The sequence below is a fragment of the Macaca fascicularis genome, chromosome 7 (assembly GCF_037993035.2).
Source record: "Macaca fascicularis isolate 582-1 chromosome 7, T2T-MFA8v1.1".
NCBI lineage: Eukaryota > Metazoa > Chordata > Mammalia > Primates > Cercopithecidae > Macaca > Macaca fascicularis.
Window position 1 is genome coordinate 113886586 of NC_088381.1, and position 72089 is coordinate 113958674.

A 72089-nucleotide genomic window follows, 5' to 3' on the forward strand; every position below is an offset into this window, starting at 1 on the left:
ATACACATTAAACTTTGTTCAACTTTACAGCCAATTTATCTTAGTGTACAGATTAATAATTTGATTTTAGGCAACTTAATGAAATGACTATGTGAACTGGAAATTGAACCTGAGCATGTGGCAAAACACTGCAAAAGGAACAAAGAGAAAAGTGAACTATTTAGTCCCTAGATAGATTTTTTAAAAATGTCAATAGTAAAACAGATTTTCATCAAATTATCTCAGCCTCAAATTGAATTGATTGTTTTGCACAAAATTATACCAAACAAAGCCTTTTCTATGGCTATAAAAACAAAGAAAATTTTCAACATTTCATTGTACAGGCACATATAATAAAATGTGAAATTTATTTATGAATATTTTATCTTGCTTAGTATTAATACAAGTTGACCATCCCTAATTGGAAAATCAGAAATTTTAAATGCCCCTGAAAATCAGAAATTTGAAATACTCCAAAATCCAAAGCTTCTTGAGCACCAACGTGACACTACAAGTGGAAAATTTCAGACATAAGGACTTAATACAAACTGCTTCGTGTACAAAATTATTAAAAATATTGAATAAAATTACCTTCAAGCTATTGGTATAAGTTGTACATGAAACATAAATGAATTTCATGTTAGACTTGGGTCTCATCCTCAAGATATCTCATTGTATGTATTTGAATATTCTAAAATTCAAAAAATTCAAAATACTAAACACTTCTGGTTCCAAGCTTTTTGGATAAGGGATACTCAACCTATATAAAAGGGTAGTCTTTTTTTCTTAAACTGTTTAAATTGAGATCTTTGATTCTTTGATCTTTAGAGGCCTCTTATGTTATGCATTATAATTTCGAAACTGAAGAGTATGGTAAATATTTGCTACTTTAAATAAAAGAATTTAACTTATAATTTAAACTCTTCTATTGGTTACATTTGTATATTTTTAAAAATGTAAACACTCAAAGGGGAAAAATCATGAGCTGAGAGGTAACTAAAGTTTTATTTTTAAAAATTACAAAGTAGAGCTACTCCATGACTTTACCTTGTAAATCATTTCTGCAATGTTCTTGAGACATTAATTCAGAGACATGATGATGAAACTCATGGCAGAAATTTAACTGAAAACTGAAGCTGCATCATATTTCATAGGATTGTTTGTTGCTTTAAAATAAATAATTTAAAAATCTTCTTTTCACAAATTGGAATATTAATTGGTCATTGTTGGTCATGTTTTAATTTTTACTTTTATCAAGGACTTATGTGCTAGTATTGGTGCTAATGTTTTGTATACATAGATATATTTAATCTTTATAACAATGAAGTCTTATTTCCCATTTTATAAATAAGAAAACTAAACATTTTTATTTATCTGTCATCTAGTATTACTAAAAACATGCTATGATATAGGCACTGTTTTTGGCGCTAAGGATAAAATAATAAACAAAAAATGTCCTGCTATCTTGGAACTTAAATTAAAATGGGGAGAGAGAGGAAATAAACAAATCAATACAGTGTTAGGACTATAAAGCCAATATAAAGCAGGGTAATGTGGTTAGAAGGTGGTAAGATGAGGGATAGGATAATCTGGAGATTCTAATTTAGGCATAATTGAGGGAGACCTGTCTGATTATTTGATATTTCAGTCTGAATAAAAACAGGGAGAGATCCAGGATGATATTTGGAGAAATAACGTTCTAGATAGAAGGAATAAAATAAATGCAATAGTTGTGAAAAAGTAATTTTCTTCGGATAGAAAGATCAATTTTGTTGGAAAGGCCTGACTTGGGGTGAGAGTTATAGGAAACAAATACAAGAGGGAACCAAGGATGAGGAAAGCACAGGAAAGGGATATTCTGTGACATCTCTTTAGGCATTAGTGAAGACACTGATTCTGAATGGGATGGAAGCCTCTAGAAGATTTTGAGCAGAGCAGAGACACGTTCCGATTTACATTTGAAAAATGTCATTCACATTGAGTAGTAGGGCAATAGTAGAAGTGAGAGCTGCTAAGAAGCTCAATAGTGTAGGCAAGAGATTAGATGGATAATAATGAGAATGAGCATGTTTAGGGATGAAATTAGATCAAGACTTCTGTTTAGAGTACAGAAAGTATGAAGTTTTTGTTAGATATTTAAGTGCAGATGTCAAGTTAGCAGTTGAAAATAGAGACTAGGCCCAGGGGGAAGATCATACTGAAAGCCATGGGCCTGGATAAAATTAATGGGCAGTGTGTGCAGGTACATAAAAGAAGTATGGAGAAAATGCAAATTCAAGAAGATGTGGAAATGTTGCAGACAGTGAGTAAGTAGGAGTGGGGGGCGGGGAAGAGAGAGAGAGAGAGAAAGTATTCTGATAGCCAAATAAAGAAAGTATTGTAGGAGTAAAAAGTAATTAAAATGTGGATTTTGATTTTTATTAGAGAAAGTGAGGCTAATGATGGACTATGAAGTGTAAAGAGGGTGAGAATACAAAAAATACTATGAGAGAGATGATGGAGGAAAGAGAAATGTCAATAAACCCTAGGTCTCAGTCAGTTTGGAAAAAAATTGTTGGAGTTGTAGTAAAATAATCTAACAATATCCTAGTTTTAGAGAGTGGAGTATTAGAAACTCAGACTGTGGAGTGAGTGTAGTTATTGACAATAATGATTCGTAGTTACTAGACTCTAATATGATGGCTCTCAAAGTGTAGTCACTGAACCAGCAGTATTGGCATCATCAGGGAACTTAAGAAACGCACATTCTCAGGCTCTACTCCAGACTTACTGATTCCTAAACTTTGGGGGTGAATCCAGCAACCTATATTTTTAACAAGGTGGTTACGATTCTAGCTATACTTTGAAAATTCTTCTAATGTATGATCATGGGAGCATGTGGTATGAGTGAGATGTCAGACAAGCAATTTTGTTTGATAAGTGATATGGCTTGACTTGGTGTCCCTACTGAAACTTCTTCTGGGACTGTAATCCCCACATGTTGAGGGAGGGACCTTGTAGAAGGTGATCGGATCATGGGGGTGGTTTCCCCATTGCTGTTCTCCTGATAGTGAGTTCTCAAGAGATTTGAAGGTTTAAAAGCACATGGCTTCCCTCAATCTCTCTCCTGCTCCTCCACTGTTAAGATGTGTGTGCTTTCCCTTCACCTTCCACCATAATTGTAAGTTTCCTGAGGCCTCCCTGTCAAGCTTCCTAAGCCTGCAGAACTGTGAGTCAATTAAACCGCTTTATAAATTACCCAGTTTTAGGTATGTTTTTATAGCAGTGGGAGAATGGACTAATACAGTAAGGTAAAAGCTAAAGGAAATAAGAGGATGCTGAAATCTTCAAGAACTATTTTAGAAGTATTAATATAAAGAGTAATAGGGGCTATACCTTCAGGAAGGAGCGGGAGTGTCTTGGAGCTTATAGATGTCTAAAATAAAGAGGAATCTTAAAAGGATCCAGAGACTTTCAGGGAGAAGTCTGTAACAATAGTGTGCAAACAATGACAAACAAAAGTTACCTGTAAGGAAAATGGATGTGCTTTGGTGAAGAATAGGCCAAGGCAGTCATCCGGGTCGGCATGACTCAGTGAGTTTGGAGTGCAGGCACACAACTCCACTTGTTATATAACCTGTTTGTGTAAGTTTATACTTGAATCTGAGCCACCATTGCCTGTAGAAGGTATAGCTGCCCTGCTAATGCTGTGCACAAGGCTCGCACCCAGAAAGAATGAAGCTGCCGACACTGTAAGGGAGAGCCAGTTGCCTTGAAGGCAGGCAGCAGGACTCAGGAACTAGCAAGAGCGCCAGGGAGTGCAGCTGTAAATGTGGGAGTGGCAGGAGCCGCAGAGCCGGCTGCTAAGAGGGTCTGCAGCTGGAGCAGGCAGCCAAGACAAAGACTGACAGAGAGAGAGCAAAATAAAAGCCATATTTCACCTGCCCACGCCCCATCGAGCGTTCTTTCAGCTATCTGCCACCTGTCCACCCACTCCCCTCGGACCTCAGCGTCGGCTGGAACCTGACACTTGGCGTGGCATTACCCTACACGACTTTTTACTTGGGGTGTGGGAGAGAAAATAATAAGGTCCAAAGAAAAGCGGGGTTTCCTATGAGAATCAGGTTTCAGAGCAAACAGGTGAGAGAATAGTCAAGAGCTGTTGATGACTCAGGTAATTTTGCTGATGACAGACTGGGAATTTCCTAGGGCAAAGAGGGAGAGTGTGTGGGGATGAGAGGAGTGGGAAAATGCGTCAGACAAGGGATTGTATGGAACTGTAGCATAGGGATCACAGTTCAGAGGGTCTTAGAGTCCTGGTGCTCTGGTAGTTGCTCTGGTAGTTCCCGATGGCATCCAGTCTTGTTAGAGTTGCAGGAAGGGATAATCAGAACTAATTAGGACCTCCTTCTAAGTCAGTAGTTCTCACTCTTGGCTGTTTAGAATCAGCAGGCGGAACTTCCCAAACTCCCCAATACCCAGGCAATGTCCATACCAATTAAATCATAATTTCTTGGGGTGGGCCCCAAACATCACCTTTTTTAAAAGTTCCCCAGGTGGTTCCAATGTGCAACCAAAGCTGAGAATCAGTTTTCTACTTTGTGGAGCTAAAAAAAGCAGCAAGAAATTTTGACTCTGGGGCCTGGGATCTGCATCGTAAGATACACCACCTCTAACACTGTCTGCGTGTAAGGTAGAAGTCAGATTGCTCTGCTCCTGGGTCAAATCGTCTAACGGGCTAAGGCCTATTAGAAAAGCAAAGCAAATCACTGAAAACAGTTCAGTGGATGTGTTTGTGTGTGTCAGGCAGTAGAAAGTGAAAAAAGAAAGTTTCCTTCCCAAGAGCTGAACAATCACAGCTTGATGCTCTGTTCTGCAGGACAGCAGGTCACTGCTGAACCGGCAATTGATTCTGTATACATTGCTCTGAGTGCACCTTAAGAACTTTTACTCTTTTGGAAGAACTTCGGGTGAAAAGTTCACAGCACAACTTTTCACGGTTAATTAGCAGTTAGTATCACTTCAAGAAATCAAATAGGAAGCAGCAGATGGACTCACAGCTCACCTTGGGGCCGTAATTTGTGTGTCCCAGCCATTAGGCTTGGCTGTTGACAGCATTATCTCGAAGTTACGTGATCTTATATTTTTGCTTATTTTCCATTTGGTTGCTAAGGAATTTAACTCCCGTATCTAATTTCTGTAAAAAAGAAAAATTAAATAAAATGTTTATATCGGAGCTGTTTAATTTGTAACTTGTTGCCGGCATAATCTCCTGGCATTGGTGCAATGCCATAAAACATACCTGATTGCTTTAAGTGCCCAGACAACACTGCTATGCTCTAGTGAGTGAAGAATTCCTGCTTGCAAATGGCAAATAACGCATTATGTTTTACTGGCATCCCAATAAAATAAGTTACAGAGGAGTAAAAGATTTGCATTTGGATTTTAAAAAATTCTTTTATTTTAGAATTTATTACTCAAATGGTCCTGTTTTTGAACAAACCTGGTTGTAGTATTTTAGAAAGCCTGCATTATTTTCTTTTTGTTGTGAGAGCAGTTAGTGTTGCTACATTTTAAAAATAAGTCATTACTCCACAAACATTTATAGAACTCTGAAAAGGTTTTAAATCTTATTTAGTAGTGCCATAACTTTTGAAATTGAGATGTAGAAGTGGGATCTGCTATAAACTCTTTCGCATTTTGTCAATTTTGTGTGTAAGTGACAATCTCAACCTTCGAGAGAGAAGTGATTCTTGTCATCTTTCTCCATATGGATACATGTGTTCTTTTTGAAAAGAAGGCATTACTTAAATTTAACTTATTATTTTCCCAGTTGGAGTAACAGTGAATGCTGGGTGACCTTTGTGAAATTACTTACTGTCTTGTTAAAAACTTTCCTCCATCTCAAGTAGAGAAAATACCTACCAAGCTAAGAACTATGGTAAAGACAATGCTTGTCAGACAAGTTTGTGATTGTTATCCATGAGAGAGTTTCAGGGCTAGTTTCTAAAATTCACCTTGGATCGAACTTTTCTGAGTCCATCTACTCTTCATCAGCTTTTGCACTCTCATTAAGCCATGATGACCAATCCGAATTGATTCTCGGCAAAATACTGCAGTGAGTAATTTAAATTTCTGTCTTGTTCTTTCTGTGCCTTTCTCCTCCATACATTTGGAACATGCCTATCAATATAACCTTTATCTGCTCTAACATACAAGGGAAAGATGCAGTTTCACCTTCCTACATAAGAATTCCATGTGCCCAAATCAGCCCCATCTCAAGTCTTAAAAAACAAACAAACAAACAAACAAAAGCAATGAAAAAACAAACTCAAAAACCTTGCCTGGGCTCTACCCCAATCATTAACTTGAGAATATAGTTTGGAGAATATTTAGGTGATATATTTATTTAAGCTCCTTGGGTGATCCTAATGTATAGCCTGGGCTAAGTAACACTTTCTTAAGCCAAACTATTGATCCTAATGGTCTAATTCTAGAGAGTTAGCAGATGGGTAAAGAAGATATTTATAGACCAGAAATCCTTACAGGTTATAATTTATGAGCCTAGAACCAATGAGATGACATTGTCTAATCAGTCTGAAGGGTGATGGCAACAAAGTTTACAGCGACATTTTCTATTGGTATGAAATCTTCAGTGGCCTTGACCCTTATTTTCTTTAATCTCAGGCACTGGGTTATTAGTGCTTATTTACTACACCTTTAAAGTATTCTCTTCCTTATATTTGATATCATAGTCTCTACAAACCAGAGAGTAACTTCCTAAATTGGCAGGGGAAGGGGGGTTAAGGGGCTGAGGGGTGGTCAGGGAGGGTTAGTAAATGGGGAGAATTCCAAACTTACTTGACATTATGTCACAGTGAATTTCTGGTTCTAAGAAATGTACAATCACATAACGACAGTAGAATTATCTGTTCTTGCATGCTTCGGTTAACTTAGTGAATCTACTTGCTTGGAATTGGCTGCCTCACTGTTCAGAATAATTAGGAGAGATGTTCTCAGAACTGCAAAAATGCTGGGACATTGTCTATAGCCATGAAGACTTTGTGTTCAAAACCAGTTTCTTAAGCTCATTGCTTTTTGAGTTTTGGACCAGGTATTAGAAAATAAATAAGTCAGGAATACAAGGAGTAATTTATTAGAAAATAAATTACCCAATAATACAAGGGGCCATTCATTTTATTTAAAAAATAAATAAAATTGATAAATAAAAATAAATAAAATTGATGGCTCCTTGTATTCTTAAGAATTTGCATTTAATGGCCAGGTGTGGAGGCTCACACCTGTAATGCAGTGCTTTGGGAGGTCAAAATGGGAAGATTGCTTGAGGCCAGGAGTTTGAGACCAGCATGGGGGATAGAATGAGACCCCTGTCTCTACAAAAAAAAAAGTACATTTCATATATGACATATATGACAAAGAAGCCTTTGGAGGAAAGCTGTATATAATAAAGATCCCTATGTTTACTTTTAATTTCAGGTTTTGAGCTATTTTGCACTATGGGGTCCCCAAGTTCATTTGGGGTCAGGTTCTTTTTAACCATAAATATTGTTTTTTGTTTGTATGTTTAACATATGTGATTCATGTAGTCAAAGCACAATCTTATTTTTATCTTCCATGTCGATGAAAACTTATTCAGAGGGGCAGGAAATCCTGGCAGGCCCAAGAAATTTCTTGTTCTTCTCTTGGTAACAACAATCTTACAGCTCAGATCCTTTTAAGTCATAAATACAGTGTAAATTCATTAAGCAAAAGTCTCAGTCCATAAAATATTCAATATTTTAATCTGCAATGAAGATTATGACTCCTTTCCTCTCCACAGGAAGTCAGTTGTTGACAGCTTCTCTTTTCCTTTGCTAAGACATTTGGCAGATGAGAACTTTTGTAAGAGGAAGATGATATGCTCAGCTTCTTTTCTGTTTTCCTCCCTGTAGTCTGAATATTCATGTCCCCTCAAAATTCGTGTGTTGAAACCTGAACCCCCGAGATGATGCTATCAGGGGTAGGGTCTGTGGGAGGTGATAAGGCCAGGAGGGCAAAGCTCTCATGAATGGAATTGGTGCCTTATAAAAGATGCCTCATAATGACCTTTAACTCCTTCCACTCTGTGGAGACACAGTGAGAAGGTGCTGTTCTATGAACCAGAAGTAGGTCCTTACAAAACACTCAATCTGCCTATGCTTTAATCTTGGACTTTCCAGCCTCCAGTAACATGTAACAAATACTTTTCCTTTGTTTATAAGCTGTCCAGTTTATAGTATTTTGTTATAGTAGACTGAATAGACTAAGAACATCCCTCTTCCTGCTTCACTTCCATCACTTACTATCTTCATCAAATGAAAATGGGTGGTGACAAAAGAGGAAATGACATAAGACCGAGAAATATCTTCCTTGGGAGATGTCTGGTACCCTCATAAGCTGATTTCATGCTTTCTAGGCCTGGTAGGTGTTCCAGGCTGAATTTTTTCCTCCTGGTTGCTTGAGTGTGTTTGGGTGTAGCTTTAGGATTTGTATAACTGAGGACTTATCCACCTCTATCTCTCAATATATCATGGTATGTGCAGTACAATCCATTACCCAATTTACTGCTCTTCTTTTAGCTTCTGTTTTTTCTCCAGTAATCAACACCATGAAGAAGCTATTGGTGTTTGGTGTCTTTTCCAGGAGGTACGGTTGGACTTAAAATAGCTCCAGCCTTACTTTGTCTCTGTTCAGTATAGCTCACTATCTTGGGCCCAAAGTCTCTGGATATAAAGGCCAGTGTTAACACAGCCACATTTGTTCTGCTGTCACAAGCCACTTTAAGACCCTGAGGCATTCTTTGTAACTTCAAGCTTTACAGAATTGACATTTTAAGATCTGAGAGTACTACAATGGAAATGCTCATTGTAAGGGTTTAGGTGGAAGAGAAAGCACCTCCCACTCCCATCCCTTCCTTCTTGGGAGAAGGTGGGGATTTCCAGCATGTCAACAAGTCTCTACAAGTTTACTCTCTCCATACTTCGACCTAGTTTATTATCTCTGATTTGCTTGAGGAGTTCAAGAATTATTGCTGTGACATTTTCTTAGTGAATTTTGCATGTGAGCATCTGTCTCACATTCATTTCCATATTTGATATGCATCATATTTTTGGCCTCAATTGAAATCAAAGCAGAAGGACTTGTATTTAATGACCTGTTAGATGTTCGTTTGCCAGGAGTGTCTACTCCGTATCCTCTTCAAGAGCCAGGGATAAGAATAGGCAGGTGAAAGAGAATTTGGATACAGTAGTTGGTAGCATCCCATTTGATTATGACCAACCCTCAGAAAGATTAAAAATTTCTTATTAATTAGAAAACTGTGGCTTAGTTTGCCAAATGAGTCTCATAAATTTTGGATTATCTACTATAGCTAGGAAAAACGGCTTGAAATAACTACTGTAAGAAACAAAAATCTAGTGAGAAATATTGAGCCCTCCTATAGGAATCCTTCCTATGAATTGAGTCAGAAGAATTACATTTATTTTATAAGGTCTCTGGTAACTTTATGTACCAAATGGCAATAGAGTATACTGGGCCTGTCCTAATTCATGAGGCTGGAAAAATGCTTCCTAACTTTTCATCTTTAATTGGCCTTCTGTTCTCAGACATCATACCTCATATTAAATGGACCATGTGAGTTGAAGTATTGCTTTGCTATCTGGACATTTATATTAGTGTATCAGATCTTACTAGCCTTGTAGGATTTATAGTTAGAACATTTAAGGCATTAAGAAAGTGATTATGTTTTATAAAATTAATTCTTTTTAGCCTCTGTAATGTGGTAAAATAAAAATTTGTAGGAGCCTGCTCCTACAAAGTGCACAAGTTTTTATACTATATATTGCAGCTCTGTATCTTTTATGGTTTAAAGATGAATACTATTAAAATTTGAACTGTAGTTTTTTGTACTTATGCCCATGTTTACCATATTTGCATGTTGAGAAGTTACTCTACAAAATTTTTCTTGTTAACATTTTTCTAATTTACTTAGATTTAGTGATTTTTCTTTTTCAGAAAAATGCAATCAATACTTTGTATGGAATAGAATTGGAATCTGAGGGCTTTAGGGAATCATAGAAAGAAATATAATACATATACTGCATTCATAAAAAGTGACCCTTAGAAGATGGTTGAACCACTGGATGGAAGGTTCCTGGGTCCTTAAATGACTATGCGAGCCACATAAGCATCATATACCTCCTGCAGCATGCTATTGACTAAACAGAGAGATAGGGCAATTTATAGGGCTCATTTCAGCATTTTGTGTCTCTCAAGGATCATATGACAGCACTGATTATTGTCCAATGCCTGAAAAGAGTTGTATGTATTTTTCTAATTTTACAGTATTTATAGGAGGGCTATTCTGGTACTAATTATTTCACCATAGCCAAAAACAAAAACTTCTCCGTTCATTCAGTCTTGAAACATTAAATTCTTCTTAACTTTTTCCTCATCTTCAGGTTCCCTAACCCACAACAGCCTTTAATTATTCTTTCTCAATGCTGCTTATGTTTATTCAATCATTTCTGTGAAAATTACCACCATCCTGAGATCTTCATTCCCCCAAACTTCTATGACTGTATCTTTTTAACCAATTTTCCACATTTGATATACAACTTTAGTTAATCATTTACATATTTTTTTACTGATTACTCAATCTGTGTATTTAGTAAGATAGTTTAGTTCTTCCTCAACTTATCCCTAAATGACCTTATGAATTTATTTCCTACTATGCCCCTTAATATACGCCCTAAAATACCCATATGTGTTTTTCCTCAACTTTGCTTATATTATCTCTGTTACATGGAATGCTTTGAATCTCCAAATTTTTTTTTCAGCAAATACTTATTAAGTGTCTAATGTGGACCAGACACCATTTTTGTTGATAGAAATATAGGATGAACAATTTAGGGCCCATCATATTATGAAATTTATAGTTAAGTTCTAGAGATAAAAATTGAAGAAAAATCAGAAAATATTAATCATGCTTGTGTTAGCAGCTATAGCAAGGAAGCACAGTGTGTCTTACGTGTTTTTACTATGCAGCTCTTTTCTGGACTTTGGGCTATATTTTTCTGGGGAATTATATTGGAGTCCTCAAGCGGTGGTATAAATGAGCTGGACAAAATGGATAAAATGAAGGTGGGAGGGGGAGCTTTCTAAGCAGAAGGCAGAGTTTTCTGTGAGAGATAAATCCCCAAGGAAGAGAGGAACATTGTTCTGGAGGAACTGAAAACAGTCAGTGAGCCTAGTGTACAATGACCAGTGAGTGTGAGTCATGGGACTGGTGAATTCCTATAAGGTCAGATAACTCAGGTCCTGTAGGTAATAATCATACCTTACATTTTATCCTAAGAGTAAAGAGAAGCCTGCCGCTCACTTCTACACTGTCATCTTCTTGCTAGCAGGTACAATGACTTAAGTCCTCTCTCCAGCCTTCCAAAAGTTACTACTGGAAGCGGCAGGTTGCAGTAAAGACAGAGGTGCCACTCAGGGGCAGGTACATTGATTTATTGGGCAGAGAAGCAGCTGTTGTTTTGGGACACTGTGGTCCAGTACTGTGGTTCACATTCACCAAGGCATTAATCTATTCTTCATCCATACTGCTTCTCACTACTTGGAAGCTCAGCTTTGTTTACTCCATTATTCTTTAGACTACATTACATTGTATTCGTCCTCATAAAAATGTAGTTTGTGTTGGAGGTAGTTTGTGTTGCAAGCACCATGAGAATAGAATCAGCATTTACTTCTAGGACATTTTATTTATTTTAGGAGCTAGTTAAGAATTGTTGGAGTACAGGAACTCTCTTGGTACAACAAAACTTGAAAGGGGCCATAAATTCTGCTCTTGTTGCTCTTGTCCTTGTTATTGACAGAATGCCAGCATCTGTGGAGATAAGCATGTAACAATGCATGAGTGTGAGACTGTGTTATCTGTCTTCATTCTCACCTACTCAGAGTAGGCACACAAACTTACTTCCTGTCTCACAAAGTTGTTGTTTTAAGCAAGAAAGTAACATATTAGAATTATGTTTTATTACAATTTTCCTTACTAAACTTTGGGTGAAAATTTTGCAGAGGTGCAAGGCAAGAATGGAAGCTAGAAGGTTAGTGAAGATGCTTGATTATTGGCTTAAGAGGTCTGTAACTTTGGATAGGAAGGTTTCTGTGAGAAGAGCTATAAAAGTGGTCATTTAAATTGTTTTATTTTTTCCATTAGTCAGTTTTGTAAAAGATAACTTTTTTTCTATATCCATTGATACATAACTGCCTGCTTTGTGTTTCAATGGCGTAATTACTTATTTCACCTCTTAGGTAGAATTTCCTTATGGAAAGACTATATTTTATTTACTTCCTTATCTGCTAAATTATTTAGGGCAATGACTATATTAATTCATTTTTTTAACTCAAAAATAGTAGTTCATATGTTCCAGGTACTATTCAAGGGGCTGTGGAGATACATGCCAAATAATCAGACAAGCTTCTGCCTTTGTAGGGTTTTTCTTACCCCATAGAGATGCATATTATTAATTATATATAATATATATTCATCATATATTTTTATATACATTAATTATATATATTTATATATATAATTTATATATATATATAATTAATGCCAGTCACAAGTGTAATGAGCTCCATGTAGGAGAATGTCCATTATACTGACAGCAAATAACAAGGCAGGCTTCCTATTGACCTGTGATATGGAAGAAATAGATTTAAACATTAAAATGGGGTGAAGACATTTCAGGGAGAGGAAAATGCATTGATCTTGTGACAGGAGCAAGTAGATGCATCTTAGCAATAGAAAGAAGATCAACATAGTTGGAACTCAGAGATAAAAGGTGAAGCTGGAACAGAAGGCAAGGACCAAGCAATTAAGAACGATATAGGTCATGTTAAGGTTTTAGCCTTTATCTTATTAGCTTATGGCATATGTCTAATAAGGCTTTACTTAAAGAACAAATCTGGGTATTTCAGGAAGCAATGAGGACAGAAGTAGCAGACAGTGAAAAGACCAACTAGCTGAGATTTATGGAATGATATTTGAGTGAATTAGAAATGAGATGTTCATGGTGTAAGATGGTAAGAAGGTAGGCAGTGGTTGCAGTGTAGAATTTGCTGCTGCTGAAGTGGTAGATGAATCATCTTACTGGTGAAAAAAAAGAAGCTAGAGAGACGGGGCAGGTATGTGGAAGAGATGGTTCTTTTTGAAAATGAAGCAGATATTTGTAATAAGAAAAGTGAAGATTGTCAAAAAGCTCTAAGCATGTTAATCATAAATGCGTAATAGTGCTTTTCAGTTGCAATGTTGAAGGATATTTGCATGAACCAAGGTCAGTGCCTGGCTTTTCTCCGTAGTTATTTTCTACTTTATGACTATGAATGAATGCTGGGAGTCCCCAATACTATTCCCTGGCTTGATGATTTTCTAGGAGGATTCACAGAACTCAGCACACTGAGTTCTTATGGATGCGAATTTATGGATGTGATCATTTACAGTAAAAAGATTCAAAGCTAAATCATCAAAGGGAAAAGGGGTATGAGGCAAAGTCCCAAGGAAATAAGGTATAAGCTTCTAAAGAGTCTCCCTCCAGTAGAATAACAGAGAATGCATTTAATTATCCAGAAATGAGTTTTGATGACACATGTAAAATATTGTCTACAAGGGCAGCTCATAGGAGAGTCAGTACTCAAAGTTTTTATTGGGAGCTGATGATTATGTACCCTCTCCCTAACCTCTACCAAATGTCCAAACTCCTAGTGTTCACCATAAACATTGTTTTAACAGAGTTCAGGCACAGTGAGTGAGTCATCAGTTTTAGCAAGGGGAAGAAACTTTCTTCATGTAATCCAAGTTCCCAGAGGTCAGCCATGGACTAACCTTGCAAGCAGGCCTTTGAAAGGATATGTTAAGTCTTTTACATACAGCAGCAATAATAGAACTTGTAGAACATCCTTTATTTCCTAGTTCTTTGTGCTATTATACTTTCTGCATTATATTCTGCAGCAACCTATCAACGTATAGATGAGGCTCTCATTTATACATGAATGCCACAGACTCCTGACTTTTCTACTTTTGGGTCATCATATTTCTTCACTCTTTTTCAAACCATACTCTTGCTATACCACATATTTGGCTGAGCTGGTATTATGAAATTCAATATCATACTCCTTTCTTTCTTCTAATCTCTTCTCTAGTCATTATGTATTGATCTCATGTCATACCTAAGTTACTTTGAAGGTTAATGGAAAAAACATCTTTCACTTTGAAATACCTTTTTATATTAGTTTGTAATTTACATTCCTAACAACTCACAAAGATACCTAGGGTCTGCAATATTTCTAATTGGAGTTAAAAGATAATATTCAGGGGAAATTAAAAATTTAACAAAATCCCATAAAGATTTAATATTAATTAAAATAACTATAGTGTGGAAATATATTATCCAATAATGGTTTTCTTTGTGGAAAAATGTATGCAGATGTTTTTACTGGACTAATGTTGCATTTATTGGGTGTAGGGTTCCACACTAATGGAAATTGCTAAGAAGGTTATGGTGATCAGAACTGTGTTGTACCAAATTGTTAGGCTGTGAGTTAACACAATATAGTTTATATATTGTTCTGTTTTGTATTACTCCATACCAAATACCAAGAAGTTTTTGCTTTTCTTTATTTCTAGTAATTGTTCCAATTCTCTAATTCCTTATTATTCAAAATATGTTCCATGAACCAATGACAGTGGGGTTACCTGAGAGTTTGTTAAATGTGCAGAATTCCAGGCCCACTCTCAGACCTACTGAGTAAAATTCTATTGTTTCCCCAATATGCCTTCTTAGCCTCTAGCCATTGCCTCAGTTTAGGGCCACTCTTCTTGGTACTCCAGGCAACTGTCTAAAGGATGCATTTAGCACATTGACATCAACCCCAACACTAATATCCCTAAAATAAAATCTCTTGCCTTTACATTTTCAATACTGTTTCTAGGCAAGTAGTCACTGAGTTAGGGTGTGGTTTAAGCTGGAGTCATTCAACTTTCTCTTATTCTTATATAATTCTTTCTCTATTTTTCATTACTGTACCTGTGCCCAGATTCTGGACAGAACTAAAATGTCCCACAGCCTTAGGCAATTTAATGATTCTCTTGACTCTGATGAAAGGGTATCTCATGGTTAGGAAGAGTTTAATTCTTTTTCTCACTCTGAGTTCCACAAATAGGCAACCTGCCATCCTCTCTGGTTCATTTTACTTTTGGCTGTTCTTCTCCTCTATTAGTTGATTCAACTTAAGAGTACTTACACTTGTCACTTGTAAGTTTTAGTGGATCATATATCCTAGTGGAATATTCCACAACTAAAAATTTTGGTTACATAGAATCATTACCCTTCCAATTAAAATGCAAGTTACTATGAGAAAATAATTTCTCAAAATAGAAATCAAATTTCATATAAATTATAATTTAAACTCTGTTTGAATTTTATTATTAAGGGTTCTCTAGAAAGAGGTTAATTAACATTGGAGTTTGATCTACATATTAAGCAAATTTACTTATTAAAATGGAGTTCATATGTATTAAGCTAATTTATACTAAAGGGAAATATTGTGTATAGTAATTTGAATTCTATTTGTAAGGCAAATAGTTTTACATTTTTCTAAGAGTAGGTGAATATGAAAAGTGATAGAATTAAACCAGCTGTAAGAATGAACAGATCTGATATTTTTTTACACTATGAAGCAACACTGTTCTCTAAATAGCAGGGTGCTTTTTGTGACTTTTTCCTTTAAAGTGCTGTTTTCATAAGTCAGAGTAAACTGTATCTACTCAATGTAATTTTGCTGAAGTCAGCAGTCCTAGTCCTAGACTTATTATCTTCAATTTATTACATGTTTGATGAAATTGAACAAAATGTGTTTAGATATTTTATTCTGGATTTGTCTTGAGAGTTCACTATGATAATAAGAAACTTTATTAAAGGTAACTGAATTCTAGGGTTTATAAAAATAATTTAAAAAACTTTGAAACACTATGATTTAAATTTCTTAGTATGACCTTTTGTACCCTTCCTTGCCATTATAAACCATTCCACTTTATGCTATAAATTCATATGTGCAAGATAATGAAGCCATTAGATATAACAAATGCATGTCTAAAAGGGAAAGACAGTTTTCTTTTTTAAAAAAATTTCCCCCTTGGGGTCTAATTTTGATGGAGTGCTCCAATAAGCCTGTCTGTAATCTCAGGTCAAATAATAAAATCCCTCCCATAGATAGAAGATTACTAGGAATTGCTACAAACTTAAATGCCCTCAGGGTCAGGAAGTTCTCTAGATCAGATACAGACTCTGAGTGTAGAATGCATGTGACAGGTGGCATGCCTAATTATGATGATCAGGACATGCCTAAAGTTGTGACTTTCTAAAAGTATTTATAGTTCATACATTCTACATAGTCTACCATTCAGAGATCTATTTATTTATTTATTTATTTATTTAGTTTTGAGATGGAGTTTTGCTCTTGTTGCCCAGGCTGGAGTGCAGTGGCGTGATCTCGGCTCACTGCAAACTCTGCCTTCTGGTTTCAAGCAATTCTCCTGCCTCAACCTCCCAAGTAGCTGGGATTATAGGTGCCCACCACCATGCTTGGCTAATTTTTGTATTTTTAGTACAGACAGGGTTTCACCATGTTGGCCAGGCTGGTCCAGAACTCCTCACCTCATGCTCCACCTGCCTTGGCCTCCCAAAGTACCGGGATTACAGGCGTGAGCCTCCGCGCCAGGCCTTCGAGATCATTTTTACTATTAAAGTTGCTTAATAACAAAGTTGATATTTTATTTTTATCAGTTTTTCAGGAAAATTCAGCATTTTTCCTGCTCAATTTTAAGAGTTTTTTTTAAGAGACTCATATTTCTGGGCATTTTTGCATAGCACTGGCCTGGGAAGTACTTATGGTTAGTAGGACTGACCACAAAAGGAAGATTTTTTTTTTTAACTGTTTACCTACAGAGCCTAATCAAAAATAACCTTGCAGGCAATAAAACAGTAATTGCTATAGTGGTAGAAACTTTTCTCTAAGGATTATAAATATTATCCATCTAGTAATCTAGTGGTAAGCAGGAGATCTGAAAGCTCCTTTTGATATCAAAAGTTACCATGTGGCCCAATAAGCAGACAATACAAGTCACAGAAGGAAAAGAGATTGGAAGGTCCAGAACCTTGGATAGAAACTTCACTTCTAACCACACTGACTAGATGTGTTTATTAATCTTTCAGTGAGGAGGGATTTGCTTTGTGATTAAACAAGGCTGCTTCTGAATTGTACATAGTGCAATTAATTGCCTCTGTGCCTAAGTTAATTGTTAGATATGTAACATTCGTAATGAGTATGTATACAAATAGAGGCAGCAACTTCTCATGAATATGAGCCCTGGAGTCAAACTGCCTGGCCCTGCCTTGCCCTAGCTATGTGACCTTAGGGAAATTATTTCACCTCTTATTCCTCAGTTCTCAGTCTGTAGCTAAAGATAATGAATATTTATTTTTATAGTGTTGTGTAAAAATTAAATCAGCTAATATAAGTAAAGCTCTTAATAAAGTACCTAGAACAATGTAAAAAACCATCAAGCAAATGAAAGTTAATAATTTTTAGTAAATAGACCAATGCAGTTTATTCGTTACGATATTTAAACTTATGGTGATTGTTATTTACAATGCCCAGACTTAGTAAGCTCCATCTGAGAAGTACAAATCCGGTGAAAAGTGAATAAAACGAATCTTACTAACTGCCACGATTTCTAAGCCAGTGCAAAAATGGCTACACGTTTGAGTCACTTAGAAAACTTTCACAAACAGATCACAGGGGCCCACTCCATCTTTACTCAAGCTGTATTTCTGAGAATGGTTCTCTGAAAGATTTCCAGATGAGAATCTACAGATCTTGGAATTAAAAATTGATAGTGAGTTCTAACCATACCACAGATCCTCTAACCAGAGTTGCACAAAGTTAGGTTTTGATGGATAACTCTATGTTGCTACTGAATATATAACATGGTTTAGTTCTTTGAGGCATTATTTTCACCATTTGGAGTAGATATATCAAGGTTAAAAATGTCTAGCTTAGATAACTGAGTTGTGGACAGTAGGTTAGGGTTCTATGCTCACTTAGAACATTTCTCTGTGCATCAAAACAAGGAGGCAAAATTCTATCAGTCTCCATTCTGTGGTGATGGTGTTTGTGTGTGTATGTGTGTGCACATATGGATATTTATTATGTTAAATATGTCCACATATTTAGTAACTGTTGCTCGTGACACTGTCTCTTCTGATGCAGTCCTACAGTATAATTGGGCAGTGGACAGACTGGGAATAGACAGTTTACCTGAAGGAAGACCATATGCTGGACAGTAATGTTTGAAGTAGTCTGCTTTGGCATGTTCCTGATATGTGACATTAATAGAAAGCCTAAGATATGAGGGAAAAAAGTGGTTCTTAGAATCATTATCAGAAAAACATTGTAGAAAATATTTAAGAATATTACCTAAGCTATCTAAAATTGCTGTTCTTTCAAATAGTGTGGGAAATATTTAGTTAAATCAGTAAGTCTATTTTCCCTCTGGAATTAGCACTCATTATAAGTGTATACGTTGATAGATTTGGAGAATTGTGTACAGTCATGTAACCATTATCACCAGCAAGATATAGAACTATTTCATTAGCAAGATATAGAAGTGTAAAGAAGACTGGCTGGTTGGTGATGAGAAGTGAACCATGGAACAGATGTATAGAAATATTCAGCAGTGTAGTGGAATCGGTTAATGGTGAAGTTAAACGTTGCAACTTAGCTCTCCTCCTCTTCACTTCACCCATTGGACAGTCAGTCCAAAGAAACTGCAGGCCTGATCGCACATAAACCAGCAGTAAAGAAATGAAGCAATAGTAACATCAGTAGATATTCAGAGGAGAGAGAGACACAACATTAGCAGTGTCACTGACCTAAGCACCATAAGAAGCATAAACGTAAAGTGCCATAGCAGAATAGCCAAACATTAGAGCAGAACTTCCATTTTACCCTTTAATAAACCCCTATCGTTTGGCCAGAGTTTTTCTTTGACTAAATGGGGAAGAGGAAATGTTTTAGCGTAATCGAACACTTCCGTATCTGGCTGGTGAAATAGTTCTATATCTTGCTGGTGATGACTGTATACGATTCTCCAAATCCATCAACCTATACACCTATAATGATTGCATTTTATCTAACACAAATTATACCTCAATAAAGTGAAATTAAGTTTTTAATTAATTTATTTTAATGTAACTTATTATTTAATCTTAAATAAATCCAGCCAAAAATATACATTTAAAAGCTTCGACAACTTTAGCTGTAGGAAAGTAAAAGTTTGGGTTAGATGTTTGTGTTTCAGTGGGAAGCCTAATTATATTGTGGTTAGAGGTTTGTGTTTCAGTGGGAAGCCTAATTATATTGTAACTTGAAGTAGAGACACCCATGAAATCATTGGTTGCAAAAAATGGAGGTAAGCTAGTCGCCAAAGTATCTCATAGAATTAATACTATAGGAACTTTGTAAAAGATTTAATTTATTTACAGAGTAAATAAATGTATTTACAGGGTGCACTGAGAAATTAACTGAGAATGATTAAGCAATCTGTTTAAGATTATAGAAAGAGACAATAAAATGAAAAAACAAAAAATTATTTGAAATTTCTTTTTTTTCTTTTTGAGATTGAGTCTCGCTCAGTTGCCTGGGCTGGAGTGCATTAGTGTGATCTCCACTCACTGCAAGCTCCGCCTCCCGGGTTCACGCCATTCTCCTGCCTCAGCCTCCCGAGTAGCTGGGACTACAGGCACCTGCCACCACGCCAGGCTGATTTTTTGTATTTTTAGTAGAGACGGGGTTTCACCATGTTAGCCGGGATGGTCTCGATCTCCTGACCTTGTGATCCGCCCTCCTCGATCTCCCAAAGTGCTGGGATTACAGGTGAGAGCCACTGTGCCTGGCCTGAATTGTTTTAAAGTTTAGAGTACTTTGAAGAAGGTATTTTTTTTCTGGTTCTCTGGTAGATCTGATAGAATGAAAACTGTTTGTCTTCTCAATAACTAGAGATAACTATTTTCTAAACGTTAATATTTCAAACTCACCAACTGCATTATATTTATTATTGGCTATTTCACAGGTTAACCTCTAGATTTGCTTCATATAATTCACTTCTTTCCAACTAACACTCAAAATTACTTGTGTAGTTACTGCAAATTTCAGTTTAGCTGGTAGGCCCAGTAAGTGCATTTAAAAATAGAAAAGGGTCAAATCTGACCTTTGGATTCTGATAGCTGAGGGGTAATTGCATTGAAATCATTACCCTTCCAAGGAAGAAATGCTTGCTGAACATTGACCCCCTGCTTAAATAAAATGGGGTTTTTTTTTTTTCTTACCAGGTGAATCTTTTGACACTTTGATGCCAAGTGTCATTACCTCTGTCTGGTCTGTGAATTGCTGAATTCTCCATAAGTATGATTTAACAGCCTGAATCTGTCATGAAATATTTATAGCATTTTTGTGATTTGAAGATTTTGAATTTTACTTATAACCATATTATTAAAGAAATGCCCTATAAAGGAGATGCCACAATGCCACAAGATAATATGATAATATTTATCTTGTGCAAGTACAATTATTCTGATACAAGTATATTTTGGGTCTTTTTATGGAGATAATGTCTAGTGAAAAGTCAAATACTTAAAAAACCATGTGGGCATCATTTTTACGAGCTTTAAAAGGATGATCCAACAGAGAAGTAAGTTTAGCGTTGTTAAATAAAGTTTTAAAACTAAAATTTAAAAGCAGAATTGGGTAAGATTCTGAGAAACAGATACAAATAATATTTTTTAAGTTAAAAAATTTAATTGACATAATATTTATACATATTTATGGGGTACATTGTGATGTTTCAAAACATTTATACATTATATAATGATAAAATTAGAGTAGTAAATCTGTCACCTCAAACACTTATCATTTCCTTTTGGTGATAAGATTCAAAATTCTCTTTCAACTATTTTGAAATATACAATACATAATTGTTAACTATAGTCACCCTACTGTACAATAGGACACCAGAACTTATTCTACCTATCTAACTGTTACTTTGTACCTTTTGACCAACCTCTGCCCATCTCCCCACTCCCTACCCCTCCCTAGCCTCTGGTAACCACTATTCTTCTATGTGATCAACCTTTTTTATATTCCACATATGAATGAGATTATGCAGTATTTGTCTTTCTGTGTCTGTCTCACTTAACATAACATGTCCTTTAGGTTCATCTATGATGTCTTTAATGATGGTACTTCATTTTTTATGGTTGAATAGTATTCCATTGTGTATAGATACTAGATTTTCTTTATCTATTCATAAATTACTTACACTTAGGTTGTTTTCATATCTTGGCTATTTTGAACAGTGCTGGAATAAACAGAATGCTGATATCTCTTAAAATACTGATTTCATTTCCTTTGGTTATATACCCAGTAATGGTATTACTCCTGGATCATATGGTAGTTCTATTTGTAATTTTTTTGAGGAATCTCCATGCTGTTTTACATAATGGCCATACTAATTTATATCCCTACCAACAGTATGTAAGTGATACAGACAGGAGGCAGGGAAATACTGGGTAGAAGAGGGTGGTGCCCCAGCAAAGGCGCCACTCTCAAGCCTGGAAACCACAGCCCTAAGTAAGAACAGTTTTCTCTGTTTTCCACCCAAATGTTGCCTTTTTCGGGCTGCCCTGCCACCCTATCCTGTGCCCACGGACCTCAGCTGGCAAAGAGACAAGTGACTCAATGTCAAGAGAAGTAACTGTGCATCAGAGACTATGGATAGATGTGGCTTAACTTCAGACTGCATGACTTTAGAGAGGAACCAAACTGGAGATGGCTGGACTTCAGGGAAAGATCATCTTTTCCCCACACCATCCTCTTTTCAGCTCCACTTCTACTGAGAGCCACTTCTACTGCTTAATAAAATCTCCAAATTCACCATCCTTCAAGTCCGTGTGACCTGATTCTTCCTGGATGCTGGACAAGAACCTGGGTACCAAGAGGGCAGAATGTAAAACGTTGTCACCCTGACTCTCCACTGAGCTGGTTAACACTTAGCCATCTGTGGGTGTCAACTGCTAAAAGAACATTAATTGTAATGCACTCCTAGATGCAGCCATGGGGCACGAGCCCAAAAACACTTTCCACAGTCCTGGCACCCACTTGCCTGTGTGAAGGGTTGAGCCCAGCAGGCTTGAGTGAGTGAAATTTGTGCCTGCCAGCCCCAAAGCGGGCAGCTGGACCCAGAGCTGGTACACTCAAATTCCCACCTGTGAAAGGGTCAATGAAACTTTCCTATCTCATAAGAAATCCTTAATCTCTACATCCTCATCAACACTTGTTATTTGCCATTCTCATAATGGGCATTTAACTGGAGTGAGGTGATATCTCATTGTGATTTTGATTTACATTTCCTGATGATTAGTGAATATCTATTGAGTACTTATATTTACTGAGTATTTATTGAGTACTTATAATTATGCCAGGCACTATAATAATTACATATATATTAATGAATATACTTCCTAATCCAAATAGAATATTTTCTGTTCTTTGTACTATGTCATATGTGTGTATATGTATGTATGTATGTATATATAACTATTTTCATTGTGTACTCACTGAGTGCTCAGGCACTAATCCGAATGTCTTACATGAAGTAACATATTTCATCTTTACCACAAATCAATGAAGTAGGTCATAGTACTGATTACCGTTTATCATTTAATGTTAAGGAGAAGGACACTAAAGCATAGTGCTATTGTATGATTGTGTCCCTTTGAAATTCATATATTGAAACCTAATCACCAGTGTGATGGTATTAGCAGGTACGGCCTTTGGGAGGTGATTAGGTAGTGAGGAAGCAGCTCTTATAAATAGAATTAATGCTCTTATAAAAGAGACCCCAGAGAGTTGCCTTGCTCCTTCACCATCTGAGGCTTCAGCCAGAGGGTGCCCTTTAGAAGGTAGAAAGCAGGGCCTCAGCAGACATTGAGTCTGCCTTGATCTTGGAATTCCCAGCCTTCAGAACAGTGACAATAAATTTCTGTTGTTCGTAAGATACCCAATTTATTGAATTTTGTTACAGCAGCCCAAACAGGCTAAGACAGAGAATTTGAGGGCCTTTTCCATTTCACCCAGCTGGTTGAACTCAGACTATTCTACAGGAATGCTCTTTTCCATTGTAGTCAAGTCGTATATTGGATATCAAAAGCAAAATTCAATGGTTATGTCATTTAAAGGAAAATGTAGAAATAATAATCTAAATTATTTAAATTTAAAAATTTAAAATTCCAGGTTTCTCTACTAATTCCTTTTAAACTTTAACTGCTTTTGTCTGAACTCATAAAGTAACCATTTTTATATTCAAGTTATTCATTCATATTTTAGAATTATATATTGTACTGTTTATCTAAATGTGCAATTCAATTAAAGTAACATTTTCATTAAAAAAGAAAAACAAAAAAAACTTTGAATAGTTGGGTGTGGTGGCTCATGGCCGTAATCCCAGCACTTTAGGAGGCCAAGGCAGGGTGATTGCTTGAGCCCAGAAGTTTGAGACCAGCCTGGGCAACATGGTGAAACCCCATCTCTGCAAAAAAATACAAAAATTAGCCAGGCATGGTAGCATGTGCCTGTAGTCTCAGCTTCTTGGTAGGCTGAGGTGGGAGGATCACCTAAGCCTGAGAAGGTCAAGGCTGAAGTGAGTCATGATTGTGCCACTAAACTCCAGCCTGAGTGACTGAATGAGACCATGTCTCAAATAATAATAATAATACAAATAATAAAATAAAAAATAAATTAAAAATGAGAATAGCATTTTTCCTACTCAGTATTCTTTTATTTTTGAGTGATAATTGACAAACTTTTTTTGTCAATTTAAAGTATGCACTTAAGGTATGCACTACGATGATTTGATATATGTATATATTGTGAACGAATTAGCACTATTGAGCTAATTAACATAATTGTCATCTCACATAGTTACCATTTTTTTATGGTGACCCCATTGAAGATCTATTCCATTAGCAAATTTCAATTATATAAAACATTGTTAATAACTATAGACACTGTACTGATCATTATTCCTCCAGAACTTACTCATTTTATAACTGAAAGTTTGTACATTTTAACCAACATCTCTCCATTTTTCCCCGTGCCCTAACCCTAGTAAGTATTCTTCTACTCCCTGTTTCTGTGTGTTTGATTTCTGTAGATTTCACATATAAACAAGATCATACAGTATTTGTCTTTCTGTGTCTGGCTTATTTTACTTAGCATAATGTCTTCTGGGGCAGACATGTTGTTGCAAATAGCGGGATTTCCTTCTTTTGAAAACTGAGTAGTATTTCAATGTATGTGTGTGTGTATATCACATTTTAAAAAATGATCCATTCGTCAATGGATATAGATTATTTCCACATTATGGGTATGATGAATAATGCTACAATGAACATGGGAATGCAGATATCTTTTCAAGATAATTATTTTATTCTCTGGATATATACCCATAAGTGGGATTGATGATTTCATATAACTTGATTTTTAATTTTTTGAGAAAATTCCATGTTTTTCATAATGACTATAGCATAAATTTACATTCCTATCAACAATGAATATGGGTGCTTTTTTCTTCATGTCTTCACCAACACATGTTATCTTTTGACTTTTTAGTAACAGTGATCTTAAGAGGTGTGAGGTGATATTTCACTGTTTACATTTTTTTTTTCCTTGATTATTAGTGCTGTTGAGCTTCTTTTTGTATACTTGTTGGTCATTTGTATGTCTTATTTGAAACATGTTTATTCAGGATATCACCCATTTTAAAATCAAGTCATCCTTTTACAATTAAGTTATGTGAGTTACTTATTTTTTGGGATGTTAACTGCTTCTCAGGATGTGTGGTTTGCAAACCTTTTCTCTCATTCCATAGGTTGTCTTGTCACTTTGTTGAGCATTTTATTTTATGTGCAGAAACTGCTTAGTTTAATGTAGTCTCACTTGTTTTTGCTCTTGTTGCCTAGAATTTTGGTGTCATTTCCAAAAAAAAAAAAAAAAAAGGAAAAGAAAAACACTGCAAAGACCAAAGTCATGGAGCTCTTTGCCTATGTTTTCTTCTAGGAGCTTTACAGTTTTAAGTTTTATTTTTAAGTCTTTAGTCCATTTTGAGTTCATTTTGTGTATGGTGTTAAGATAAGGATCTAATTCTATTTTACTTTTTACCTGTAGATTTCCAGTTTCCCCAGTTTATTGAAAAGGCTATTCTTTCACTTCGTATTCTTGTTATAGTATTGACACCTTTGTTGAAGATTAGTTGACTGTATCTGAATAGGTATATTTTCTGGTCCTTATAGTCCATTCAATTGGTCTATGGTCTGTTTTTATGCCAATACCATACTGTTTAAATTACTATAGCTTTGTAATATAATTTAAAATTTGCAAGTGTGATGCTTCCAGCTTTGTTTTTTTAATTTTTTTTTAATTTTTTTGCTCAAGATACACATTTTAGGACGTTTTTCTATATCTATGAAATATGTGATTGAAATTTTAATAGAGATTGTGTTAAATTTGTATATTGCATTAGGTAGTATGGACATTTCAGCATTGCTACTTTTGGCCTATAAATATGGAATATCATTAAATTTCTTTGTGTTTTTAAAAAATTTCCTTCAACAATGTTTTATAGTTTTTGTGAACAGATCCTTCACCTCCTTGGTTAAATTTATTCCTAAACATTTTATATTTTTGGATTCTATTGTGAATGAGATTGCTTTCTTAATCTAATTTTTTGGATATTTCGCCATTATCACATAGAAATTCAACTAATTGTTGTATTTTAATTTAGTATCCCATCACTTAACTAAATTTTTTATTAATTCTCAAAGTTTTTTGGTAAAGTCCACAAAATTTCCTGGATATAAGAAAATGTTTTGTAATCAGAGACAACTTTACTTCTTTCTTTCCAATTTGGATGCCTTCTATTTCCTTTACTTGCTTAATTTTCTCCAACTGAGACTTCTAGAGTCTATGTTGAATAGAATGGCAAGAGTTGGCACTTGCTATGGTATGAATATGTCCTCCTGAAGTTTATGTGTTGGAAATTTAATTGTCAAAGTAACAGTGTTAAGAAGTGGGCCCTTGTGGTAAGTATCATGAGAACAGAGTCCTCAAAAATGGATTAATGCTGTTATCCTGAAAGTTAGTTCTTGCAGGAGTGATTTAGTCCTCTTGGGAGTGAGTTAGTTCTCATGGGAATTAATTAGTTCACACAGGAACAGGTTGTTATAAAAGTTAGTTTGGCTTGCTGTTGCAGTCCCTTTTACATATTGTTGCCCTCTTACCATGTTTTGATCTAGTAAAAAGATCCTCGCCGTATCTGGTGAACCTTGAACATCTCTGGCTCTAGAACTGTAAGAAATAAATTTCTTTTATTTTAAAATTACCCAGTATGTGATATTCTGTTATAGCAGCAGTGAAATAGACTGTTCTTGTACTACTATAAGAAATACCTGAGATTAGGTAAATTATGAGAGGAGAGGTTTTATTGGCTCATGGTTCTGAAGGCTGTAAAGGAAGCATAGTGGCATCTGTTTGCAGGGAGGCCTTAGGAAGCTTCCAATCATGGCAGAAGGCAAAGGGGTAACAAGTACATCATATGGAGAAAGAAGAAAAAAGAGAGAGGGGGAGGTGTTACACACTTTTAAATGACCAGATCTCATGTGAACACAGAGGTAGAGCTCACTTATCACCAAGGAGATGGCCCAAGCCATTCATGAGGGATTTGCCCCTATAATCAAAACACCTCCCACTAGGCCCCACCTCCAACACTGGTGACTTTAATTCAACATGAGATTTTGATGGGCACAAATACTGAAACTGAATCATGTTGCTCCTTGCCTCTCCCAAATCTCATATCCTTCTCACATTGCAAAATACAATCACGCTTCCCAATAATCCCCCAAAGTCTTAACTCATTCCAGCATTCACTCAAAATTCTAGGGTTCAAAGTCTCATCTGAGACAAGGCAAATTCCTTCCACCTATGAGACTGTAAAATGAAAAAACAAGTTAGTTACTTCTAAGATAAAGTTGTGGTGTAGGCATTGGGTAACACAAGCTCCATGCAAGTTTGAAACCCAGGAGGGCAGGCATTAAATCTTAAACCTCAAAAATATTATTTTATGACTCCATGTCCTACACTCAGGACACACTGGTGTAAGGGGTGGGCTCCCAAGGCCTTGTACATCTCCCCGTCTGTGGCATTGCAGGGTTTGGCCCCTGAGACTGCTCCCACAGGTTCTTGAGTGCCTGTAACTTTTCCAAGTGCGGGGTGCACACCACTAGTAAATCTATAATTCTTGGGTCTGGGGGGGTGGTGGCTCCTTTCTCAGAACTCCACTAGGCAGTGCCCCACTGGGGACTCTGTGTGGGGCCTCCAATCCCACATTTCCTCACTAAACTTCCCTAATAGAGGTTCTCTGTGGGGCTCTACCTCTGTATCAGGCATCTGCCTAGGCACACAGGCTTTTCCATACATTCTCTGAAATATAGGCCGAGGCTGCAAAGCATCCTTCACTCTTGCATTCTGTGCACCTACAGACTTAAAGCCACATGGAAAGATTATGGCTTGCATTCTCCAAAGTGACAGCCTGAGCTATATCTGGACCCCTTTGAGCCCCAGCTAGAGCTGGAGCAGCCAGGATGTGGTAACCGGTATCCAAAGACTACACCTAGCAGCAGGGCCTCGGTCTGGCTCATGAAATGATTCTTCCCTCCTTGGCCTCCAGGCTTATAATGGGAGGGTCTGCCACAAAGGTCTTTGAAATATACTTCAGGTCTTTCTCATATTGTCTTGACTGTCAGCACTTGGCTCCCTTTTAGTTATGCAAATATCTCTAACAGGTGGCTGCTCCACAGCCTGCTTGAATTCATCTCCAGAAGTAGCTTTTTATTTTCATGTCACATGGCCAGCCTGCAAACTTTTCAAACTTGTATACTCTGCTTCCTTCTTAAGCATAAGTTCCAACTTTAAGTAATTTCTTTGCTTCTACTTCTGAGCACGGGCTATTAGAAACAGGCCACATCTTGAACACTTTCCTGCTTAGAAATTTTTTCCGCTAGATACCATAAATCATCTCTATGACGTTCAAACTTCCACAGATCCCTAAGGCATAAACAGAATCCAGCCAAGCTCTTTGCTAAGGTATAACATGCATGACATTTGCTCCATTTCCCAATAAGTTCCTCATTTCCATTTGAGACCTTGGCAGCCTGGACTTCACTGTTCATATCACTAGTAGCATTTTGATCACAACAATTTAAGCAGTCTCTAGGAAATTCCAAACTTTCTCTCATCTTTCTATCTTCTTCTATGCCCTCCAAACTCTTCCAGCCTCTCCCCATTACCCAGTTCCAAAGTGGCTTCCACATTGTTAGGTATCTTTATAGCAATGCCTCACTCGTCAGTATCAATTTTCTATATTAGGCCATTCTTGCACTACTATAAAGAAATACCTGAGACTGGGTAATTTATAAGAAAAGAGGTTTTATTGGCTCACAGTTCTGAGGCTTTTCAGGAATAATAGCAGCATCTGTTCCTGGGGAGGCCTCAGGAAGCTCCATTCATGGTAGAAGGCAAAGGGGAAGCAACATATCACATGGAAAGACCAGGAAGGAGCAAGAGAGAGTGAGTTAGAAGGTGCGACACACTTTTAAATGACCAGATCTCATGTGAACTGAGTGAGAGCTCATTTATTACCAAAGGGATGGCCCAAGCAATATATGAAGGATTTGCCCCCATGATTCAAATACCTCCCATCTGGCCCCACCTCCAACATTGGAGATTACAATTCAACGTAGGATTTTGGTAGGGACAGATATCCAAACCACATCAAGCATAACACGGACTAAGAGAAATACTTGGTCCTGTGAAGGGAAGCCATTGCTATGACATCTGAAAATGTGGAAGGGGTCTTGGAACTGCGTAATGGGCAGAGGTTTGAAGAATTTGGAGGCCTAGGCTACAAAAGCCTGTCTTGCCCTGAATGGAGCATTATGGCCAATTCTGGTGAAAAACTCAGAAGAAAAGGCTAGGGAAAGTCTAGACATTTTTAGAGATACTTAAGTGCTTGTAATCAGAGTGTTGATAGAAATATGAACAGTAAAGGCCCTTCTGATGAGGTCTCAGACAGAAATCAGGAATATTATACTGAAAACTGAAGTAAAAGCCATCCTTGTTAGAAAGTAGCAAAGAACTTGACTGAACTGTTTTTGGGCCCAAGGGCTTCATGGATGATAAACTAGGATACCTGATCTAAACAATAAAGCATTCAGGTTCTGCCTGGCTGCTTTTAACTGCTCATAGTAAGATGCTAGAGGAAAGAAGTTATATTAAAACAGAATTTATGATGAAAGCGATTCAAAGAGATTTTTAAAATTTGCAGCCCAACCATGTAAAGAACAAAAAAACATGTAACAGTGTGGCCATGTGACCCTTTGCAGGGAATATTGGTATGAATCAAAGGGAGCTAGGTGCTATTCATCAGGACAATGGGAGAAAAAGATCCCAAAAGCATTTCAGACATTTTTGAGGCTGCCCATCCCATGGCAGTCTCAGAGATCTAAGGGGGCAGAATAGTTTCAGGTGACAGGCCCTGGGTGATCTCCACAGGCTCACTGCCCAGGGCCCCCTTTGGACTCTGCTCCCTGAATTCCGATGCAGTGCTCCTCAGCCATCCCATTCATGGCTCACATGGGCCCAGGTGCAGCTCAACCTGACACTCCAGAAGGTACAAGTCATAAACCTTAAAAGCATACATATGGTGCTAATTCTGTAGGCTCACAGAATGCAAGAACTGTGGTGTCGTTGCTTCCGCCAGTTAAACTTCAAGAGATGTAGTGAACAGCTTGGAATCTGAGGCAAGACTTGTTGCAGGGATGAAGCCACCACAGAGAACCTCTACTAGAAGAATGCCTAGTGGAGCTGTGGGAGTAGAACCATCACTGAGGCACCATAACTGTAAAGTTTCTAGTATGCAATGCCAGCATAGGAGAGCTGAAGCGTGAGAGGAGCCCAGCAAAGCCACTGGAGCCATAGAAATAGGAATACCTGAGGCATGGGGGCCCAAGCCCTACTTTAAAGTATGCAGGAAGCAGGATATGGAATCAAGGAAAATTATTTCAGAACTTTAAGACCTAATGTTGTTTTTCTCATTGGGTTTTGGACTTACCTGGGGCAGTTACTTTTTTCTTTTTGCCTATCCCCTGCTTCTTAAACGGGAGTGTCTGTCCTAGGCCTGTCTTGTCATTTTGGTTATAGACAGCTTGTTTTAATTTCACACGCTCACAGCTGGAATAAATTTACCTCAGGATGAATTGTTCCTTCAGTCTCAGATGAGACTGGACTTTTGAGTTGGCAGTGGAGCAAGTTAAGACTTTTGAGGGTATTGAGATGGAGTAAGTATATTTTTCACTGTGAGAAGGACATAAATTTTGGGGGCCAAATGTGTAATAGTATGGTTTGGATATCTCCCGCAAAATTTTATCTATTGGAAAGTTAATTGCCAATGTAATATGGGGCCTTTTAGAGGTGATTGGGGTATGAGGGCAGAGCCCTTTTGAATCGTTCAATACCATTATTGTGAGAATGAGTTAGTGCTGATGGGAGTGAGTGAGTTTAGACAATAGTGGGTTGTTTGAAAGTGAGCTCAGCTCACTATCCATGCCTCTTTTGCATATTCTTGCTCTCTTGTCATGTGATCTTCTCTGCCATGTTATGATGCAATAAGAAGGCCCTCACTAAATGACAGCCTGTTGACCTTAGATTTCCCAAACTACAGAGCTGTCAGCTAAATAAACTTCTATTCTTTATAAATTACTCAGTCTATGGTATTCAGAGATAGCAGAAAATAGACTAAAACAGTAAGAAGAAAAGAACTTTTTAAGACAACATCTACTTGAAGTCAACAGAATTTTGATAATATGAATGTCAAACTTTTAGTCTCTACATTTCCCAGTAGCTGGAACCGTGTCTTTTCATTTAATGCTTTAGATAGTTTGTGACATTTAATAAGTTTGCATGAAAAAATTGAAATAAAACATTGTGGCTGACTGCCACTGCTACTGCTTGAGACTGTCATTACAGGAATTACTACTATTACTGCCTGAGACCATCATTACAAGACTGAACGAAGCAGGACGAACATGGAAATGATAACAAAAAACAAAAGAAACTATTTTAAAGGAAGGGGCCAGGGGAAGAAGAGGGCTCCCTGCTTCTAGTGAGCAAATGCAGCCCCTCGAGCTTCCACAGCCCTTCTTATTTATTGGCTATAATGAGCAGGGGGAGGAGGTAATGATTGGTCAGCTTCTTGATTGAAAACAGGTTCTCATTATTACCAACAGGCTTCAATCATGCCTAATCATAAGAAACACTTGTGCCTGGGTCGTGACTGCCCTCAGCAGTCCATCTGGGTGGCAGACACAGTTTGTCAGTTTGCCAACGTTCTGCATTTATGAGGAACAGTTTCCTGCTTACTCATATAGCCTCCAGTGGTATACTGAGTTGATCACGACCCTCAATCTTTCGGCCTCCAACAAAACTTCATCATGGTATGTTACTAAACCTTATTTTAAAAATAGAGTTTTGTAATGGAAAATTCCTGCTGGAAAATAGTATACTTTGAAAAATACATTAATTCTTGTATTCCACTACGAGTTTGACTCAACTGGTAAGAAGGTAAAAGGTTAATTAATTTAAGAAACATGTAAAACCTGTATCATCCTATTTGTGAAGTAGTTTTCCTTATTCATGCATCTGTGGCCTTTTGAAATAGCTATTGGTTTTTATTTCCGCATATGTTAAGGCGTGTGTTAACCATTCACTTTTGTACTTTCATTAGGTATGTAACCTTGACTTAAATACATTTATTAATTGGATCAGCAGGCTTTATAAAAATTCAATACATCTTTTTGTGAGAAATGATTTAGTGGGAAGGTAATTTTTAAAAAACATATATCAATTATATGCATTTCTTGTAATTCATAGCATTTCTCTGCATAAATTTTTTGATAAAATGAAGCTACTATAATAACAAAGGAACAGACTTTTTTTGGAATGTATGAAATGAAATAATTTGCTTCAATAACTTTCAAGAAGAAAGTGACAATTTAATTGTAACTGGAAGGACAGCTATGGAAAGTTTTCAGAATTGTCATCAAAGAAATACTTTATATAGATTATGAAAATTCCACCATATGATAATTTTAAAAATGCTAATAAGAACAAAGAGAATAACTTTTCCTTATTGTCAAGGATTTTTTAAAATACATAATATTAAGGAGAAATAATTCATTCCTGGTAGGAATATACATTTTTATAATGTTTCTATTTTTATATTATATAGGAAGGTGACCATACGTATGAAAAACTGCAAATATTTATACTCTTTGAAATATAAATCCCGTATTTAGGCATATGTCTTAATGAAATTAGAGAATGCTGTTGTTTTACAAGTATTAAAATAAGGTTGAAGCATGTTTAAAAGCATAGAAAAATGCTTACAATATGACATTGATATAAACACAGCAGGATTTAATTCTAGTTATCTATTACCAAGTTTTATTTAAAACCCATAGAAAAATGGAAGGAAACAATTTTTTGGGAGTAATAATATTACAGGGGACTTCATAAAAAGTATTTTCAATAAAATTTTTTATAATAAAAATTAGTAATGTGAAAAATACTATTTTAAACCTAAAAACAATGTCTTTTAAATACATATTTTATATTTTGGGGAAAGTTATCTAAGCATATTGACTTATTTTGTAACATGATACCAATTTACAATGTTAATGATAGTTGCAAGTAAAATGATGAATAACAAATTTATATAGGTAAAGTGACTATTTCTGTCATATAACATTAAATAAAGTTTTAAAGAATCTTCATCATTGCTATTACATAAAAATATACAGTGGACCACAGTTTTCAGTTTTCTGTCTCTATAGACCTGTCTTTTCAAGATACTTCAGATAAAGGCAATTATATAATACATAGTCTCTTGAACTCATCATCTTTAAATAGTTTACTATTCATCTGTGTTGTAGCATGTATCAGTATTTTGTTGTTTTATATTGCTGAATAGTATTTTATCTGTTCACCTGTTGATGGGCATTGTTACAATTTGAGATTATTACAAAAATGCCACTATGAATATGTACATGTCTTTGTATGGACACATATTTTTCTTTCTCTTGGGTAGATTAGTAAGAGTGAAATTACTAGGTCATAGAAGTGTATTTTTTTAACTGTATAATTTGCTGCTATTCTGATTTCCAAAGTAGCTGAACCATTTTATATTCCTAACATTTTACAATTCTACCAGCAGTTAACAGGGTTTCAGTTTCTCTATATCATCTCCAATTCTTGGTATTGTCTGCGTTTTTTATTTTAGGCACTATTGTGGATGTGTAGTGGTATTTCTGTGTGGTTTTTACTTTCATTTCTCTAATGATTTAATGATGACGAGCATCTTTTCATGTGCATATCAGCCATTCATATATCTCCTTTGGTGAGATATCTATTGAAATAATTTTCCCATTTTAAAAATTAGGCTTTCTTATAGTTGAGTTGTAATAATTTTTTATAAAATTTTTGATGCAAGTACTTGATCAAGTATATGATTTATGAGTTTTATCTTCCAGTCTTTGTCCTGTCTTTTAATTTTCTTAGTAGAGAATTTTGAAGTGTAGAAGTTTTGAATTTTTATAAAATTCAATTTTTAAAATTTTCTCTTATGCATTGTACTTTGGATATTTTATCTAAGAACTTTTTCTCAAAGTTTACAGTTATTTTCTTTTATATTTTCTTCTAGAAATACTTTGTTTCAGTTCTTAATTTTAGGTAATTATCCATTTTCAGTTAATTTGTGCATTTGTGTGATATATTAGCATCTACGTGTATTTTTTGCTTGTACATATCACATCTGGTTGTCTCAGAAACATTTCTTGAAAAGATTATCATTTATCCCATTGACTTTGCATCTTGGTTGAAAATCAATTGATTATAAGTATGTAGGCCGGGCGCGGTGGCTCATGCCTGTAATCCCAGCACTTAGGGAGGCCGAGACGGGCGGATCACGAGGTCAGGAGATCGAGACCAGCCTGACTAACACGGTGAAACCCCGTCTCTACCAAAAAAAATACAAAAAACTAGCCGGGCGAGGTGGCGGGCGCCTGTAGTCCCAGTTACTCGGGAGGCTGAGGCAGGAGAATGGCGTGAACCCGGGAGGCGGAGCTTGCAGTGAGCTGAGATCCGGCCACTGCACTCCAGCCTGGGTGACAGAACGAGACTCTGTCTCAAAAAAAAAAAAAGTATGAGGCTTTATTTTTGGACTCTCATTTTTATGTCCTCATTTGTGTTCTATTGATCCACAGGTCTGTTTTTGTGCCAATACCATACTGTCTTGATTATGTTGGCTTTATTGTAAATTTTGAAATTGGATAATTTAAGTTCTGTAACTTTATAAATTTTTTAATATTGTTTTGGACTACTCTGTGTACTTTGCGTTTCTACATAAATTTTAGGATCAGCTTGTCAATTTCTGCAAAATAATATGGTATTTTGATAGCAATTACATTGATTTTTCTTTTGTGGACCAGTTTTGGGAGAACTGGCATTTTGACTACATGAGTCCTTCAATTTATGAACATATGTGTCTTTGCAGCAATGTTTTATCATTGTCAGTGTTCACATAAGGTTTAAACCTTATTTAAAATTATAATTCCTAAGTAAATTTTTGATGTTACTGTGAATGCAATTGCTTTCTTGATTGTAGTTTTAGTTTTTTTATTATCGTTGTTGCTACAATGTAAAAGCACAATTAACTTTTGTATAGTGTTCTTGAACCCTGAGATCTATTAAACTCATTTATTTGTTATAGTAACATTTTGTGGATTCCTTCGAATTTTGTGTGTAGATGATCATGCCATCTGTGAGTAAAGACAATTCTACTTATTTCTTCCCAACATTTTTGTTGTATTGCACTAGCTTTAACTTTCTGTTATTAAATAATAACATGCTTTATATTTGATCTTATAGGGGAAATAATTCAGTCTTTCACAATAAAATATATTAGTTGTGTTTCCTTTTAAAAGAAGGCTTTTCTTTGGGAGGCTGAGGTGGGCAGATTACCTGAGCTCAGGAGTTCAAGACCACCCTGGGCAACAGGGTGAAACCCCGTCTCTACTAAAATACAAAAAATTAGCCTGGTGTGGCGGCATGCGCCTGTAGTCCCAGCTACTTGGGAGGCTGAGACAGGAGAATTGCTTGAACCTGGGAGACGGAGGTTGCAGTGAGCTGAGATCGCACCATTGCACTCCAGCCTGGGCGACAGAGCAAGACTCTGTTTCCAAAAAAAAAAAAAAAAAAAAAAAAGCTTTTATCAGTTTTAGAATATTAGAATATATTTTCTACTCCTTGTCTTTTAAGAATATTATCCAGAATGGACATTGAATTTTGTCAAATGTTTTTTCTTTGTTTTCATTTTACAACTTTTGATATCACCATGCAATTTTTGCCCTTTACTCTGTTAACAGACTGTATTACATTAGCTGATTTTCAAGTGGTTAAACTAACTTGCTTTTAGGGTATAAATCTCACTTGATTATCTTGTACAATTTTTGTGTTGTTGGATTTTATTTGCTAATAATTTGTTTAAAATTTTTGCATCTACGTTAATGAGGAGTATTATAGTTTTCTTGTAATTTCTGTATCTGGCTTTGGTATTAAAGTAATACTGTCCTATTGAAATGATTTTCAAAATGTGCCCTTCTATGTTTTGTGAAAGAATTTGTGAAAATTTGATATTAGTTCTGTTTTAAGTATTTAATAGAATTTATCAGTAAAGCCATCTGGGCATTTGTATCTGTAGAAAGTTTTATAATTTCTAATTCAATCTATTTACTGTTTATAATCTATTTACATTTCCAGTTCTTTTTAACTTAGTTTTGGTGGCTTTTGTCTTTCATGAAATTGATCCATTTTATCTAACTTCTCTAATTTCTTGGAATAAAGGTATTAAAAATAGTTTTCTAAAACTATTTTTGGAGTCAGTACTAAGGTCCCCTCTTTTCTTGCTAATTTTAGTAATTGTTGCTTCTCACTTTTTTATTTGAATTGTCTAGCTAAAAGTTTATCTTTTTTTGTCGTTTCAAAGAGAGAAGTTTTGGTTTCATTATTATTCTCTATTGTTTTTATGTGTTCTCTATTTCTTTTTTCTTTAATCTTTGTTTGCTTTCTTCCACCTATTTTAAATTTAATTTTATCTTTTCTCAAGTGTTTTAGGTGAAAACATAAGTTGTTGAGTTGAGATTTTCTTTTTCTTATGTCAGTATTAAACGCTATAAATTTTCCCTAAGCACTGCTTTTGTTGAAGTCAATACATTTATATGTTGTATTTTGGATTATTCAGTCTGAAATATTTTCTAATTTTCTTTATGATTTCTCCTTTGATTCCCGGGTCATGTAGAAGCATATGGTTAATTTTTAAGTGTTTATTGATTTCATATATTTATTTTTGTTGTTAATTTCTAATTTTATTTTGTTGTGGTTGGAGAACATTCTTTGCACAATATCAATCCTTTTAAATTAACGGAGACTTGTTTTATGGCCTAACATGTCTAATCTTGTGGAATATTCAATGTGTACTTTAAAACAGTGAGCATTCTGCAGTTAAGATGAGTTAGTTGATAGTGTTCTGGTATTCTATATATTTGTGAATGTTCTCTTAGTTGTTTTATTAATTATTGGCAGTGGGGTATTGAAATCTTAAACCAAAGCTTTTGAATTGTTTCATCAGTGTTTGCTCCGTGTAGGTCTCTGTTACTAGGTGAGTATCTTTTTATGGTTGTAATTTTTTCCTTATATATTGCCCCTTATGTCATGAAATACTCTGCTTTGTCTCTAATAATATATTTTTTTGCTTTAAATTCTATTTTTGTCTTACATTACTCTAGTCATTTCTTTTTTTATTATTATTATTATACTTTAAGTTCTAGGGTACATGTGCATAACGTGCAGGTTTGTTACATATGTATACTTGTGCCATGTTGCTGTGCTGCACCCATCAACTCGTCAGCACCCATCAACTCGTCATTTACATCAGGTATAACTCCCAGTGCCATCCCTCCCTCCTCCCCCCTCCCCATGATAGGCCCCGGTGTGTGATGTCCCCCTTCCCGAGTCCAAGTGATCTCATTGTTCAGTTCCCAGATGAGTTCCCAGTTGTCAGATGAGTAGATTGCAAAAATTTTCTCCCATTCTGTAGGTTGCCTGTTCACTCTGATGGTAGTTTCTTTTGCTGTGCAGAAGCTCTTTAGTTTAATGAGATCCCATTTGTCAATTTTGGCTTTTGCTGCCGTTGCTTTTGGTGTTTTAGACATGAAGTCTTTGCCCATGCCTATGTCGTGAATGGTACTACCTAGGTTTTCCTGTAGGGTTTTTATGGTATTAGTTCTAACATTTAAGTCTCTAATCCATCTTGAATTAATTTTCGTATAAGGAGTAAGGAAAGGATCCAGTTTCAGCTTTCTACTTATAGCTAGCCAATTTTCCCAGCACCATTTATTAAATAGGGAATCCTTTCCCCATTTCTTGTTTCTCTTAGGTTTATCAAAGATCAGATGGCTGTAGATGTGTGGTATTATTTCTGAGGACTCTGTTCTGTTCCATTGGTCTATATCTCTGTTTTGGTACCAGTACCATGCTGTTTTGGTTACTGTAGCCTTGTAGTATAGTTTGAAGTCAGGTAGCATGATGCCTCCAGCTTTGTTCTTTTGACTTAGGATTGTCTTGGAGATGCGGGCTCTTTTTTGGTTCCATATGAACTTTAAAGCAGTTTTTTCCAGTTCTGTGAAGAAACTGATTGGTAGCTTGATGGGGATGGCATTGAATCTATAAATTACCTTGGGCAGTATGGCCATTTTCATGATATTGATTCTTCCTATCCATGAGCATGGTATGTTCTTCCATTTGTTCGTGTCCTCTTTTATTTCACTGAGCAGTGGTTTGTAGTTCTCCTTGAAGAGGTCCTTTACATCCCTTGTAAGTTGGATTCCTAGGTATTTTATTCTTTTGAAGCAATTGTGAATGGAAGTTCATTCATGATTTGGCTCTCTGTTTGTACTCTAGTCATTTCATCTTTCTTATTGTTACTATTTACGTAGTATTTTCCCCCTTCCTTTTGATTTTTCTATTTCAACTCATTTGTTTCTTAAATCTGAAGTGGTTCTCTTGTAAACAGTATATAATTGGATGTTGCTTTTTGTGATGGTTAATACTGAGGGTCAACTTGATTAGATTGAACGTTACAAGGTATCAATCCTGGCTGTGTCTGTTAAGGGTGTTGCCAGAGGAGATTAACATTTGAGTCAGTGGGCTGGGAGAGGCAGACACACCTTTAATCTGGGTGGGCACAATCTAATCAGCTGCCAGCTTGGCTAGAATATAAGCAGGCAGAAAAATGTGAAAAGAGAGACTAGCCTAGCCTCCCAGCCTACATCTTTCTCCCATGCTGGTTGCTTCCTGCCCTTGAACATCAGACTCTAAGTTCTTCATTTCTTCAGTTTTGGAACTTGGACTGGCTCTCGTTGCTCTTCAGCCTGCAGATGGCCTATCATGGGACCTTGTAGTTGTGTGAGTCAATACTTAATAAACTTCCCTTTATATAAACATCTATTCCATTAGTTCTGTCCCTCTAGAGAACGCTGACCAATACACTTTTGTTATCCAGTTTGACAGTCTCTGCTTTTTCATTGGGATGTTTAGATCACATACCTTTAATATTATTTACATTAATTAATCTTAGCATAATATGTTAATTAATTAATGTAATGTTACTGATATTTCTAGATTTTTATTTGCCAATTCCCTGTTTGTTTTCAGTATATCTCATTTCTTTTGTGTAACTGTGATCCTTCTTGACAGTTCTCTTTTGTATTAAATAATCTTTTCTAGTATACCATTTCAATTCTTTGTTGATTTTCTTTTTATACTATGTTTTTTTAGTAGTTGCTATGTGGAATACAATATGCATCTTATAATTTACTTCAGATTAATACTAAGTTAATTTCAGTAAATTTTGAAACTTTGCTCCTTTCCCCTTTGTGCTATTATTTCATATATGTTACATTTATATTTATTATCAACCTGGCATTCTAATTATAACTATTGTTTTGTACAATCTTATGTTTTTTCTTGGTGGGAAGAAATGAAAACAAATATTCATAGAGTCTTTTAACCTACATAGGTACAATTTCTGGTACACTTCAATTATTCCCTTGAATTTCTACCATTTTTACCTACAAATGCCATTTCCTTTCTGCCAGTGAGGTTTCCATTATCTGATGATGGATCTGTGAGTTGGTAGAACACATTAACAGTTCAAACTGTTTTCAAATCTACCCTGGACTTTGCTTTCTGCATGGCTATTTCAAGTCTCTCTCTGCATATTTACAGCCTCATAGTTGGCCAGGAATGTGTGACTAGCTTGGGGCCTCTTTGACACAGCTGTGCGTATATTTAGCCACATTCAGCATAATGTTTCATCAAATCAGAACCACAAAGGTAGTAGGGCAGAGCCAAGCATCACTCTGACCAAGCTTGGGGAGGGGTGGATGAAAGTATCCCCAAGACAGAATGCCACAGATTTTCACTGTTCTTAACTGAATTTCAATAATCCCAGCACAAATGCTTCTCAAATCATTATATTCCTTTGGTTAGCTTTCATAGGACAGATATTCTTACATACTTTTTAAAAATCTTTTTTCCCCAGGTTTATAGTGCTTTTTTTGAGTGAAGAACTTGCAGTTCTCCTACTTATTGGTAGCCAGAAGTCTCACTGAGTGTACTATTTCTGAAGGATGGGGGAATAATGCCTAGTAAAGGAAATCATCCAAATAAAACTACAGTTCATTCAAACATGTCTGGCTAGAATATTTTTGTCAAATGTGGTTAAACTTTGAGTGATGGCAAATCATTAACACAGGAGTTAGAACCTAAAAAAAGAAATATTGATTATCTATAAACAAGATAAAGAGAGTAGCTAGGTAAAGTAAGACAGAAGAACTAGTTCAAAAATCATGTATAAACCTCAAGTCTGCTATATAGGATTCATAAAAGTATGTGATTGGGTAATTTTAGGCAGATTAATAATGGAAAAATAATTGTTTGTTGAAATGAGAGTTGGATTAGTCATTACCAATTAAATGCTTCCAGAATTCCTGGATTTCTGTAGTGACTTATGTTTAATATATAAGTAAGTTTTGCTCCTAATAATAAACTGCCTGCCTTGACTTCTCAGTGGATGTAAACCTTGGAAATAATCTTATTTGAATTTAGATTTATATACTTCTTAGGAGTGTTTTTAAGATTAATGCTAATTTTGTAATTGAGTACTTGATTAAACCTCTTGGAAAAATGTGCAACTCTATTGATGATGTACTAAATAGATAATGTATTATATAGAAAGTTTCTATCTTTTGAGAAGTAAGCTCAAAATGTATTTACCTTTGGAAAAGTAAGCTAAAATAACAGAGTATCTAGGACAAGCTTGTCCAACCCATGGCCTGTGGGTCACATGTAGCCCAGGATGGCTTTGAAAGAAGGCCAACAGATATTCGTAAACTTTCTTAAAACATTATGAGGTTTTTTGGTGATTTTATTTTTAAAGCTCATTAGTTATCATGAGTATTACTATATTTTATGTGTGGGCCAAGATAGTTCTTCTAACAGTTTGACCCAGGGAAGCCAAAAGATTGGAGACCTCTGACCTAAAAGTTAATGAGATTTGAGTCTGTTTTTGGTTCTAAAGGTGATAATATTTTATATTGACTTTGAAGTTTCACAAAATAGTAAAGGTAGCCTATTTATAGCACTGAACGCTGGAAAATGTGCAATTGAAAAAGAATTTAAAATGTATGGAGAAGAATTAGGATAAAAGTGGCATATAAGCCAAGAAAACTGAGTATTTCAAGAAGGGAGTAACATATCTAATAGTAAAAGGGGAATAAAAAGCATGAAAAAGCTTTTGGATTAGAAAGTATATGATAAAACCATATCTCTATCTTGAGCCTTAAATTACCGGCATATGGGGGATTCTGTCTCAGTAACAGCTTTACAAGTTGAATTTAAACTTGAAGATTTTTCAGATGAAGAGCTAGCACTAGAAGATAATATGTATAACATTTCTGACTTGTGATTGAAAATATACAACAGTTCAGAGAGTCACACCATGTGATCTTTTGTTATATCTAAAAGCTTATGTAGCATTTTACAGTGATTGAATGAAATAATATGGTTTGTGATGTCTATTGTTTATTTTTTGGTATGTTATTGTATTAGTTATCTAATCCTGTGTTATTGTATTAGTTATGTACTGCTGTATAACAAATCACCACAAACTTATTGACTTAAAGCAGCATGCCTTGACTTCCTGTTTCAGCTCTAATATATAAAGAGATCGGAAATTGTCACTGCGATCTTTACAACAAGAAAAAGCTGAACAAAATAAAAATCAGCAACTTTTCTTGGATTTGTTGGAGAACTTGTGAGAAAGATCCCCTTATGGCTCTGGCTAAGAGAGAGAGTATTTTTGTGAAATACAGGGTGAATATTCCTCATCTAAAACACTTTGGGCAAGAAGTTTTTCATTTTCAGATTTTTATCGCAAATTTGAAAATCTGAAATCTGAAAAACTCCAGTGAGCATTTCCTTTGAGCATCATGTCAGCACTCAAAAAGTTTTAGCTTTTAGAGTGTTTTGGATTTGGAATTTGAGATGGCCAACTTGTACAGCCAGAGACATCTCCACAACAGAGGCCTAGTCTCCAGCTTGAAAAACTTTACCAGAGATGTATCTTAGAGATGTGGAGGAAGGACATTCATCTCATTTTAACCCCCGTTACCTTTCCTGTCTCATCTAAGGAATGGCAAGCTATATAAGAAGAAATGCTTGTGGAGGTCTCTGGCCAGGGACACAGGCCCCCCAAAATAGACCTACTTGGAAAATTATAGAATGCCCCTCTCTTCACATTTTACCAAGACCGTACCAACATACATGGGCTCCAGCATAGTCGTGGATTATATTTGAAAGATCTGAGAGAGACAAAGAGTGTATCTGAGGAAGGAATACTTAACGGAAGTCCGAAGTCAAGATAGGAGACAAAAACAAAAACACTAGCTTCTGCCAAAAATAGCTACAGGAAACATTAAACAAACCCTGACTACTAGCTAGATTAACGTAAATCCTCACTTCAGAGTCCTATTTACCTCAGTTCCTACCAATGCAACATGTCTGATTTTTGACAAAAAATCACAAGGCATCTGAAAGGCAAGAAAACACGAAGTCAGAAGAGACCAAGAAAGCATCAGAATCAGGCTCAGATGACACAGATGTTGAAAGTAACAGACAGAACATTTTTAAAAAATGATTACTATATTAATGGATATAATGGAAATGGTAGAAAAGAAATAAAGAACAAATAGACAATGTAATACAATTACATGGGAATTCCAAGAAAGGATTAAAAGGAATGCTAGGAATATATATATATTTTTATATATTATTTGTATAAATATATATTTATATATAATATATAAATATATAAATATATATTTATATATGTTATATATATAAATATATATACGAAACAATAAATGCCTTTGAGTTCATTAGAAGATTTAACACAGCAGAGGAAACAGTGAGCTTAAAATTAAGTCTATAGATATTTCCCAAACTGAAATGCAAAGAAATAAAAAAAAATTAAAAAACAAATATTCTAGAACTGTGAGAAAACTTCAAAAGGTGTATCGTATGCATAATTAGTATACCAGGCAAAGAAGAAAGGAGCAGTGAAAAATTTTCAGGTAAAAATATCTGAAAGGCCAGGCATGGTAACTCATGCCTGTAATCCCAGCACTTTGGGAGGTGGGGGCAGGAGGATTGCTTTGAGCCCAAGAGTTCCTGACCAGCCTGAGCAACATGGGAAAACTCCATCTTTGCCAAAAAAAAAACCCACAAAAAACAAAAAACAAAAAACAAAAAACAAAAAAAGCCTACCATCACCACCAACAAAAATTAGCCAGTCACGGTGGTATACGCCTGTAGTCCCACCACTCGGGAAGCTGAGGTGGGAGGATGACCTGAGTCCAGGGATGTTGTGGCTATAGTGAGTTGCGATCATGCCACTGCATCCAACCTAGGCAATAGAATCAGACAGTGTCTCAAAAAAATAAAGTCTAGAAACTTTTAAAAATTAATGACAGATATTAAATCACTGATCCAAAAGGTTTAGAGACCATCAAAAAGACAAACAAACCAAAGAACAAATAACAAAAATTACCCCTAGGCATATCATACAAAATTCCAGTAAACTAAGATAATCAAGAACATCCTGAAAGCAGCCAGAGAAAAAGACACCTTAGAAGAACAAGGATAAAAATTACTATGTATTTTATTCTTTTTGTGGCTATTGTAAATGGGATTGCATTCTTGATTTGGGTCTCAGCTTGAACGTTATTGGTGTGCATAAATTGTATTGATTTTTGTACATTGGTTTTGTATCCTGAAACCTTACTAAAGTTTTCTAACAGTTCTAGAAACCTTTTGGTTGAGTCTTTAGGGTTTTCTAGGTATAGAATCATATCATCACCAAGGGGAGATAGTTTGTGATATGATTTGGCTCTGTCCCCACCCAGATCGCATCTCAAATTCCCACATGTTGTGGGAGGGACCCAGTGGAGATGATTTAATCATGGGGGCAGGTCTTTCCTGTGCTGTTCTTGTGATAGTGAATAAGTCTCACAAAATTGAGGGTTTTAACAAGGGGAGTTTTAAAAACCCTGCACAAACTGTCTTCTCTTGTCTGCTACCATGTGAGACGTGCCTTTCACCTCCTGAGCCATGTGGAACTGTAAGTTGGTTAAACCTCTTTCTTTTGTAAATTGTCCAGTCTTGGATATGTCTTTATCAGCAGCATGAAAATGGACTAATACAGTAAATTGGTACCAGGAGTGGGGTGTTGCTGATAAAATACCCCAAAAAGTGGAAACAACTTTGGAACTGGTTAACAGGCAGAGGTTGAACCAACTTGTAGGGCTCGGAAGAAGACAGGAAAATGTGGGAAAATTTAGAACTCCATAGAGACTTGTTGAATGGCTTTGAGAAAAATTCTGATAATGATATGGACAATGAAATCCAGGGTGAGGTAATCTCAGATGGAGATAAATAACTTGTTGGGACTGAAGCAAAGGTGACTCTTGTTATGTTTTAGCAAAGAGACTGGTGGAATCTATCTCTGCCCTAGAGATGTGTGGATCTTTGAACTTGAAAGAGATGATTTAGGGTATCTGGTGGAAGAAATTTCTAAGCATTCAAGAGGTAACTTGGGTGTGTTAAAGATATTCAGTTTTATAAGGGAAGCAGAGCATAAAATTTGGAAAATTTGCAGCCCAACAATGCAATAGAAAAGACAATCCTGTTTTCCGAGGAGAAATTCAAGCCAGCTGCAGAAATTTGTAAAAATAACAAGGAGGTGAATGTTAATACTCAAGACAATGGGGAAAATGTCTCCAAGACATGTCAGAGGTCTTCACTGCGGCTCTTCCCATCACAGACCCGGAGACCTAGGAGGAAAATGTGGTTTTGTGGACTGGGCCCAGGGTCCTCTTGCTGTATGAAACCTAGAGACTTGGTGCCCTGTGTCCCGCCTGCTCTAGCCATGGCTGAAAGGGGCCAATGTAGAGCTCAGGCCATGGCTTTAGACGGTGCAAGCCTCAAGCCTTGGCAGCTTCCACATGGTGTTGAGCCTGTGAGTGCACAAAAGTCAATAATTGGGTTTTGTGAACCTCCGTCTAGATTTTAGAGGATGTGTGGAAATGCCTGGATGCCCAGGCAGAATTTTGCTGCAGCAACAGAGCCCTCATGGAGAACCTCTGCTAGGGCAGTGCAGAAGGGAAATGTGGGTATGTTACCCCACACAGAGTTACTACAGGGTCACTGCCTCATGGGGCTGTGAGAAGAGGGCCACCATCTTCCAGACCCCATAATGGTAGATTCCCTTGCAGCTTGCACTGTGCACCTGGAAAAGTCTCAGACATTCAACACCAGCTCATGAAGGCATCCAGGATGGGGGCTAATATGCAAAGCCACAGGGACAGAGCTGCCCAAGGCCGTGGGAGCCCACCTTTTGCAACAGCATGACCTTTATGTGAGACATGGAGTCAAAAGACATCATTATGGAACCTTAAGATTTGACTGCCTCACTGGATTTCAGAGTTGCATGGGAACTGTAATCTCTTTGTTTTGGCCATTTTTTTCCATTTGGAAATGGCTCTATTTACCCAATGCCTGTACTCCCATTATATCTAGGAAGTAATTAACTTGCTTTTGATTTTACAGGCTCATAGGCAGAAGGGACTTGCCTTGTCTCAGATGGCCTGTGAACTTTTGAGTTAATGCTGTAATGAGTTAAGACTTAGGAGGACTATTGGGAAGGCATGATTGGGTTTGAAATGTGAGAACGTGAGCTTTGAGAGGGTTCAGGGGCAGAATGATATGGTTTGGTTGTGTCCCCACCCAAATCTCATCTTGGGTTCCCAAGTGTTGTGGGAGGGACCCAGTGGGAGGTAATTCAATCATGGGGGCAGGTCTTTCCAGGCTGTTCTTGTGATAGGGAATAAGTCTCATGAGATCTGATGGTTTTAAAAATGGGAGTTTCTCTGTACAAGCTTTCTTCTCTTGTCTGCTGCCATGTGAGACATGCTGTTTACCTTCTGTCATGATTGTGAGACCTCCCCGGCCACATGGAACTGTGAGTCAATTAAACCTCTTTCTTTTGTAAATTGCCCAGTCTCAGGTATGTCTTTATCAGCTGCATGAAAATAGGATAATACAGTTTGACTTCTTTCTCCATTTTGATTACTTTTATTTCTATCTCTTGCCTAATTTCTCTGGCTAGGACTTCCAGTACTATGTTGAATAGGAGTGGTGAGAGTGGGCATCCTTTCTGGTTCCAGTTCTCAAAAGAAATGCTTCCAGCTTTTGCCTGGTCAGTGTGATGTTGGCTGTGGGTTTATCATAGATGACTGCTACTATTTTGAGGTGTTTTCCTTTGATGCCTAGTTTGTTGAGGGTTTTTAATATGAATGGATGTTGGATTTTATTGAAAGCTTTTTCTGTGTCTATTGAGATGATCACATAGGGAAGACTTCCTATTCAATACATGATGCTGGGATAACTGGCTATCCATATGTAGAAGAGTGAAACTGGTACCCTATCTATCACCATATACAAAAATTAACTCAGGGTTAATTAAAGATGTCATGCGCGTCCATGTGAAGAGACTACCACACAGGCTTTGTGTGAGCAATAAAGCTTTTTAACCACCTGGGTGCAGGCGGGCTGAGTCCGAAAAGAGCGTCAGCAAAGGGAGATAAAGGTGGGGCCGTTTTATAGGATTTGGGTAGGTAAAGGAAAATTACAGTCAAAGGGAGGTTGTTTTCTGGTGGGTAGGAGTGGGGGTCACAAGGTGCTCAGTCGGGGAGCTTTTTGAGCCAGGATGAGCCAGCAAAGGGAATTTCACAAGGAAGTGTCATCACTTAAGGCAGGGACCAGCCATTTTCATTTCTTTTGTGGCAGAATGTCATCAGTTAAAGCAGGGGCAGGGCATTTTCACTTCTTTTGTGATTCTTCAGTTACTTCAGGCCATCTGGACATATACATGCAAGTCACAGGGGATGTGATGGCTTGGCTTGGGCTCAGAGGCCTGACAAAAGACTTAAATGTAAGACCTCAAACTGTAAAAATTGTAGAATAAAATCTAGGAAATGCCTTTCTCAATATTGGCCTTTGCAAATAATTCGTGGCTAAGTCCTCAAAAACAATTGCAACAGAAATACAAATTGACAAGTGGGTCTTAATTAAACTAAAGGGTTTCTGCACAACAAGAGAAACTATCAAGAGAGTAAACAGAAAACCTACAGAATGGGCAAAATATTCACAAACTATGCAGTAACAAAGGTCTAATGTCCAGAATCTATAAAGCACTTAAATTAAAAAGCAAAAACCAAATAATTTCATTAAAAGGTGGACAAAGGACATGAACAGACACTTCTTAAAAGAAGACATACAAGTGGCCAACAAACATACCAAAAGATGCTCATTATCACTAACCAAAGAGAAATACAAATCAAAACCACAATGAGATACCATTTCACACCAGTCCAAATAGAATGGCTTTTGTTAAAAAGTAAAAAAGAAGACATATTGGCGAGGCTGCCAAGAAAATGGATCACTTTATATTACCACCATTGAGAGTAATGTAAATTAATTTAGCCACTGTCTAGAGCAGTTTGGAGAATCCTCAGAGAGCTAAGAGTTGAACTACCATTTGACCTGCAATCCCATTACTAGGCATATACTCAAAGGAAAATAAACCATTCTACCAAAAAGACACATGCACCTGCATGTTCATTGCAGCAGTATTCACAGTAGCAAAAACATGGAATCAACCCAGTTGCCCATCAATGGTGGATTAAACAGACAAAATGTGGTATATATACACCATGAAATATTACATAGCCATACCAAAATGAAATCATGTCCTTTGTAGCAAAATGGATGCAGCTGGAAGCTGTTATTCCATTCAAACTAAGGCAGAAACAAAAAAAAAAAGTCAAATACATGTTCTTACTTATAAGTGGGAGCTGAACATTGGGTACACATGGACATAAAGATGGGAACAATAGATATTGAGGAATACACAAGGTGGTGAGAGGGAGGTAGGCAAAGGCTGAAAAACTACTTATTGGGTATTATACTTACTGCCTGAATAATGGATTCATTAGGACTCCACACCTCAGTATATTGCTCCATACACAATATACCTTTGTAACAAACCTGCATATATACCCGCTGATTCTAAAATACAAGTTTTTTACAAACAAATTTACAAGAAAAAAACAAACAACCCCATCAAAAAGTGGGCAAAGGATATGAACAGACATTTCTCAAAAGAAGACATTCATACAGCCAACAGACACATGAAAAAATGCTCATCATCACTGGCCATCAGAGAAATGCAAATCAAAACCACAATGAGATACCATCTCACACCAGTTAGAATGGCGATCATTAAAAAGTCAGGAAACAACAGATGCTGGAGAGGATGTGGAGAAATAAGAACACTTTTACACTGTTGGTGGGATTGTAAACTAGTTCAACCATTATGGAAAACAGTGTGGCAATTCCTCCAGGATCTAGAACTAGATGTACTATATGACCCAGCCATCCCATTACTAGGTATATACCCAAAGGATTATAAATCATGCTGCTATAAAGACACATGCACACGTATGTTTATTGTGGCACTATTCACAATAGCAAAGACTTGGAATCAACCCAAATATCCATCAGTGACAGACTGGATTAAGAAAATGTGGCACATATACACCATGGAATACTATGCAGCTATATAAAAGGATGAGTTTGTGTCCTTTGTAGGGACATGGATGCAGCTGGAAACCATCATTCTTAGCAAACTATCACAAGAACAGAAAACCAAACACCACATGTTCTCACTCATAGGTGGGAACTGAACAATGAGATCACCTGGACTCGGGAAGGGGAACATCACACACCGGGGGCCTATCATGGGGAGGGGGGAGGGGGGAGGGATGGCATTGGGAGTTATACTGATGTAAATGACGAGTTGATGAGTGCTGACGAGTTGATGGGTGCAGCACACCAACATGGCACAAGTATACATATGTAATAAACCTGCACGTTATGCACATGTACCCTAGAACTTAAAGTATAATAATAATAAAAAATAAATTAAAAAAAAAAAGAATTATATTAGACTGCTTTTGAGAAATCACGCAAGAGCTGAGTGGAAATTTTTTTTTTTTTTTTTTTTTTGAGACGGGGTCTCTGTCTGTCACCCAGGCTGGAGTGCAGTGGCTCGATCTCGGCTCACTGCAAGCTCCGCCTCCCGGGTTCATGCCATTCTCCTGCCTCAGCCTCCCGAGTAGCTGGGACTACAGGCGCCCGCCACCACGCCCGGCTAATTTTTTGTATTTTTAGTAGAGACGAGGTTTCACCGTGTTAGCTAGGATGGTCTCGATCTCCTGACCTCGTGATCCACCTGCCTCGGCCTCCCAAAGTGCTGGGATTACAGGTGTCAGCCACCGCGTCCGGCGGAATAAAATACTTAATGTGTTGAAAGAAAAAAATATTACTAACCTAGAGTACTGTGTCTTCTGAAATTATCCTTCAGGATGGAAGGAGGAATAAAGACCTTTCAGAGCGTCATAAACTAAATGAATTCATCTCCAACAGAACTGCATTGGGAGAGATGTTAAGAGGTTCGTCAGGGAGAGGGAAAATGATATATCAAAAGCTCAAATCTATATAAAGAAGGAAGGCATCAGGAAAGAAATAAGGATGAGAAAATTTTTATTTATAATTGATCTAAAAACAACTTACTAAAAGTGATAATAGTAACAGTGTATTGGTTGATTATCATATATGAATAAGTGAAATGAATGACAACATCAAAAGAGATGGAAGGGAGGAATTGAGACACTCAGTTAGGTACCTGCAGTACACATTGAACAGAATAGTGTTATTTGAAGGTGGACTTAGATTAGCTAAAAATGTCTATGGTGAAGTTTAGAATAACCACTAAAGTAATACTTAAAGATATATAATTGATGAGCTAAGAGAGATAGGCCATCCTTAGTTTTTAAACAAATATACTTCTCCATAGGACAGCCTTACTACACAGCAGCTTGCTTCATTAATGTCAGCAGGAGAGAGAGATTATTAGAATGATGGCAGTCTTATGTAACATAATCATGGAAGAGCTATCTCATCACCTTAGTTGTATTCATTAGAAACAAGTCACAAGTCCTGCCCACTCACAAAAGGGAGAGTATTACACAGAGTGTGAATACCCAGAGGGGAGCATTATTGGAGGCTGTCTTTGAGTCTCTTCCACAGTCATTGTTCTTCATATATGAGGAGCTATATCTACAGAAAATGTTACTGCTTGTGGTGTGATATACGACATCAAGTTGAGAAGGAAGCGCCTAATATGTATCAATGTTTTAAATTATTTTTGCTCTCTTCAATTCCTTTTTTCTATTTCTATTTTTTGTTACCTCACGGATTCCTTCCTTTTCTTTCTCGGAGAAGGCAGAAGCTACTAGCCTTTGAATCATCTGAGCTCCTTTCTCTCCATATTAGTTGCACTAGTATTTATCTTGTTTATTTTTTTCATTGTCATTTTTATAGCTTAGATAGAGGGGAATAACCTTTCCTTTCCAAGTGACATGTACTGTCATCTATCCACTTTTCTTTGTCTTGTCAAGTTCTTGTTCTACTAACCTGCCAACAATCATTCCATATAAGAATTTACACAAACTTTCCTCTACCTTTCATATACTTTACTATTTTTCACTGTCATTTAAGTTTTTGAAAGTCTTGGACAGTATTTCAGGGTCACCAATTTAATTTTCCCACTTTCTATCCACTCTTTAACCTAGTACTTCATGTTTTCTGTTCCTCATACTCTGGGAAATCCTTTCATTTGAACATTATTTATTATTTGCTAGATACAGTGATTTATCAATTCCTATTCTTAGTCACTATATTTTTTCCTCAATTATCTTATTTTGGACTATTATAATAGACTCCAAATTGGTTTCCTATTTTCCATCTGCTCTCATTCTAATTTGTTATATGCACTGCAGCTCAATATATCATATGTAGCTCTAATCATGTCACATGACTTCCTAAAACTGCTTAAGTTATATGTCACGTAGAAATCCTAAAGATTGGATGTAAATACCATCACACAAATTGTTAAATATAATTATTTCAAAATTAATAACTATAATTACTCCAAATCTATTAGTATATTATTTGTCCTTTGGTGCCCATTGGCCATTGTAAATGCTCTGAAATAAATAAAATTTTGTACTAGTACCTAGCCAAATTTTATAGTTCTGACTCTAAAATTAACTAGCTATATGACTTCAGGTAACCAAATTTTTTATTAGATACTGACTGCTGCTATTTAATTTCATTTGGTCCAAATAAATTGAGACTATAAGGTGAGAATACAACTAGTACATAACCTACGATCCAGTTTTATCAGATAGCCCTAGGGCTACATTTGACTGAATTGAAACCTCCTCTCCTCAAATTAAAAGTAATGAATTTTTCTAAAAAATATATTTGGTATTCAAAAACTCAGTCTCAAATATGTGAAATTCTTCTGCTCTTCAGACTAAGGTTGGGATTTTAAACTAGCTGTACAGGCATGGTCTTCTGTCAGTTTGAACAGAATCTTACTAATCCACCTGACATTAATTCATTTAAGTCATCTTCTTATGAGCAACAGAGAGGAAAGCTGTCAGAAAGTTTCTCTCGTAGCTGAAATGCAGCTGCCAAGGTTTATTTTTTCATATTGTCAGACGTAGAGGAGGCTTATTTTAATGTGCCAAATATACTTTCATTATTCTTGACTTTACAAGCATAACATGATGTTTGTTTTAATGAAAATGGAGTAGATTCTTGTGGTCTACAAAAGTGTTAGGGCATAGTAGTCTCAGAACTAGAAGCATTTGTGATTTCAATATTAACGAATCTTTGATTTTTTTTGGCAAAAGGTAAAAATTAATTTTTAGATAATTAGTATGAAAATAATCCCTTCAAAAAAGCACAGTGTACTCTCAGCCTTTTGAAAGCAATACAGAATTCTTAAGATTACTTTACCACATGTTACTCACCTATTTATTTAAATTATTTTTACAAAGTTATTAAATGTGTGTGGTTGTTTAGGATTTAAATTTTTCAGTGTCAAAAATACATGATGTTTCATTCATTCTCTGTAGATGTCAAATTACTGCCCTCAAATCAAGTGTCACAAAGGACTTATGCTTGTACTCCCTGGACTCATCTAGTGTGGTAAACACCAGGGCAACATGAGGAATTCTAGAATAGAAAACGTAAAAAACATTGGTGTTGGAGATAATCAATAAGTTATAATGAGTTCATTCATTCACTTAATAATTTTTGAGTAGCCCAAAGCTAACACTGACTGAAATTTAAAAAGGAATCCCCTTTTTCAAGATACTTTATGGCCATCTGCTGGAACATCATTGTAATAAATGTACAAATCTATGACTACAATGTGAATTTACTTCTTATAATTGTGTGGTATGTAACTTTTTCAACACTGAAGGTGATGAAGAACAGCCATATCCTTGCCCTCATGGAGAGATAAAGATGTATAAAGAAATAGCTACACTGTCTGATAGATATTATTTGGTCAAATAAGTGCATGAAAAAGAAAATAATAATCTAGAAGGAGCTAGTAGAGAATGCCTCCTTGGTCAAGAGATGGTAACATTGAGATCTCAGTAATGAGAAGAAAATCTGTCACGTAAAAACTGTAGGAAAGAGCAGAGTGAACTACACGTGCAGAGGCTGTGTCTTAGTCCATTTGTGCTGCTCTAACAAAAACACCATAGGTGTATGACTTATAAGTAATCAGCATTTATTTCTCATAGTTTGGCAGCCTGGGAAGTCCAAAATCAAGGCGCCAGCAGATTTCAGTGTCTGGAGAAAACCTGCGTCTTCAAAGGTAGGCTTCTGTCCTTTTTCTTGCTGTGTACTCACCTGGTAAAAGGGGTAATTAGGCAGCTCTCTGCAACCTCCTTTGTAAGGGCACTAATCCCATTCATGAGGACCCCACTGTCATGAGCTAGTCACTTCTCAAAGGCCCCACCGCCTAACACCATCACACTGAGAATTAGGTTTCAACATATGGATTTTGGGGAGACACAAACATTAAGTTCATTTCTGGCAGTGATGCATGAAAGGAGTAGTAGGTATGTGTAAAGAACTAAAAGAAAACTAGATTGGCTAGTATCAGAAACCGGAGGGAGAACAGAATAACTGAAAACAGCTACATACAACAATGAGAAACGATTGTATAAATCGTAGTCCATTTGTACAAGAGAACACCATGTAGCCGTTGGTGGACATGTTTTTGAAGGATATTCTATGGTATGTGAAGTTATTCATCATAAGTAAAAAGCAGGACATAAAACCCCACCATAGGTGTATATGTGCTACACAATTTTTCAATTTCATTGTGTCTGTAGGAAAAGAGTGAGATATATAAAGATAGTTAAAGCAATTATTTCTATTGGTAAAATTATGAGTTATTTAATTTTTGTTTTAATGTTGCCTGTATTTTTTTAAAAAATATTCTACTCAAGACATTCTCATCCAGGTATACAAAGAGATATATATATAGGAAATTTTTGATGCTTCATTCTTTGTCATAGTGAACAAGTAGAATAAAATGATTTGTTCCTCAATAAGGGAATGGATTAATACACTGTATTCTATTAATACAATAGAATGTGGCAGTCAAAAAGGAAAAAATAACCTAGAACATTCATTAAAATACATAAAAAATAAAAAGATAATTTTGAAATGATCTAGTTGCAAAACGTAGCTGTATGTTACAGTTTATATGCATTTTAAGAAAAGTTTTAAATATTTATAGTTACAAATATATGTTGTGTGTACATATTTAATAAAATTCAGGCTAATTATGTTCTTCCATTAAAAACTAGTTCCTTCAAATGAGGGAGCAAAGATAAATGGATGAGAGTAACTTTAGCGGCATTTAAAATATTTCTTTTTAAATGGATCAATCGGAAGAAAATATGACAAAGCATTTAGCATTGTTTAATCTTGTCTCCTTTGTACCATTCTGTATGTTAACATAGTAAGAAACAAAAAAAAATTAAAGTTTTAAATTAAAAATGTTAAGACTCTTAACCTCATATGGATATCATTACTTAAGGAATAGCATATTTTGGAGACTCTCAGGTCAACTTACAATTTCTACTGCAAATAAGACATGCGTACTAAAGAGAGCATAAAACAAATACACAATTTAGCAAGTAGTTATTAAGTAAATTAGATAATCACCACTCCAGATCAAGAAATGGAATGTTATAGCAGCTAAACCCAAAGTGGGCCATTTTTCCTATTTTTGAACTTTATGTGAATGAAATTATACTATATATGTATAATTATACTAAATATGTATAATGTTTGAAATTATACTACAGATATATACTATGTATAATATATATATATTTTTGTATGTTGTTGTATTAGTTCAGTATTGTGTTTGTAAGATTATCTATGATGTTGCATTTAGAGAGAGTTGTTTCATTTTCATCACCATGTAGGTTTATCTATGCACCTGTTAGTAGACATTTAGATTGTTTCTAGTTTGAACTAGAAACATAAATGTTGCTCTGAACATTTACACAGTATATAAGTATACATATATATGTGTATCCTAGCACACACATATACAAATGTCTCTAAGGCAAATGCTTAGGAATGAAATTGAAGGGTCATAGAAAATGCTTATCTTTAACATTATTACTATATATAGTGAACTGTCTTCCAAACTGGATTTACCAGTTTACACCCCTACCAGCAGTTTATCAGAGTTCCAGTTTGTAAACAAAATTATTATTTCCCTGATGAGTAGTGAGGTAAAACCCTAGTTCAAGTGTTTAAGTCACTTAGACTTCCACTTTTTAAGTGTTCTTGTGTGTGTCTTTTGCCCATCTTTCTTTGGGGGTGTTTGGATTGTTTTTACTAATTATGTGTTTTTGTTTTTTTTTTTTCTGAATACTAAGTCTTAGAACTCGTCTAGCAACCATCTTCTTCCATTGCGTTACCTGTGTTTTGATGTTCTGTGAATGAACGGTTCTTAATTTTCATTTGGCAAATTTATTAATCTTTTTGTTTATGGTTCATAACTTGGGGTCTTATCTAAAAATTCTACAGTGAGGTCATGGAGATACTATCCTGTATTATCTGCTAAATACTTTATAATTTGGACCTTCTCATTTGATTCTACTTTTGATACAGTTGGAATTAATCCATTTCAAATGAAACTTTCCTTCTCCTTTTCCTCATTTATTTAACAGGTTGCTAAAGAAAACTAGCATTTTTGAGAAGTGTTTCTTGAAGAAATGTTGAAGATAGTCTGCTTAGGAATGGGGATATAATATAGGGTGGACCAGGAAGTTTGATCTACAATAATATGTAAATTAAAGTCCATTTAATTTTATAAAAATTGTGCTCATTCTCATATGTTCAGGCAGAAATACAAGAGTAAATTTAAAAAACTGTTTCTAAATCAATTAAAAAATGATGGAATTTATTGGAAACATAGAGATGCTTTTAATGGTTAGCTAATATGAACCAAAATTTGGGACTGCAAGTAAAAGCATCCTACAAAAGGATGGATGGAGAAGGATATAAAGGAGCTGAAAAAGAAAAAAATTGTAGACATGGAAAGTTTAGTTAATTTTTTTATTTTCCTTAGTGATAAATAGGAGCTGAAATATGGACAATTGCAAAGAGCAGACAAATTTGAATTTTATAGTCAGCTTAAAGGCGTTTTTTTTGTGTGTGTGCATGCATATAAGTTGGATGTGGAACTTAATTGTATATAGTTATGGTTAGGGCCTGGAATTTAGATCAAGTAAAAAAATGTCATAGAGATTTGATTCAGGGATTTGTTCCACTTTTCTCTCCTAAATCACTATCAGTCTTACTTTCTGCTTATGCAGTAACTGAATGGTCTATGTATAGACCTGATACAATTTAGAGGCTAAATATTCTTACCCATCTAATAACCATCTGCAAAAAACAAATGCTGTGTAAAAGTTTTGGTTTTCAAGGATTTTTTTAAACATTAAGATTCTAAGTACATGCAAAATAAACACAAAATATTAGGTGAACTATCAGCAACTTAATTGGGTAAAATATTTCATTTTCTGTGGTAGACTAGAAAGCAGACTTTATCATCAAAGTGGCTTATTTTAATTTTTATTTATGAGTCAATGATATACCTGAGATTTTCTTTATTTTAATGCAAAAATGTTGGTAGGTGTATCTAAAATAAAAAGTGGCAGCAAGTTAATTCTTTTGAGTTGGGTGATGGGTACGTGAATATTTATTGTACTATTTTTTTTTTTACTGTGTTTAATAGTTTTCATAATAAAAGTTTAAGATGTAAAGCTGATTTTTAAGGAAGTTACTTGTTAAGGGATAAAATTTAAAGGCTACAGGTTAATATAATTTTTTTTCTGGGGTGGAAAAACTACTTTGTTCACATACATATTAATATCTCCATCCATCTCTACTCATTTGTTCTCCCAAACATCCACCCCTCCAACAATCCAATAAGCACTGAGCCCTTACTACTCTAAGATGGTGTACAGATCATTGTAGAATATAAAATTACTTAAGGGAAGGTCACTGAAACACAGAATTATGGAAATTGAAGAAAACTTGGAGCTAATTTACCAAAATCTACATTGTATAAATGATTATCCTGAGGCTCAAGAAGTTACAATTTCCCCAAGATCACACAAAGTTTTTAGTGACAGAGAAAAATATCCAAGACTGAAAGGCTTTCTTATGTTATATGTAATGAGTCATACAGACTTGATGTAACAAAAATATTTATTGGGTTCCATCTACTGCAACTGTGAAGGCTACCATGTGAGTGGTAATGGAATTGCACTTTCCTATGTTCTCTTATAAAACTCATTTAATAGCCACAGTGGACTGAATCCATTGAGTTTTTCAGTAACATCCGATTCTGCTATATTCAGGTCCATCTTCATATGCTGTGAAAAAAGATTTCACAAATATGGAAGTGGTAAGAAAGCATGCATTACAAACCTAAGTAACTTTGGCAGATTCACCTTAGGGATTTTGCTACAAAAAGCAGTTTTGGTGGGATAAAAAGTATTTTGACATGGAAATATCTTAATAACTCTACAAGGTTGTCAGTTTTTCCTAGGGGAATTTTTTCTATCAAGATAAATTACAATTTTGCCTCTTTTGAGGTTTCAAAATGAAGGTTGCAAAGGCAGCAAATAGCTGGTGCCTAGAAAAGCAATAAATTTGCTCTGCCTTAGTTATAACTATATAAAAATGCTCAAAACTTTTGCAGTGCTTGTCATAAGAAAAATGTGTGTAATTTGGGAATAAGTAAGGCTGTGTAGACTAATGGATGGCTATCTGAGGCTCTGACTTCTACAAATTAGTAGCTGTGTAATCTTGGACAAGCTATTAAGCCTCTCTGTGCCTATTTTCTTCTCAGGTAAATGAGGCTAATAATAAAACCTACTTCATAGTGTTTGGGTGAGGATTAAATTACATTAGTCATGCAAAGCTTTTAGGTCACTACCTGAAAAATCGTAAGTGTTCAATTAGTACTAGTTAGTATTAGTCTTCATATTATTTGATTCTACTACATAACAATTTATGGTAGAATATTCATTAATCATTGTTAGCTAAGTTGACTAGAGCACTAATTTTCAAATCTGTTGAGAATTTGAAGCAGTGATTATCAGTTGCCAATCTAGAGATACATATTAGTGTCATATGTATATATATCAGTTGCCAATCTAGAGATACATATTAGTATCTTCCCTAGAAATAGGACCCAATTTTATTTGGGGTAGCAAGGCATCCAAGAATGAGGCAGTGTATCTTGGGTGAAGTGTCTTATATAAACTTTGGGTTATGAGATGTTTTCATAAGTATTTTCTGGGATACTGAGAAGGCTGCTTCAAGGGCAGTCCCTCAACTTGAGAGTGCTTCATTGTTTTCTTCATCTATTTTCTTCTGTTTCTTACTGTAAAAGAAAAAAATATCAAGCTGCTAATTTGGAGCATGAAGCAACATTGAAGATGGAAGCCATGATTAAAGATGGTAGAGCAGAAAGAAGGAAACTGGGCTCCACTGAGTTTTTAGAATTTCTATACCAATTTGGGATTTCCTACTTCACAACTTCTAAAAGAAAAATGGAAGACTGTAAATCTTTATTGTGTTTAAGCCCAGTTATTTCGAGTGTTTATTGCTAGCATTCATATAAGAATTTTAACTGATGCAACACCCCTTATGGAGAGTGTTGAAAATAAAGGTCCCTCATTCCAGAGATTTTCATTCAGCAGGTCTTGGATGAGATCCAGGACCAGCTACGTTTGGAACTATACTAGCACATAATACTACAGGCTTCTGGGTCATGGGGGTTTTATTCCCAGGATGTATCAGCTTTCATCAATTTTAGAGGGAAAATTACTGTGAAGTGTCAGAAGACAGAAAAAATAACCATTCTATGGGCATCATGTATTTATTACTCAAGGATGCAAACCATTTGAAATGCCTGTTCTATTACCAATAGTCAAATTTTCATAAAGAAAATTTATCATGGGAGAAAAGGCATTGGATGGACTTTTTAAAATTTTGTGAGATAGGAACTGGGTAGGGAAGAAAAATAAGTTATTATTTTGCCAAAATAATGGAATAATCCTGATATCTTAAAATCAGTTGGGAGAAGTCAAGCCTTAACAAAGGAATTTACTAAATGTGGTTAGTTTGTGGTTATCAACAGAGCCAGAGGGGAAAATGGCAGAGTCATTCTGGTACTAAGGTAGTCTATACTAAGTCACAGTAATTTCAGATAAAATTGGCCAAACATCAATTCTAACAGCATGTTTATGTTAAAGAGAAGAAAAGTATTCATGGTTCAAATAAAGAATACTCTTTACAATCACTTGTGCACAAATATTTCTCGGTATGAATCAGAGAATATATTCTCATAGTCAGCATTATACATGCATGTAATAAACGAACCTAAGAAGTCCGCCAGTCCTAACTGTGGAAGTTTCATTCAGCAAGATCAGAAAGCCATTAGCCAGCATGATGAAACCTTTTCTGTGAAAGAAGGTCTGCAAGGGTCAGATTTACTCAGCAATTCAACCTTCATTACCTCTCTTTCAAGTAGAAACCCACTTGGCTTACATTTTAACAGTACCTCTCTAATGGGGTGGCTCCATTGAGATCCTGGGTAGTAAAAAGTATGCCAAGGTGATTTGGATCCATTTGGATACCTTCTAAGCCTGAGCTCAAGAGCTGCAGGGTCAATTTTCCTTACCACTCAATAGTTTCTGTCTAGAGTGGAACACAAAAGCCTATTTTTGATATTTGGGCACCCTTCTGAAAGGATGAAAATCCAAGGTTATATCACTCCATGTGGAAAATAAAAAGCTTATGATATCTCTTTTAGTTGAAAGCTTGTATAGCTCTCCTTGGTGATCATTTCCTGAGCTTTCATTACTGTGCTGAGTGCCATTGCCCTTCTTCTTAGAGTTGACCGCATTTCTGAGTCTGAAGCACTTGTGGGCCCTTTGGGATGAAAGACACTTTCCTTGCTAACTGCCATCCATTTTTATTGTTATTATTGTTATTAAGTCAATTCCCAAAGTCACATCCACTAACATGGCATTTTCAAAAATGACATATTGCAGCAGTGTACTGGGAAATGCTGTTCAGCTAGCTTTCTTATGCCAGCCTCATAAGTATTGCATTTGTGGTGATACTTTTGGGAATGACACTTCCCTTTGGTGGCCCAGTGTGCCCACAGGTAGTAAGCTATTAAGGGAATAATGATGGGCAAAAGCAGGTGGCAGATACTTTATGACAGGCTCATCTTCCACCTAAGACATCTGTTGTTTAAGAGTGTGTGTAGTCTCTCTACATAAAGACTGGCTCTTGAGAATAATGCAGAGTGATGATATTCAAACACATTCTTTGAGAACTGTTAGAGTAATTGGTTTAAAATGCACTGTGTTAGTAGGCATCAATTGCAAGAAATATGCCACGTTTGTGGAAGCATGGCTTTCCTATTTAATTTCTAGAGGGAATTTGTATAATGCCTTTTCATTACATGACGGTGAAATCTGCAGTGCAAATATAACAGAAATTAGGCAACTATACAGAATGAGAATCCAGGGAACAAAGCTATCATCCAGATTTTCATAGCACTAAGGTAAATCATGAGTACACATCAAAGATATAACTCTCAAAATATTCGTTTGATGGCAATAACTGCTAACTTAAAAAAATACAAAAGTGCATTTGGGAAAGATTTCTGGGGACTTCTATCTATGTACTGGTTTGGATATGACATAATTTAGTGTTATAGTATAAAATAATTTAGAAGAGGCTTTTTTATGCTTTTTTCTACTGTACCTGATAATGCTATCTATTCTGGAAAAGGAACTAAAGGAAGCAGTAGGTAAGTTTGAGCAGAGTGGTTAGTCTCAGTGCAAGCTTTGTTTTAGAAGCACTTAGTACTTATTCCCCATAGTGTTTCTTCATATACACCTTATCAACTAGAAATCACAGTGGTGGCGAAGGGACTCCTTAAATAAGGTTAATTCCCCTATTTAACCCATACATTTCTTCAAGGATCACATATAGGTATGGTATGAGGGCCATAATAAGACTAGATGTTGAACATCTAAATGGCAGCCCTGCCACCCCAACACCTGGCATGTTTATCTTTATATAAACTGCCCTGACTCAGAGAGGGCCTCAAAGAAGGATTCAAAGTATATATCATGAATTTATTTTGAATAAGTTATAGAAAATATAGGGTTGCATTCCAGGTTTTTGTCTAAAAACTAATAAAAATGACTCTTCAAAAAATGCAGAGTAGACATGTATGCTATTTCATTTTCTTTTCTGGTTTTATCTTTGAATATAAGTAGCCAGAGCCCAGGTATTCTTTCTCAAGACAAAAGTTGAAAGAAAAAAATATCGGATAACAATGTTTTAGGGGAAACTTGAGTCTCTATTGTTAAAAGAATTCTGGACTTGATATGTGTTCTCAGTGGGGCTCAGAGATACCTGTGTCTGCTATCTTTAAGAAATTATTTCCTGGAATTCTTGAAAAATGAATTGCTAACCACTTGTTTCAAAATATTGCCCACTTCACAAAAGAAGAATGGATACTATGTATTTGATTTTTAAAGAATTTGTGAAGGACACCACCAAATTTTATGTAACATAAAGGAATAAAAAGAGCTACATTTGTTTAATTTTGGAGAATATCAATGTCAAAGTTATAAAACTCAGGATGGCATGTCAAAACATTTATGAAAAACCATTACCCGACTTGCCCATCCTTGAGTTTTATTGCCTTTTCTTCTGATCCAGGCCATAGAAGAATCATGACATGATACTGCTTTCAACATCCTCCTTTGGACAGTCAATAAATGTGACAATGCCTTTGCTAAAAGTGACAATCTGTAAATAATTTCACTTAATACTTTTGAGAGCCAAAATCCTTCTAGTTTCTTCCTCACTTCTTATTTTAGGGTAATTATGAAAAGCTTAATGTATATATTCAACCACAAAATTAAACTGAAACCAAAAGCTATGATTCTAATGATTAACTGTACAAGCCTGCACAGTTCTAAATTGGCCAAACTGTCATTTTCATTGCTCCATTATGGGCACTGATTCAGGAATTAATTAGAAATACAAATTATGTCAAATTTGGACCTATGCAGACTATCGGATCGAGCAATAAAAGTTGAAATTCCTATAGAGTATAGAAACCACATCTGGAAATAACCATAGCCTTTTTTTTTTAATCAATAGCTTAAATATATTTTATTTGTATTTCCATTTAGGTTTAATAAACCTAAAGCACATGTTTTTATAGAGATTGTGTTAAAGAAACTATATATTTTAAAATTTTTACTGAATATTGTTGATAATGACTTTTTATTTCTAATTTTTAACTTTAATGTTCCATAGAATGTAATGAAAAGCCAAGATGCTATGTATAGTTGTGATTTATTTTTCTCAGTAATATGTTTGCCACTTTATTACAATGGATGAGAAGAATATTACTTTTATTTTTAAATATTGAAGTACTAAAAGATGGTTTATTCAGTTATTCCATATTCTATATAATATATTCATCTTTCTCAATAGACTGCTTATGATTCAATTTTCTTTGCTCTAAACTTGTTTTTAAAATAAAATTACCTCTATTTCTGGATCATCAATTGCTACTCTAAGTTTTTGTCTTGTTATGGCTTTCTTTATACTAATTCACCTTTAATTTTCTCTCCTACTTTGGTTGAACTATTTTCCAAATTCAGAACTTACACTTGATTTGCACCATTGGTATTAAATACTTTCTTATGTTTCATAAATTGTCCTTGATGCTATTAAAGGAAACATCAAATACTCATTAGAAGTTAGATTTAACAGGCAGATGAATCAATTTAGCTAAGATAGTACTATTTTACAATGGGCACTTATGATAATTCATATTTTTCAGAAATACATTATACCAACAGATAAAAAATAATACATGTATGGATTGCTATATTTCTATAGAGTCAAAGCTATGTAACTTTTAAAATAATCTCTCCGGGTTCTTTCTAAATTTATCATTTACAAATGCACTTATTTCTCTGGGAAGTAGGGTAAGTCACAGTACGTTTTGAACAACTGAAGACAGGGGTAACTAGTCTATCGTTATAGAATGTATAAGGGCAGTTTCTAGTGCATTAAGGAGTCATGAAGTTCTAATGTAACAGAATTATGCAATTATGGGCTTATGATGTTTTATTTAAATTGGTAATTTAAAGGCCATTTGAATCTAGATTTTAATGGGCACAAAGAAGGCATACTGCGGTGGAAAGAGTATTTAGTCTGAAATAAGTGCTATGAATCTCTGTTTTGTCCTTTACTAATTATGTGACTTTAGGTAGGTTACTTAATCTTTCTGAGCCACAGTTCCATTATATATGAAATTAGTATAATAATACATACCTTACAAAGTTATTGTAACAACTAAATGTCATATCATGTGTAGGCACTTAGTTAAGGTTTTTTTGTGTGTTGTCTCTGGACAGATGAAAAATAACCTTCAAGACGGAGATCAAATTTTCATGATGCTAAACCATGAGGCAGACATTTAAGAATACTTCTCCGGCCTTCTGTGGACATACAGTTTTGCCACAACTCTATGTCTTTAACCACTCTTTTAATTAATTTTAGCAAAGGCCAAGTTAGCATCTTGGCCTAGATTTAAATAGAATGTTTTGGGAAGAATTTTCACTATATTTAGGTAACAATAAAGACCTAGTGATTGCAGGCGATCCTGTGGTCCCATTAAGTAGCACATTTTTTGGAAGAAATGCAAATTTAGGAACCCTGCTTCAAATGGTAAATCCTCTCAAAGTTTGAGATAATAAGTCTTTGACAAATTTACATATTTATAAAAATTGATAATATGTGTGTGTTTCTTAACAACTTGTAAAACAAAAGAGACGAAAATTTTGGGAGGTCAGCCTATGGGAAGGAAAGAAGTATCACTCAGAATTTGTGTGCAATCAGAAGTACATAAAGAATCTGAAGTGGAACCTAAGGAGGTAAAAGGAAACTTGAGAGCTATGCGTGTTTCTGGTGAGAAAGGAAGATGCTAAAATATATGCAGAAAGATGTCAGAGACAAAATTTTCTTGTTTTCATCTGAAGCACTGAATTGAAAGTTTCATTCTTTTTTTCCTCAGTATTTAAACTGCTTTTGGGTTGTGTTTTACAGGCTATAATTCCCACCTCCCAATCCCTCTGGGAAGTTGTGGCCATTTTAGATATGTTGAAGTGAACTGAAGAGATCAAATTCCACATTACAATGAAATTGATTTGGCTTTGAAATGAGTTTGGTATGCAATCTAGCCTTCATTTTAATTTTTGTCTTCTGGGAAAATATAGGTCTTTCTTTAATTTTATTTACACATGCCTAGAGGCATTGTAATGGATGGATTTTGCCAGGAGAAAAAAAAAGGCTACAAATAAGCACATTCGTCACTGCTGGTGGGTGAGTTCTACACTTATATGTTATTAAAGTAATGGCTTTGCATGAATATATTAACTCTAGTGAAAAATCAAAGATTACAATTCTACTAAAGTTAAATTTATTATGCTTTTAGGCAAGCCCTTTAAGTAGCTGTGATTTTCCATTTAATTTGTATTGTATAGTGGTTAGTGGTGCTGTTTTTTGTTCCTTTTAAATGACAGTGTGCTATCTACTGGCATTTGCAACCTGCTACTTTAATATGCATAAATCCCATTATGCTCTATGGCTGATGCTTTTAAGATGAGATAGTAGCTTTCCTGGCGTGTTTGTTGATTTATTTTAGCCACTGAGAAAGTATCGGCCCATTGAGGTTGGATCCTATTAATCTTTGCTTGCTTTCTATCTTTTCTCTCTGTAATTTTTCTCAAAGCTGAAAAAGAAAGAGTGCTACCAAGTATGCATATAATAGAAAAATGTTTTAAATTGGAAGTGGATCACAGTTTGGAAATTGATTGTGTCTTGTGGCATTGCTATAATGAAGAACTGTTTTAAAATACAGTTATTTGACTTGCTTGAAAGTTTCTGTATCACATTAATAGGAAAGTTTTTGAGGTCTAGGTTTTTCTTTCTTTTTAAGGAAGAGTCAATGCACCTTATAAATAGTATACAATGTTATTTTTGGGATAAGTAAACTTATATGTGTTTCAATAAACAGATTCCAAATTTCCAAGAAAATAATTGGTTAAATATAAAGAAATGCTTATTTTTAAGTTAGAACATGCTGACAATAGGGAAAGTGTTCTAAATTTGGTCTTTAGCTTATATAATCTCTGCCCACTTAGTTATTTATTTGGAAGATTTTTTGCAACCAGAAATGCAAACAAGTGCTGAAATCTGCATTCAAAAATTATTCTCTCTTTATTAGAATACAAATTCTGATGCGAAGCCAGTGGTGATTCAAATGCTGACAACCTGTAAAAAGTAAAAGTACCTTTATAGATGTAAGAAAAGAAGAAATATAATATTTTAGAAAACGATTGATTTGAATTAAAATGGAAGTACTAGCATACTTTAGTTTTCTGTCTTATCTGAAAATGTGTAAGCCTGAATTAGGGATTTTAGTGGCTCTAGCATTATTTTGATTTTTTAAAAATTAATCAAGCATGGAGAATTAGACTTCTAAAATATTTATTTATTTATTTATTTTTATCAGCAAACATTTATTAGTCATCTACTATTTTAATTACCTATTGCTTCATAAAAAAATTACCACCAATCGTAGCAGCTTAAACAACAAACATTTAGTATCTCCTGACAGTTTCTGAGGGTGAAGAATCCAGTTGAAGCCTGGCTATGTGATTCTGTCTTAAGATCTCTCATAGGGTTGTAGTCAAGATATTAGCTAGGGCTGCAGTTATCTGAAGGGTTTACTGGGTTAGAGGATCCTGTTCCAAGCTCACTCATGGAACTGGGTAGCTATTCGTAAGAGACACCAGTTTCTCATTATGTGGAGCTACTCACAACATCGCAGTTGCCCTTTCCCGGATCAAATGATTGAAATGAAAGAGAATGAACCCCAAACAAAAGGTACCATGATTTTTATTACATAATCTTGGAAGTAACATTCGTCACTTCTGTCATATTCTATTGGTTACAAAGATCAATGCTGGTGCAATGTGAGGTGCAGATACTAGGACGTGTGGGGATCACTGGGAGCCCTGTATTGGAACCTTGTTTTCACATCTACTGTGTGCTCCAGATGATACTAGACATTAGATACAAATATGGATGACATTCTTTTGTGTCAGACAATGAATTCAAGATCAGATTATTTTCCTTCTTGTTCTAAAAATACTTCTAGTTACAGTACAAAGGGATTCATTTGAAAATCAATTTTCTTTATAAAATTTCACATATAAAGGAATACTTTAGGGATAATTTAGGATATATATCCTTAGAGAATGATTTAGAACAAAAAGATCCTGTTTCTTTTTTCTCCTATTCTAAACACCAAGCCACATGAGTTGAAATTAAGTGAGATGCTCACTGCAGCATGGAAAAAGCAGTTTCTATTGGTAAAATTTTATTTCTTAGACTTCAAGAGCCAATTTAATCAGTAGCTCCTTTCAATCCCAAGCTAAAACCTTTCCTTGCCTGAGAAGGTGTTACATTTGTATAGTTAATGAATTTACACATACAAAATGAATTTTGCTAGAATTTCAGACAAAGGTAATAGTAGTTTGAATTTTAGTTGACTTTTTTGTTGAATGCTTGTTTTATCTTAAGGTATACATCCTGTTTCTTCTTTTTCTTCCATAGAATAAAACAATGAGAAGGAAGTGCTTAAATTTGTGAGTTTTATTGTATATTTTTTATTTGAAGACTAATCCATATATCTATAAAGTCCCTCTCTTCTCTGGTATATGATTGTTGTGTAATAGGAGTCATGCAAATAAGCTTTATTTAAATTTTTTGTTTTAAAAGATTTCTATTTCCACAAACATTGATTAAACATCTATTGTATGTAAGGCTTTATATACCCTAGTTTTGAGAAACAGCAACTCACTTGCAACTGCCTTTAAAAACTGGGGAATTTATAATAAGAACATTGGAGAATCTCATGGAATACAGAGAAGAGTTGTGTATTTTTGCCTCTGGTAGGAGTTTCATTGATTTCTCTGATTTATGCCTTTTCTCTAAATATCTGTTTCACTGCTTTCTTTCTCCTTGCAGGCTGACTTTCTCCTCACTCCCCACCCCTGAAATCTTTATCTGGAAAAGTCTCCCAATGTTTCTGTATTTTATGTATCATATATCCAGCCATAACGGTATAGACTGATTTAAATCTCACAGATATAGCTTCAAATTCACGGGGAAAGACCCTTTTCCTTCAGTTGGTTCAGTTATTCATTTTTCTGTTGTCCAGGTGAGTATGAAATACTGTGAATGTCCTTGTTTTTGTTTGATCGATTCTGGAACACTCAGTTGTGATGGGAGTGGTATCATATTTGTGAATCTATCATCTGGAACCATATAAATGTAGGTCAGGAGCTTTTTCCTGGAAAAGCTTGGGCATTACATAGGTCTCTAATTTGGGCATCTTATGATTTCATGAAAGTTTAACTATTTTTGTTATTCAATGTGAAATGTTATCTTTGTGCATATTCTCATTTCCTTCCCTTTATTGTCTCTCTCCTATTTAGACATGTCTTTATTCATAATAAAATCATACGCCAGATTTTCTTTATTTTCCTTGAAGAGGGTCTTTTAATTTTGACTGTTCTATACAATTGCAAATTACTCCAACATGTTAAAACTTAGGGCAGTGTATATAATATACCTGATGTTACTATTAAATGGAAGTATTGCAACTTTAAAACAAATGAAAACATTCTATTTCAGATAGGTTTTACTTTTTATCATTTTTATTTAATTTTAATTGTCAAGTTTCATTTAGTTATACATTGTAGAAATACTTTTGGTGAAAAATAAATTAATTGGAGGCATGGTGGGGTGACTCAGGGAGTCAAAGGAGACACAGACAAAGATAGAAACTTGAAAGCCACTGGAAACCTAAGCTTGTAGCTATCATCTGTCTCTTTATTTTTCTGTCTTTGGAGTTACCAGAGCTTTGCCTCTCTTTCCTTTCTTTAACTTTCTATCTCATCTTTCCTTTCTGCAGTATATCCCACCCTCATCCTCAGTCCACTTTTCACTGCTTTGTTAGGCATATTGCTGAACACATTTTCCCCAGTTTCTGAAATTATGTGTCCATGGTACAAGTGACTTAAGAAACAGTTAAAAGTATCACAGATCCAAATACCCAGAAGAAAAAAACACAGTTGCTTCATTTGAAGTGAGGTGCCTATTCCTGGTCCAACCAGTTTTGGTTGGTGTGACAAAGTCATATCGCTACAGATACTCATGGGGAAGGTGTCACCAACTAGGCAGATACACAAAAAGGCATCTACTCTACTTTGGATTTGTAGCATGACCATCTAATTCTAATATTAAAATATAATGCTAGGGACATTTGACGAACTTACAAAGCAATGCTTGGAGTAAAGGGAATCGGTATAGGAAGACTTGTGCATAGGCCAAGAGAAGTAAGCAAAAGCCAGGGAATTAAAGAGCTTGAACATTTTCTATGGGTAATGAGTAGCCAATGAAGGCTTTTAAACAGGGAGAGTTAAGGGCAGACTTAGAATTATTTTTTTGAAGATTACTCTGAAAGATGTGTGACAATGAAGGGATTAGAATAGAGCAAGAGTAGAAGCACAGCGACCAGAGATTTCTGAAGGAGAGATAATGAGCGAGCTAAACAAAGATAGTGGTAGTGAGAGAAAGAATGAATAATTTCAAGAAACATTAAAGTTATTGCTTGAGTAACAGTTAGATGACTGACTAAATATGGTAAGTAGCGGGAGAAGAAAGCACCCAGCTTTCTCTGGCTTGAGCAACTGGGCGGTTGGTATTGCTATGTACTGAACTAGGGAAAGTCAAGGTTAGAATAGGGAAATGAAGAGTTTTATTTGAGCTGTTAAGTACCACCAAGATAAATGATCTGGAATAGGCATATCAACATATGGGTGAAGTTTAAAAAACAGAATGGAAAGACATTTGGGGGTGTTCTATGACAAAGCTGAAGATGGGCTCTAAAAGGACACTGAGGAGTCACAACCACATACTTTGGACAAAAACTAGATGAGTATTATGAGTTTAGAAAGGAGACTTTTTTTTAGAAGAGATGTGGTTGATAGAGTTAAATACCATAGAAAGGTCAAGATAGACAACACTTCCCAATGATTTTCATAACAAACCAGGCCTTTTTGACCTGAGCCTCAGTCATGTCAGTGGAATGTGGAGTGGGAGCAGAAGTCTGATTAACATAAATGGGTAAATAAATGGAAGGGGAACAAATAAAGGAAGTAATTGTAAATATCTCTTTCCAGTAGTTACAAGCAAAGGAGAGTGTGATTGCCAGAAGATAAAGGATAAGGGGATCTTTATGTGTTGTTATTTTTTTATCTTTGGTTTTATTCTGTAAGATATGTATTAAACATATAACAGCAAAATAGCCAAATATGTGAAGATGTGCAACAGCAAAGGGTAAGCAAGTTTGCTGAAGACAAAGGGGAAAGAAAGCACAGCATAAGTAGATGGACTAGCTTTGGGAAGAAAAATGGATACCTCTGTATCTTCAATGTTATTTTTGGTTTATCTGGCCTACTGTATGGTTGAATCAATAAATGCTCAGTTCCTTCTGTTATCCATGTACTAACTGGGATACGAGATCTTTATTTTAGGTATTTCAACCTTAGGTGCACATCCTAGGGAGCTTAAGTACATCCTACCTACTGTTAAATTAGTTTTCTTTGCTTCCACTGATGGTGTCAATTGAGTTTCTTTCTTTCTCTTTCTTTCTTCCTTTCTTTCTTCCTTTCTTTCCTTTCTTTCTTCCTTTCTTTCTTTCCTTCCTTCCTTCCTTCCTTTCTTTTCTTTTCTTTTCTTTTCTTTTCTTTTCTTTTCTTTTCTTTTCTTTCTTTCTTTCTTTCTCTTTCTTTCTTTCTTTCTTTTCTTCCTTTCTTTCTCTTTCTTTCTTTCTTTCTTTCTTTCTTTCTTTCTTTCTTTCTTTCTTTCTTTCTTTCTTTCTTTCTTTCTTTCCTTTCTTTCTTCCTTTCTCTGTTTTAAAAAAAGTTTAAGGTGTAATTGAAATACAATAAACTGCAAATATATAAAGTACACAGTTTAGTAGGTTATAATGTATGTGGTACACCACAGAACTGTCACCATAACCAAATAAGGAACACGTTAATTACCCCCAGAAGTTTCTTGCTGACCCTTAGCAATCTCTCCTGCCTATGCATTCCTGCCCCTGACTCCAGGCAACCACTGACATACTTTCTGTGTTGATTAATTTGCATTTTCCAGAATTTTATATAAATAAAATCATATGGTACATACTATTTTCATCTGGTTTCTTTCACTCAGAATAACTGTTTTGAGATTCATCCATGTTGTTGTATTAATACTTTCTTTTAATTGCTGAATGGTATTCCACTGTATGAGTCCAGTGTGTTTTTCTGTTTACTTTTTGATGGAGATTTGGGTTGTTTCCAGATTTGGGTTTGCTATTGCAAACAGAGCTGTTATGAGCATTCATGTACAAGTATTTGTGTGAACATATACTTTCAATTCTCTTAGAATTGAATGGATGGATCATATGCGAGTATATATTTAACTTTTTAGGAAGCTAAAAGATTACTTCCTTTTTACAAGTTACAAGCCCTTTTCCAAAGTGGTTATACTATTGTACATTCCCACAAGCACTATATAATAATATTATGTCTTCTAATTCTCACCAAAATTTGGTGTGAATTTTCTTTTTAATTAGAATGTAGCCATTCTAATATGTATGTAATGATATCACAATATGGTTTTAATTTACATGTACCTAGTTTATAATGAGGTTGAGCACCATTTCATGTGCTTATTTTATATCCATATATTGTCTTTTGTGAAGTGTTTTTTTTTTCTTTTTTAAAACATAATTTTAAAATTGAATTGCTTTCTTATTGTGGGATCTGGCCAGCAGCCCGCAATGCAATGGGACTCTCTCTTTGTTCCCAGGTAAATCGGCAGGTCGAGAAATAATAGACACACACAAGATAGTGAAAGCTGGGTCCAGGGGGGTCACCGCCTTCTGGTCCCACGGTGCCAGCAATGCACTGGATATGCCAGCATTTATCATTAAGTTTAGTGAGGGCGGGGGTAGGTTAGTGAGGGATTTAGGGTCATTTGATTATGAGGTAAGATGTCACATGGGGACGAAGTAATTCTTTAACATAACATCTGTATGCAGAAGTACAGTATACAGAGATAAGAGTTTACAATATAGCGTGTGCATCAGTAATTTCTAACAGAGCCTTAAAACAGGAACACAGTCTTTCCATATCCTATGATTAGCAAGATATTAATCAGCAGTAACAGTTACAGCAAAAGCTGGTTACAAACAATTCATAGAAACAGGACGTGAAGTTAGACAACCGGTTAGACCAGAATTTCTCAGAAGGGAGTATGCCTTAACTGTAAAGAGGCCTAGAATAGCTGCGGCAAGATGAGGGCGTTTATAGCCCTATCTTATCCATATGGACAGGCGCCCCCCATGCTTCTCTTTATAGCTCTCCACGAGGGTCGCTTTCCATTCCCAGAGCTATGAACATCTGCTTTTCTGGAATAGGAATCTTGGTGATGTGAAACCTCCCTGACTGCACATCCATTCATAGGCTCTCTGCAAGGGGAAGCACATCACGTGCTGTTGGCTCATTCTGGCAGTCCAACCTGGCATTGTCTTTACACAATCCTGCATGCAATTTTACATTTACAATAATCAGGAGCATTTCATCTTTTATTCCATAGCAATAGTTTCAGGGGGTCTCCCTACACTTTCTACTGAATCAGTTTTTTATATATTCTGGATACATGTTCTTTATCTTTTTTTAAAATGTTTTGTGCAAATATTTTCTCCAAGTGTATGACTTTTTTTCAATATCTTAATAGTATCTTTTGAAAACCAGAATTTTTAAGTTTTGATGAATTCCAATTTATCAATTTATTCTCATACGGATTATGTTTCTATTATTTTTTATTTAAGGAATATCAACATAACCCAATACTGCAAAGGTTTTTTCCAGCATTTTTCCTGGAAACTTTTGGTTTTAGATTTTTTATTTAGAAGTATGATCCATTTTGATTTACTTTTGTATTTGATAATTGGGGTTCTTTATTAGCAAATGGGTATCTATCAATTATGCTAGTACTGTTTATTTAAAAGACTTTTCATTCACCACTAATTGCCTTTGTATATTTGCAAAAATTAGTTTTCCATATACATTTGGGTCTATTTCTCCACTCTCTATCATGTACCACTGATTTGTTTATATTCCTGTCAATAACACACTATCTTGATTATTACAGCTTTGTAATAAAAACATGTAGTATTGGTCTTTCAGTTTTGTTCTTGTTTTCATATTTCTTTTGCCAGATTTAGTCTTTTGTATTCCATAAATCTTATTTTATGACTTTTTTATAATTTGATCAATTTCTAGAAATAAGATTTTTAT